Source organism: Podarcis gaigeae (assembly GCF_964106915.1).
Source record: "Podarcis gaigeae genome assembly, chromosome: 13".
NCBI classification, from domain to species: domain Eukaryota; kingdom Metazoa; phylum Chordata; class Lepidosauria; order Squamata; family Lacertidae; genus Podarcis; species Podarcis gaigeae.
Genome location: NC_139689.1, coordinates 21554069 through 21623040, shown reverse-complemented (window position 1 = coordinate 21623040; position 68972 = coordinate 21554069). Strand labels below are relative to the sequence as shown.

Sequence of the window (68972 nt, the reverse complement as noted above, 5' to 3'; positions counted from 1 at the left end):
GGCCCTCCAGATGTTTTTGGCCTACAACTCCCATGATCCCTAGCTAGCAGGACCAGTGGTCAGGGATGATGGGAACTGTAGTCTCAAAACATCTGGAGGGCCGAGGTTGAGGAAGCCTGGATTAAAACATGCTTTTGAATTGTGTTCGGAAGGTGGAAAAGAAACCTGAGGAAATTGCAGGAGAGCTGGTAATACGCACACTTGGGAGGCTCATCCATTACAGGTGTTGGCAGGAAGATAAATTGATGGTTTCTGCTCCTGCTACAAGAGAGGGACTTTAGTGGCTGAAGCACTTCCGAGGCCTCAGGTGCAACACACTTAATCTTGTGGTCCAGAATTCCTTCCTCCAGTCCCCAAGGGCTGAACCCCACCCCGCCACCCTCCCAGAAGTGAGGCAGGCCATTGTGTTGCCTAATCTCCACAGCAGGGCTTCTGAGGCCGGGTCACTCAGAGCAAGAACGAGCAGGGAGACCATGTGCAGAGGGCTCAGGGTCAAGTTATGCAATGAGCCAGCCTGGGAAACCCGTGAATTTTATGTGCTGCAAGGAGAGGGTGTTGAGTTCCCTGGGCCCAATAACGAGCCCAGCAGCTGCATCCCGCCTGGGTCCGATTACTGCTGCAACCTTTCAGGATTGGCAAAGTCAGCGGCCATGAGAGAGAAAGGAAAGGGGTGAGGGAGGAGAGGAGGGAGGGAGGGGTGAAGAAAGGAGGGCCCTGACATGGGGGTGGTCTTCAGGCTGACATTCCCAAGAACTGAGAGGGGGATATAGAGCGGTAAATAATGACAGTCTACAATGGCAGCAATAGGTGGCTGGTGCGATCTGGAAAGTAAGAAAATGAGGGAAATAGATTAAATGAAGAGGCAAGATTTCCTCAGTTCTGGCTTCCAGAATCTATGCCCCTTCTCCTTGAGAACCCTGAAATTCTAGCACCCAGGGCCTCCTGCACAAATCTAAACCCTCTTGGATGTTTCCACACAAGACACTAAAAGGACATTTATACTTCTGTCACTCAAGTTCCTGTATGAATGTTGCAAGCACAATGCTAGGAAGCAGAAGAGAGTGCATTCTAGCCACTTGAACAAAACGCCCAGGAAACATAACAAATCCGGCCACATATACTGTACATTATACCCCAAAAGCACATTCCCCCATCCTCAAAGAATTCTGGGCACTGCAGTTTGTTAAGGGTTGCTGGGAATTGTAACTTTGTGAGGGGCAAACTACGGAGGCCTAGAATTATTTGGGGGGTGGGGGGAACATGTGTGCCAAATGTACTTTAAAGTTACAACGGCCTTAGTTCTGTCACAGTGGGTTGTGCAATGACTTTTATATGTCTTCAGAATGGACCATTCCTCAGGTGCACAGCTACACACCTACAAGCATATGGGGCTCTGAGTGTGTGGGGCATGGCCTGGGGTTCCCCACCATGTCCTTGCTTCACCTTGCTGTGCCAGGAGCTGCAGCTGGTGAGGTCAGTTACCCCACCCCACCCTCGACTTATCACCTTCCCCAGGGCCTCACTAGAGAGGGATGGGGTTAACTCAGGCCAAGTTGCCAATCCCTTAGGCGACGGTGGAACCAACTGAGAAAGGCCTGCGAGAGATGGGACTGAGATCTCACTGTCCCTGGCGGCCTGGCATACCCCTCTAGGACATTTTTTTTTAAAGTATTATTATATACTTCATTAAGTGTACGTATCCCACCCTTCACTGTGAAATCCTAGGTGAGGTCCCAACACTGTTAAAAACATGCGCTCTGTTACATCTTGGGGTGACTTCCTCACTTCCATATCTTGCAGATCAGGATGGGCAGAAGGTAGATTGGGATCAGAATTTATTGTAGGGTATACCCTCCCGTCAAGGGATGCGGGTGGCGCTGTGGGTTAAACCACAGAGCCTAGGACTTGCCGATCAGAAGGTCGGTGGTTCGAATCCCCGCGACGGGGTGAGCTCCCGTTGCTCGATCCCTGCTCCTGCCCACCTAGCAGTTCGAATGCACATCAAAGTGCAAGCAGATAAATAGGTACCGCTCTGGCGGGAAGGTAAACGGCATTTCCGTGCGCTGCTCTGGTTTGCCAGAAGAGGCTTAGTTATGCTGGCCACATGACCCAGAAGCTGTATGCCGGCTCCCTCGGCCAATAAAGCGAGATGAGCACCGCAACCCCAGAGTCGGTCACGACTGGACCTAATGGTCATGGGTCCCTTTACCTAAAGGATACATATGTGTTTTGGATTACTTTGTGTGAACGTGGATTAAAAACACAGCACTGGAAACCACAGTAAATGGGTCTTATACCCTCCCGTCAGTCAAGAGGACAAGTGACTTTGGCCTCTGAGGCACAAAAATCTCGGAGATGCCTCTCCCACAACCGCCAGTAAAAATACAATTAGAATATATTAAGCAATTCACTATTTTATTGACATGGCAAATCAATTGTGACTGCCTTGCTTTCCCTAATGATAGGATTGGCCTCATCAGTTTGTCTCTTTGTGTGTTTTCTTCCAAATTAGGCTGCTGGGAATCTTTTCTCTGAAGTAACTCAGATGCAGATACGTCCTTAAGAACACATGAGGAATTTTCTGGATCAAGCCAATGGCCCCATCTAGTCCAGCATCTGGTTCTCACAGAGGCCAACCGTAGGCACACAGGATTCTGATGGTGCTTCTTGCCTGTCTGGATGGATGGATGGAGGAAAGAGAGGTTTGTGTGAATGTGAAGAAGCCCAGCTACCATACAAAGGTAAAACTCCCATTGTGTTGTTCTGTCCACTTTAGCCTCTGGCCTTACCCACCTCTGCCATCAGGCTCCTGGAAATTTTCCCAGAATACAACATTTTGGCCCTGGTTTCCCCAAAAAAACATTCCCCACTCTTGCTTTAGAACAAGCTGTGCAGAGAATTTGTAACTCCACCACTGAACCACCTCTCTGTTTGTCAGACATGGGACCTTTCATGCCCTCTGCCCTGCCCCATAGCCAGTCTTTCTGGGCCCAGCTAGGAATATGATCGATGCCATCAGCTATGAGCTGCCTCCTTTTCCTGGATTAAGAAGCTCCTTTGCACCCAAATATCCACCAGCTGTCTAGCACTTCACAAAGCCATCCCATCACCTAAACAGCTTTGAGGTCCTTGAGACGGGAGGAGAATCTCATGAGAGCCCATTCAGTGTGCGTAATGGATAGAGACTTGGACTGGGCCCAGGGAGCCCTGGAGTCACAGCCATGCTCTGCTTTGAAGTGCACTGTGTGATCTTGGGCCAGTCGTGACCTCTCAGCCTAAACAACCTCACAGTTTACTTGGAGGGGGATAAAAATGGGATAACCTTCCCTGAGTTCCTCAGAAGAGTGGGTTACAAATATCTATTTCGCTCACATAGAGAGAAATAGAAATTTATTTCTCTCTCTCTCTCTCTTTCTCTCTCTCTCTCTCTCTCTCTCTCATCGAAACCTGTATATACACCATTCAGAAACATGTGCTTTTTCCAACACTGAAATTTTTGCTCATAGGAAGTGGCTCGTGAACCTGTGGTTCAGAGACCCAGCAATGAAAATCTTCAATGATCACACGCTCACATAGATACAAGAATAACTGCAACACATCTTCTTTTCAAAGAGGCCATCGAGCCAACTGGCTCATTTCCATTCACATTATAAGAAAGTCCCCAGGTTCTCTTGCTACAGGACCCCAAAGCCCTTGAAATAATTCAACCCAGTACTTTTTTTCCAAGATGACATGAGCTCCAGGGCTCAGGCCAGGCTGCCAGGCCTACTTCCTACCTTGTAGGGTTCATCCCAGATGGGTTGTGTGAGTACTTATTGGGACCAAAGAATAGATTCTGCCCATGCTCAGAGATATTTTCATCTGTAAAACTGAGGCCACAGGTTCCAGGGCTCTGGGTTTGATGAGCTAGGTCTCTTGTAGTCTCTTGTATCTCTATCAACCTTATCAAAAGACAAGAGGATTTATAATGCTTTTCCTCAATAGTCGGCTCATAGGCCATACCAGGCCCTTCAAGTCTATCCATTAGTCTGTGCATCAAGAGCGCATGATGCAACAGCTTAAGGGCACAGACTAGGCAGTAGGTGGTGGCAGCTGAAAGCAACAGGTTAAACCATCACCTATTTACCTGGTAGAAATTAAATGGTTGCAGGTTTTCAGTGTTACAGTTCATGTGAACTTTTATGAGAGTGCTTTCCCTCTCTTTTCTTCTTGTGGGGAACCAGTGTACAAAACCCCTCTCTCCCTTCTTTCACACCAGCTGTTCATCCACCAAAACTCAAAACCAAACATTTTTGAACTGGGGCATGGCTGGAGTGAAGCCTTCTGGGTCAAGGGATTGAGCAAAGAGCAAGCAGGGTGGTGAAGCCAAGCGGACAGAGAAAAACTTTTTGGTGGGTACAAAGGCAGAGCTTGGCAGTACAAGGGCTTGTTCAAAAGCTGCTTATTTGCCTGTGGAATGGGCTGGGGGAGGGAGGTGGCTTATTTTGTGTGTCATGAAAAGGCAAGAAATGGTTAGTTATTTTTGATTTGTTGGTATTGTATTGCTACATGGCACTCCAGTCTCCAAGTGGCGAGAGATTCCAGGGGCTCCCAGTACCCGGTGCTAGCCAGGGTCCAGTTTCCTTGGAATGAGGGGCACATATATAAAACCTGAGCCTAAGGTGGAGGAGCTCACAGCATTAAAACCCCAAAAGGTGTTGCTTCTCCCATAGTCACAGCCTTGTATTCCTGCATACCGTATTTTCCCGTGTATTAGATGAGGTTTTTTAACTCAAATATCATGTAAAAAAACTGGGGTCATCCTATACACGGATAGTGGCATGGGGGGGGGAGTTGTGTGCTGTGTGCTGGTTGGCAGCCTGTGCTCTAGGGAACGTTTCCCACCCACAGTGGCGTGGAGGGAGGAGCGGCTGCCCACTTTGCCAACCCCCAGCAACAGCCCTCCTGGGGTGATGGCGCACATGCAACAATTCCCCCTTTAAAAAGCTCATCTCCCCTCATTTTATTTAATTTTAGTCCTCCAAAATAGGGGGCGTCTTATACATAGGGGCGTCTTATACACAGGAAAATACGGTAAATAAATTTTCCTTACTAGTTCAACAATGGAATCCTCCATTAGATTTTAACTCTTGCTGGATCCAGGACCTAAGGAATTAAGACAAGACTCTGGCATCATACAGACTGACCCCTCAAACTCACAACAGTATTTTTTATTGCCAGGGTAGGAGGGAAGCACTTGGGGGATGGTCCGTTTCAGATGGCAGAATAACTTGAGTACTGTGAGAAAGAAGGGGGAAGATTTTCTGACACCTGGTCTGAAAGCCTGCTTCAAGAAACAAAAACCCAGTTTGGTTGTTTATTTTTTTGAACAGCTCACAAGTCAATTCTGCCTTATATTCCCTTTATGAGAGCCCGTTAGGAAGAACTGGCTAATGTACTGAAGATGTACTGAGGAGAGTCACATCTCTTTTAAGCCACAAATTTTAGGCTGTGTAGACTCTCTAGTTTTCTCTGCATCCTGTGTGCACCCAGCGCTGGTTTGGGAAATGGTGTACCCACAGCATTGGCTCCAATAGGTATCTGTCCTGTTGTTTCTTGTGAAATGCTGTGTTTCTATCTGTTCACCCCACAAGCCAGCTTTGATCCAAATTGAGGGGGGAATGACCTAGCTGCATTTACACACAGCCTTACTGTGGCTAGCTTCCTCCTGGACATGAATCATTGTCTTTCTCAGCTTAGCCTACCGTGTGGGGTTATTGTGAGGAGAAAATGAGGCGAAAGCCTAGGCATGCCACTTGGAGCTATTTAAATATCCCACTAATGTATACATTGCCAGTGCACTCCTGTGAAGTCAGGGCCACTGAGTTCAGTGGAACTTGTAGGCCCCCATTGAACATAATTGGACTTGTTTCTGAGAAGGCAATGCATAGGACAGTGCCCTGAGTGTAATAACAACCCACCTGTGGAACCCGTGGACCTCCAACTGGACTCCAGCTCCCATCATCCTTGACCATTGGCCATACTGGCTAGGGCTTGATGGGAGTCCATCTGGAAGGCTGGAGGTTCTCCATCCCTGTGTAAGCTAAGGAGATGTATTCCCAGGAGAGGGCAGTGGCCCTTTCTGCTGTTGATATGCTTGTGGGCTTAGCCGGCTGGCTGGCCGGCTGGCCACTATGGGAAATGGGATGCCGCTGGACAAAATGGGCCTTTGGTGTGATCCACCAGACTCTTTGCCTTCCTGCTAGTGCAACATGCCTCTTTTTCTTTCACCTTGGGTGCTTGGTTCAAAGACCCAACTTTGGGGTTGGGGCATTGGCTCCATGTCACCTCCCCACCCATGCTGGCTTGGCCATTAAAAGCAACTCTATATTTCCCTGCCCTGCTTTTTCAGAAATGTGCACACCCACCAGGGTTGTGGTGCCACCATCACAGATGCATACGCTGGGAGGGACAAGGGTTCGCTGAGGTCCCTCACCCCAGCATCACTCTCCTCTCTACCCCACCCCCCTTCACTCTCCCAGCCGGCCTGAATGACAGGTCCTCTTTCCTGCCCCTACACCTTCCCCGGCCACAAGATCCGTCTTGAAGGAGGTGGTGTCCGTGTCTGTCCCCTGCTGGGGCACCGGCTTTTACCCTATAAGGGGAGCAGCTGCAAGCTCCTTGGGCTGAAAATAGATGCAGCTGCCGCCTCTGGATTAGAGAGCTCAAGAGAAGACTTTCAGAGGGAAAGGGAAACTAAGATGGGAAGGGGGGCGGGGGGTGAGGGAGATTATAGAACAGATAGGCTGATATCGGTGGGCTGATTGGATTGGGTCCAGATCGAGACATACAGTGTGAATGAACCAAAAGCAGGGACATCTCTCCTGTTCAGCCATTTTTACTACATGAAACACTAACAACCTAAACTTGTGTCTAGAATGGCCATCTCTGCTGCAGGAGGGCCCTTTGCCTGCTGACCTAAAACCGTGGGTGTCCAGCAGCTCCTAAGCCAAAAGAAAAGCAAGCCAGCAGAGCTTAGTCAGAATTGTGTGCATTCCACAATCACACTGTGCAAATTTGGTTGCAAGCGCAGAAGGTAACGCCATCATTTTGTTTTCTACTACTTCTTTTAATAAACAAGTTTCTAGCCCCTGTGGCTGCAAAGTTAGGCTTCAACATGTGCAGGCAATGACTGACAAAGTCTCAGAAGCTGGTAAGGGGCTGAGCAAAGAGGCTGATAAGACTTCCATTGTCCTGCCACCAGTTTGGCTTCAGTAAGCTGCCTAGTTATTTGCCCTCTGCCTTCAAACAGAAGAAGTGGAATAAATGGTGCAAAATAAGGAAATACATGTACATAGGCTTCATTATAGAAGGCACTGTATTTTGCTTACTTTGGCATATGGTTGTGTGTTGAGCACAGAGTACACACGTAGGATTACTTCAGGCCATTAGACAATATGTAATTTTCAGCCTCTGAACCACAGGGGGATGTATCATTTACAGCACAATCTTATACCTGTTTACTCCGATCAGAAGCAAGTCCCTCTGAATTATTCCCAGGTCAGTGTGCAAAGGACTACAGTCTTAGTACAGGAGTGGGCAGGCTTCAGGCTTATGGGGTCTACTTTGTGTTTTACAAGAAGCTCAAGGTCCACCAGCCAGGGCCAGGTATTCAGTAGGGAAGGGAGGGGGGGAAACACTTGAAATGAAAATATAGGTTGACTCTGAGTCCATTTTCATGTTTAGATTTCGTTTTCAGAACAGTACCAGAAATTAGTTCCTTGGTTAAACAACTGGGAGTCAGAAATGCTTGCTCATCTATTGCAAATCACCCAGATCCCAATGTACATAGCTTCTGCCTGCTACTGGTTTAGTACACAATCTGACAGCCGCCACAGATCTAAACTAAACACGGAATAAGTTTCTAGTCCTCTATGTTTTAGAGAATATATGCACTATTAAAAAAATGTATTTTATTTTATTTCCACAGGGAGGGGATCTCTAATCATTTGAAGTATGTTGCTATGGGTTTGAAGTATCTGGTGAGTTGAAGTGCCTAAGTCCGGCAGAACTTGGAGAAGACAAGGGGGAAAGAACAGAAGCAGACATGTGGATAAAGGGTAGTGACATGTCCAATGGCATACGTTGCTGAGTCACAGCACACCCACCCAGCTTCAGCCAGTGGTGGACAATACCTATGCCTGTAACTCTGGACAGCTGCTGCCAGTCAGAGTAGTCTGTCTTTAGCTAGATGGAAAAATTGTCTGGTCTGAAATAAGGCAATATCCTATGTTCCTAAAGTCATTCCCTCTCCCTTGAGAATTGTAGTACTTGATGAGGGAAGGGTTGGGAATGTGGTGGAAAATTGACGCTATTGCAATTTGCAGGATTCTTTGTGAAAGCCATGATCAGGAATAATGGAAGTTATAGGACAACAGCATCTTGGGTCCCGAAGCAGAAGAACACTGGCGTAGATAGAAAAGCCAAATATCAGCAGTTCAAGGAGTTCAACTTCATAACAACTTCATGTATAGGAGATCCGGCGGGGTGGGAGGCAATTGGCAGAGGCGACTTTAGGTTAGCGTGACCGGTTTGGCCACATTGGGCGTTGGTGCTGCAAGGGGGGCACCACAACAATGATGTAGAACAGAGCGCAAGAGGCAAGAAGCCAATTTAACGGGTCACAGGGTGCTGCTGAAATTCGAAAGCCCAAAGTCTACCACTGGCATTGTTGCAGGGATGGGGAAACCAAAAAGGTCATGTGTGTCAGGTAAAAACATCCCCCCTCCCCCCTGATGCAAACAACAATGTGCAAATGTACCTTGAAGCATTGTTCCTCCTCACAGAGCTACCGTTTCCAGCGCCCTTAACAAACTACACTTTCCTTGGGGGAAGCCATGACTGTTAAAGTGGTGTAAGAATGCTTTGGACATACAGTCTGGATGTGACCTGTGTATTTTGTATTCCTATGGAATCAGAGTCCAACCCTTTGGGAAACAGAAATGCTGCCCCCTTCTGCAACGGGTACGAATGTCCCTGCTTGCTCAAGGTGTCATCTGATGCCCTGCTTGCTTCATCTTCCCTGGCTGCCAGAGTTATGGAAGGTGATCGTGCAGGACAGCCTGGCTGCCATCATGGCATTCAGGCCTCGGAGTTCTCTTCTTTTAGCAGCCCATTTCCCTCCCTAGCTGCTTCAGACACTGATAGGGCAGAGAGGTGGGGAACCTTTCTCAGTCCGAGGGAGGCAGTCCTTTTGAAATATACTCTGAGTCAAGTGTGGATTTCATGCTCTTTATTCAGCTCATAGTAGCAAGGAATGAAAGTTCCCCCAAAATATCAGCTTTATATACATTATTCACACAATGGGCCCCAGGTGATTGGCTAATTCCGGGATTCTCCTGTAGGCCAATCAGGTTGCGGATTCACTTCCACCTGGAGCTGGATTGGGTGGCTCCTGCAGACCAATCATACTGCTGCATTGTTCTAGGACCAATCAGACTGCTGCATTCTGAATCCTATTGTTCTAGGACCAATCAGACTGCTGCATTTTGGATCCTATTCTAGGACCAATCAGACTCCTGCATTTTAGATCTTATTCAACTCAGTACATAACACCTTTGTACATCCTCAAAGTCCACTCTTGGGGGGGAGGGGTTGGCGGAATCTGCAGACCACACTCTGGAGGTGTGCAGGGAGGGGGGGAGGAAGAAGGGGAAGCCCCCTTGTGTGAGTGAAAGTCTGCATGCACAGTGTGGGATACAGTCCTAAGGGCGGATCTACCATTGCAAGGACTTTTGAATGTGCAGGTGAACTTCCCTTCCAATCCTTTCCCTGCACCCAACCAGCTAGCCAGCCTTTGTTAATCTCTTATGGGGATTCCTCCGACCCCCAGAATTGGGGAGGGGACACAGGTAGAGGAGAGGGAAGAGGAAGGGTCATCATGAGAGTGTGAACCCCTGTGCTGGCAGATCTATTTAGGTGGGTGCTATAAAAAATACTCATAAAAATAACTCAGGGCATTCCTAGGACAAAGGCACCAGCGCTGCCTCATGCTGTCCCCACATTCCCCGGGCATCAGGACCAGATAGGCACCAAGCAGGATGGAGGTGCAACTTCATGGAGTCAACTGGAGTGGTAGCGGCAGGAGAACCCACATAGAAAACTAAGCAATTGACCTAGATCTGAGAGCTAGCGCAGGGGTAGTGGACTGAGCACCAATCTTCTTTTTCTTTTTTTAGTTTTATTTATATTCAAAACTAATACAACAATAAACCGTATGGTTAATGACAAAAAAAGAGATAGAAGTAATTCAAACACTGTAGTTCACTTTGCAACAACAGTAGGAGCAGTGTGGTCACATTGGGATGCCGGTACTGAATTCCAGTTCAGTCAGTAGAGCGTGAGACTCTTAATGTTAGGGTTGTGGTTCAAGCCTCACGTTGGGTGAAAGTGTCTTGCATTGCAGGGGGTTGGACTAGATGACTCTCGTGGTCCCTTCCAACTCTACAATTCTATGAAGCTGGGAGTCTTGTGTTCAAATCCCTGCTGAGCTATGCCACTCCCTGGCTCACCTTTGGCATGTCACCTTCTTTTGATCTAATCTGTCCTGCACGGTGATTGTTACAGGGGTGATGGTGAGGAGAATAGAAGAACTCCATTTTTGGCACATGCCAAATAAATGTGGTGGTTTTTTAAACACACCCACCAAAAAACATCTTAGGAGAATGTGTTTCCCACAAGGTATCAGGAAATCCCAATGCCCAAGATGCTCCACGAAATCACCTGGGTTACTGCATCTCTCACCAAATGGGTACCGGAATGGATGGGCCATGGGGCTCAAACAGCATGAATATCTCACAGAGGAACCAAGTGTGGTGCAGAAATTGGGGTGGGGAGAGGAAACAAAATCAAAAAGTCAGGTTCCCTCAGTTCCAATGCAATTCAAGTGGCAGCGAAAAATCAGCAGTGGTAGCATTGACAGAGTCTGATCTAAAGCTCAAATTCTGCATAGGAAACCAAAGAAGTGCATTCCAACAAACCTCAGAAGCTAGTACTATAATGCAAGATTTCATTACAGCATTTGGACTTTGTCTTTGCGTTTGCCTACTTGAGCTTGCCGTATACACTTTCCCAACTTTAACTGAAGGAAAGCAGGCACAGAGGCGATGGAGGCAGGAGGGGTAGCGGAAGGGAGATCTGAATCATTAAAGCAGTACTGGGCTGTGGCTGAACTTCTACCAATCAAGACCAGTGGCGCCCCCTTCTGGCAGAAATAAGGCTCAACGCCTTCCAGCTTGCTAAAGTCATCTTCAATCCCTCCCACCGAAGCAATTAAAAAACAATACCCTCCAGTCGTCCTCCTCCTGCAAACTTCATACTAATACCTGAGGTATGAAACCTAGCCAGCACAAGCAAGTAATGGGAGACCTTGTGATTAATAGCGTGAGTTGATATCTAGTAGCAGAAGATATGGGTCTATTATTATGGCTTTGGCATTAATGCCAGATTAGACATCAGGGCTTTGACAAATAATTTTTTTCCTTATGGCCCTAAAGCAGTGGTATAGCGCTCAGCAGATTTGGGGTGTGGGGTGTGGGGGATAACAAGACGGGAACAAGGAGCGTTGCATTGCAGGCTGCCCAAACTGCTCTCAGACAAGGTTTTCTGCTCTATAGCGCAGTATCTATTTTGACTCATGCTCTGCTTGAACGTTTTTGTAAAGGACAGTCCTGCTGCCACCTGTCTCCAAGGCTCCCATATGCAAATGAAACTAAACTGTGTAGAGTGCTGTCCCTCCGTGATGTTATCACTCCTCCTAATAGCAAGCTCATGTGGTGGGTGCCACCAGGATTCGAGCCAAAATGGGGCCAGTGAGAAAGAAGAGGGAAGTATCAGCACGTTGGAGACGTTTGTGTTAAGTTGCAAAAACGGGGCACCAGCAACAGGAAAACAAAATCCCCGCAACAACGGCAGTGGGCTCGATACTCAGCTGTACCAGAATACACGTTTTAGGAGGAAGAATGCACTGCAACATTTTGTTGCAGATCCCACTTGTCCCCCATAATAACAGGTGGTGTGATATATCTGGAGGAGAGTCAATACACTGCAAAGATTCCTGGGGCGTGAAGTGCATCTCTTGAGGCATTGACACTGTGGCAACCTAAGAAAGCTCTGTCAATGAGGGCCAGGCCAGTCAGTTTCCAAGGCGATAGGAAGGTTGCCACACGCTGCTCTGCCCTCAGGTGCAGAATTATACCATTTTTTCATAAGAAATATCACCATCCAATTGCTTATAGAGCAAATAACATGGATACTAATACATACATTTGGTGCAATTGCTTATTTTCAAAATTTTGAAATGTACAGTGGTACCTCGGGTTACAGGCGCTTGGAAAAGGGGGGAAACCACCAAAGAGGAATTCAAACAAATAGCCAGCACGTGTAGACACAAAGTCAGAAAAGCTAAAGCACAGAATGAACTCAGGCTTGCTAGAGAGGTTAAAAGCAACAAAAAAGGCTTTATGGGTATGTTGGTAGCAAAAGGAAGAACAAAGAAACAGTGGGGTCACTCAGAGGAGAAGATGGTGAAATGCAAACAGGGGACACAGAAAGGGCTGAACTCCTCAATGCCTTCTTTGCCTCAGTCTTCTCCAATAAAGAAAACAATGCCCGACCTGAAGAATTTGGAGCAAATGATTCAGCAGAGGAAATAACACCAGAATAACTAAGGAGATAGTACAAGAATACTTGGCTAGTCTAGATGTATTCAAGTCTCCAGGGCCAGATGAACTGCATCCAAGAGTATTAAAAGAACTGGCAGATGTGATCTCAGAACCACTGGCAGTCATCTTTGAGAATTCCTGGAGAACAGGCGAAGTCCCGGCAGACTGGAGGAGGGCAAATGTTGTCCCTATTTTCAAAAAGGGGAAAAGAGGACCCAAATAATTACCACCCAGTCAGTCTGACATCAAGAACAGGGAAGATTCTGGAGCAGATCATTAAGCAAACAGTCTGTGAGCACCTAGAAAGGAATGCTGTGATCACCAATAGTCAGCATGGATTTCTGAAAAATAAGTCATGTCAGACTAACCTGATCTCGTTTTTTGACAGAATTACAACCCTGGTAGATGAAGGGAATGCAGTGGATGTAACCTACCTTGATTTCAGCAAGGCATTTGACAAGGTGCCCCATGATATTCTTGTAAAGAAGCTGGTAAAATGCGGTCTTGACTATGCTACCACTCAGTGGATTTGTAACTGGCTGACTGACCGAACCCAAAGGGTGCTCATCAATGGTTCCTCTTCATCCTGGAGAAGAGTGACTAGTGGGGTGCCACAGGGTTCTGTCTTGGGCCCGGTCTTATTCAACATCTTTATCAACGACTTGGATGACGGACTCAAGGGCATCCTGATCAAATTTGCAGATGACACCAAACTGGGAGGGGTGGCTAACACCCCAGAGGACAGGATCACACTTCAAAACGACCTTGACAGATTAGAGAACTGGGCCAAAACAAACAAGATGAATTTTAACAGGGAGAAATGTCAAGTATTGCACTTGGGCAAAGAAAATGAGAGGCACAAATACAAGATGGGTGACACCTGGCTTGAGAGCAGTACATGTGAAAAGGATCTAGGAGTCTTGGTTGACCACAAACTTGACATGAGCCAACAGTGTGACGGGGCAGCTAAAAAAACCAATGCAATTCTGTGCTGCATCAATAGGAGTATAGCATCTAGATCAAGGGAAGTAATAGTGCCACTGTATTCTGCTCTGGTCAGACCTCACCTGGAGTACTGTGTCCAGTTCTGGGCACCGCAGTTCAAGAAGGACACTGACAAACTGGAACGTGTCCAGAGGAGGGCAACCAAAATGGTCAAAGGCCTGGAAACGATGCCTTATGAGGAACGGTTAAGGGAGCTGGGCATGTTTAGCCTGGAGAAGAGGAGGTTAAGGGGTGATAAAAGGATGTCACATAGAGGAGGGAGAAAGGTTGTTTTCTGCTGCTCCAGAGAAGCGGACACAGAGCAATGGATCCAAACTACAAGAAAGAAAATTCCACCTAAACATTAGGAAGAACTTCCTGACAGTAAGAGCTGTTCGACAGTGGAATTTGCTGCCAAGGAGTGTGGTGGAGTCTCCTTCTTTGGAGGTCTTTAAGCAGAGGCTTGACAACCATATGTCAGGAGTGCTCTGATGGTGTTTCCTGCTTGGCAGGGGGTTGGACTCGATGGCCCTTGTGGTCTCTTCCAACTCTATGATTCTATGATTCTAGGTTACAGACTCCGCTAACCCAGAAATAGTACCTCAGGTTAAGAACTTTGCTTCAGGATGAGAACAGAAATCACGTGGCGGCGGCGCGGCAGCTGTGGGAGGCTCCATTAGTTAAAGTGGTACCTCAGGTTAAGAACAGTTTCAGGTTAAGAAAAGACCTCCGGAACGAATTAAGTTCTTAACCTGAGGTACCACTCTATTGTTTTAAAACATGTTCCTAGCTTTTGGGACCAACATGCAAAAACAAAACAAAAGAAGAGGAGGGGGGAATGATATCCAACATTATTCCCACTCAGACCCATTGAAGTCACTGTACATAAGTTGCTTAAATCGACTGGTTTGTTTTCAAAGTAGGGTTGGATATCACCCATCATTTGCACTATGAAATTCTAACAAAATACTTAAAAGCTTTGCATAAAATCAACAAGACAGGCAGCAGCCGTGGGCTGCTGGTTGTTCTTGGTGGCCCAGCCATGCCTGTATCCTTTTGTGATGCAGAGCACTAATACAAAGTGAAAACCTCCACCTCGATGATCCCCCTCCGCCAGTGTCTCCTGGGCTACGGGTTTAAAGAAGCTCCCTTCTATCTACAAAAGCTTGTGGGTAACACTCAGTCACAATGCACCACCAAAAACCAAAACCCAACACACTGCATCTGATATAGAGTGTGTGGGTGTGTGTGCATGTGTAAACAACATATCCTAGACCAGTGTTTCCCAACCTTGTGCCTCCAGATGTTTTTGGCCTACAACTCCCATCATCCCTGACCACTGGTCTTGCTAGCTAGGGATGATGGGAGTTGTAGGCCAAAAACATCTGGAGGCACAAGGTTGGGAAACACTGTCCTAGACCAACAGTGGGGAATCTCTGGCCCTCCAGATGCTGCTAAACTGCAACATCCATCAGCCCTAGAAAGCATAGCCAATGGCCATGGATGATGGGGACATTTGGCAGGCTAAAAGTTCCCTACAGCTGCCCTAGTCTTCCATTTGACTGTGGGAAAGGGTTTAGCCCCAAAGGGTTGTATACATTTCTCTGGGTTCAGAAAGGCCATTTCTGGCAAGAGTGGCTCCCAATTCACCTTTGGCCACTGTTTGTCATCGGCCACTTAACACATTAAATTTGTCTTGGGTTTTCTTGCCAGACAACCAACAATCAATCAATCAATCAATCAATCAATCAATCACAGGCCCTTGTAATTAGCACAGCTGTGATCTAGACCAGTGTTTCCCAACCTTGGGCCTCCGGCTGTTTTCGAACTACAATTCCCATCATCCCTGACCACTGGGTCTTGCTAGCTAGGGATGATGGGAGTTGTAGTCCAAAAACAGCTAGAGGCCAAAAGTTGGGAAACACTGATCTAGACTATGCTGCCACCATACAGGCCTGCTGAATGTGGTAGTGGGTGCAGAATCAAGCAGATGGAGTGGTCCACCTCTTACCTCCACCCCCATAGTCACCCTCTGCCCTGAGCTACAGCTTTCAAGAATCAGCCTCCTAGCTATTCAACCTCGTAGGTAACTTTTAACTACACGAAAAAAAAAAACCCTCAGCTTCTTGCTTTTTTATTCTCCGACTCACTTTAATCTTTCACATCATTTCATTTGCGTAGGGAGCTAGTGGAGGCCCAGCAGCCAGAAGACGCTTTTTTAATAAACTGGCCTTTGGTGCCACAACCTCACTGAGCACCCTCTGTTTAAGTCAGCACCATCTCAGTCCCACCACCTCCGCTTCCAGCTGCAATATGACCTACCTTATGGTCTCTTTGAAGCCTGGTCTACATAGACAGCTAATGACACCACACCACTTCTGACTACGGGTGGTTGTTGCCATTGTTGAATGCTTCCACAACCCCCCACCCCAAGGCACATAACAAACCCAAGCATCTTGAGAGAGTTTCAGCTCCTCTGATTTCTTGTTGTGCTAACTTTCTACCTGCTGTTTCTTTGCTTCTGTTTTTTAAACAACAATCCCAGAGAGGATTAGAAAATTGTGTCCTTAATTTGCAGCCTGAAGTGGTTCTACCACAGGCATAGGCAAACTAGGCTCTCCAGATGTTTTGAGACTACAGTTCCCATCATCCCTGACCACTGGTCCTGTTAGCTAGGGATGATGGGAGTTGTAGTCCCAAAACATCTGGAGGGCCGAGTTTGCCTATGCCTGTTCTACCGCTTCATGCTGCCACACGTGCGCAATGTCTGCAAAGCGCTCTGAGCGCACCCAAGAACTATATGAACGTTGCTAAGCATCACTAGATGGGTCACATGTGCTGGATAGGGACAGGGAAGTGGCATCATTTCCTCTTGGTTCCTATTAAGAAAGTTCTACAGGGATCATCCAGAAGGAAAGAGATTCTCCTCCTGCCCCACTTTTTCCTTTTTAAGGTCCAGTGTGTAGTGTATGGGGAGGATTATTGTGTGTTTGTTTCAAATCATTTTTTTCTTCTAAAAGGTAAAATGACATTTCCTTTATTTTCATACAAACTCTCCCCCCCAAAAAAAATTTACTCAAAAAAAAAGACAAAAAAGACACAGATGAACAAACAGTACCTCAGCGCAAATTTTAAGAAAAGAGAGAATTGAAGAGACAGAGAGGGCCTGAGCAGTCCACCTAGTCCACAGTAGAAAAATAAATCTTAAGGAGGGGTGGGGAGGGGTGCAGCAGGAACAAGAGGAGGGGACAGTACCTGTGAAAGGTGTATATTCATAACATTTTAAAATTTTACCTGGGGAGGTGTAGGCTTTATAATGCGTGGCCAGTCCCCAAGCCGGGGTGGGTGGGGCGAGGGGGAAGAAGAAGGAGAGAGACGAAAGAATATAAATATATTTCCAACCAGGGAAGAGGGAGCTGGCCTCCCCCTCCCCATCGCCCCAAAAGAGGAGATGGGGAGGGGGAGGACGTTACATTCAGAGACTCCATACATTCAGCAAAGAAGGGCAGGGGTGCAAAAGACTGTGTCTGGAGTCAGAAGGGCAGACCACCCCGCTCCCACCCACCGCTCCATGTAGTGTTTACAGTGAGCTATTACTCCTGCCCAACTGCAGAGATTTGGGCACAGGGGCGGGAGGAGGAGGAAGAGGAAGGGAAGAGGAGGAAGAGCAGGCCCGTTTCCTTAGTACCCAAGGCGGGGCTAGAAGTAGTGCGTACCAATCTGTCGCAAGCTGGGATCACGAAACCAGGAGGAGGGTCTCGTACCTATGTTTTTGGGGCAAGCGGAAGTGGGGTTTGCTCCATACCCAGGGAATGGAACGGTGGGGTGGGGGAGAATGGGACGGTGGGGGCAAGGCCAGTCCTCACCCTCCCCCAAGGTTACGCAGGGAAGCATAGAAGTCTTTTGGGTATTCAAACCCATCTCGCACCCGTGGGCCAAGGCCAGGTCTGCCCCTGGCAATGGACAGCAGAAGGGCTCGCGTCTTTCTCTGGCTCATATTCACGGGGCTCAGACAAACGAGTACTGGTTGTTCACAGCCCGGGCTCGTCCTTCTGATTCCTCCGGGAGGGGAAGGGATCCTCCTCCTCCTCCTCCTCTTGTGGCCGCTGCCTCGTCCACCTCTGGCTCCACCATCCGGCCCTCCTCCTCCGCCTGCCCCTCAGACTCTGGCAATCCACGGTCAGGGGGAGCGAGAGGCGGCCGAGCTGGGGGGAGCGGAGGCGGCGGCAGGCTACGAGAGGTGTTCGGTTCTGCGGAGAGAAGAGAAAAGAGACAGACAGACAGACAAAGAGAAACAAGAGGGCCCGGGGTTAAGACAAAATCTGGGATGGCAGACACAGAGATGTATCTGAGCCCTCCGCCCGCCCCCCCCCCCCGTCCAGTCCAGAGCAAGGGGCTCCCACCCCAACGAGGTTTTTCTAAAAGCCGAGCAACTCCTGTGTTGTCTACATCCAGCAGCTAGAGCACTTTGTGCACAATCTTCTGGGCGATGCTTGGGAAAGGGTGACAGCACACACCAGAACTTAGATGGCACTGCTGCATTGGATGTGGCTTAGAGCAGCCCTTGCTAACCTGGTGCAGATCTCACTACCGCTGTCTACTCGACATGCTGGCTGGGAGCTGGGAATCCAACCCCATCTGGAGGAAGCCACATTGCGGGGAAACTGCGACTTAGGGAAATTGCCTTCTGTTACATGCACAGTAGTAGTGGCCTGATGAAATCACACAGGGACAACTGCTGGGCAGCTGTGTGGGGATGAGGCAGGCTGGCATGACTTGGTGCTGTGCATACTCTTTGCATTAAAAAACAGTAATATCCAAACTCTGCCCTGCACCAAGAAAGCCAATTCGCAGGGCTGCCAAAAGTTGTCCAAAATTACACAGTGGCATTCATTTGTTTATTTTCTGTAACTTACTCTACTTCTACAAAATACTCAGTGCAAAATGTTTATTGTGGTTATGTCTATTCCTTAGTATTTGTAATAACGGTAGCGAAGGTTTTGACCGATTCAAGAAATCTCAGGCAATACTTGTGAATGTTAATTGATTAGAATAGGCATCTATCTGCCCACCTCAGCCAATGGGTTGCATTCGGCCCCTGAGGCACCTGCTTGCAAGTCCTGGGCTGTGGTGCCAAACACTTGGAGACTACCAAGGTTGGCAAAAGCTGTTCTACATCCTGGCCAATGACTCCTACCAGCTCCTCTGTGCTATTTTCACCAAGCACGGCCCACACATTCATTCTCATCTTCACACCCAGAATGCCATAAAACTTTTTTTTTTAAATTGAGAATCATGCCTTCCAAGATCCCTGTTTCTGCAACCAATGCCAAAGCCTGCTTGTGAGCAGAAATTCATTCTAGCATTTCTCAGAGACAGTATTTGCAGAATCTTTGCAATGAGACCTGTGTGTATGTGTGTGTGTTGAATTCTGAATATCCCATGTGTCTAAGCCTTTTTCTCCTTCTTTCCCTTAGCCCAGGGATGGGGAATCAAGCTGGCTCCCTATCCCTGCCTTAGACCTACTTCAGGCTTTACCTGGTCGTGACACAAAACTAGAGGCCTGACAGCTGGCTTCGCTAGAGCATTCTGTTGAGCTGCCAGTGTTATATAATATTGCTTAGCTGAAACTGATTTGGCTTCATTAGGAATTTCAAAAAGAGAGAGAGAGAGAGAGAGAAGTGTGTGATGGCTTCCTCTTTCTCCTCCACAAAACTAACAATGGATTTGGCTGAATTGCCAGCATAGCGATCTTTTTTAAAAAATAAAATAAAATTCTTATGCTATGTAGGCAGACACCTTCTCAATTCTGTAGGCTCTTTTTAACTGCGCCAGACAGAATTAAGGCTGCATTTCCTTAGCCCTAAATTTTCCTAATGGCACATGCCTTTACTCTAAAGTGAGTTTGGGGGACATCGAATTCAGAATCCTAGCAGCCACATCTGGTTGCTGAGAAAGTTGGGGGGGGGGGGATGAGCAGCAGAACAGAAAGCAATACTATGTCCTACCGGGGCCTTGTTATTAACTGTTTGCTGTCGTTATGTTAAATAACAAATTGGGCTATTTGGCAAAGCACTGCTGTACCAGTGGCGTAGCGCGGGGGTGCAGGGGGGGCCGGCCGCACCGGGCACAACATCTGGGGTTAGGGTTAGGGGGCGCAAATCCACGGGATAGGGGGCGCAAATCCATGGGTTAGGGGGCGCAAATTACTTGCCTTGCTCCGGGTGCTGACAACCCACGCTACGCCACTGGCTGTATCCAACACAATCAAGATTGCACAGGGGATACCATAAGCTTAGTTGCAAACTAGGGCTTGTAAGGGATCACAGAGAAGCTCTGTATGTTACAGGACAAGCTGCCAGAAAGACGAGGTTGGCAGCACATCCTGTAACATTTGAAGCTCCACATGGTCACCACGGCTAAAGCCCATCTCCAGGGAAGGAATGTAAGAAGCTGATTTTTACAAGGCAGGCAATTGGTCCATCTCCCTCAGCGTTGCTACAAAAACTAGCAGCAGGGCTTCAGGCAGAAATCTCCCCCCCCCCCCCCGGCTCTACCTGGAGATGCCAGGAGGAGCCTCTTCCCTCTGAAATCTCCCCCCTACCTGGTGTCACAGACACAGTGGATGGTTATGGGCATCGCACATCTGCATGACCCGTGGATAGCGATGGGCTATGGCGTGGGGGCTGTGACACACACACACGCTCGCAACTCTCTGCCTTCCTCCCGTGGTAGCTATGGCACACTTACACGCAGTCACCCGCAGAGGCGGCAGCAAGGATGGAGATGAGGTTGGGGGGCGAGTCGGGGTCCCCACTGAACCCAGACACCGGCGCTCGGCTCCCAGCCCGGTCCCGGCCTGTGACAGAGATGCCCACATCAGAAATAGGGATTGGGGGTGGGGTAAGAGAGGGAGAGCGGTGGACATGAAGGGGGTGGGGTGTCATCGCCCCTGCGCGGTGTGGAGCAGAAGACTCGGGGCGGGGAATCTGGGGGAGGGGGAAACGTGCCTGGAGCCACAATGGGAGGAGATGGGTGGGAGATGGAGCATGGCATGGATTGGCAACGGTGTCAATGGCCTTCCTAGCCCGGGGCTCTGGCTACGCTCACCGTGCAGCCTCTGCGAAGCAACCACGTAGCTGACGAGCGTCACGTCGCTGGAGCCGCCCGACTCGAGGGGGATAGGGTGGACCCGGAAGTGCTCCAGCATGTCAAAGATGGTCTGGAACCAGAGGTGCTGAACCCGGCATTGCCCGTCTTCGTTAAGGGAGAGGCGCAGGTGCTGGTGGCGAGATAAGGAGGCCTGGAGAGAGGTCCCGTCAAGGGCCTGATCCTCTCCCACCCTGTCTCTCAACTGGCACCATCTTTCTTTTTCTTACCGTAGATTCCGGCGTATAAGATGGCTTTTTAACCCCGGAAAAGAGGTTAAAAAGCCGGGGGTCGTCTTATAGGCCAGGTATGGGTGGCACGGAGCAGAGCCCGTTCCTCCCCCCCCCCCCCGCGGCTCTGAAACAGCAGCAGTGGGCAGCGGGCGGCAGGCGGCAAGCTCTGCTCCGGGCGGCTTTCTCCCGGCACGGAGCTGCCCAGCGTATTAGGAGACTGGGCTTATAAGACGAACCCCCAAATTGCAGCTGCCAATTTGGGGGGTCGTCTAATACACCCAGTCGCCTAATACGCCGGAATCTACGGTAATTGCATTCACACCCCACCTTTCCCTCCCAAGGAACTCAAGGCGTTATATGTGGCTCTCCTCTGCCGAATTACAGCCTAAAAACAAGGCTGAGGAGGTCTGGCCGAAGGTCACTCAATGAGCTGCATGGCTAAGTGGGGGCTAGTACCCTCGTCTGCAGGGTCCTAGTCCCAAACACTGACCCACTGCACCACGCTGGCTTGCCCAGATACCCACGCATGTGCGCTCACCTTCGCCTTCCCCTGAAAGTTAAAGGTCAGGACGTATTCCCCGCGCCGCGTCTCGCTCTGCCGCACTAAGAAAACGCCGTGGCTGCTGGCTCCCCCCGCCAACACCAGCTGGGCCGCTTTGAGGCGGGACAGGGTGCCGTGGAACCAGGGGTACTCGGAAAGAGGGTGCTCTGTGTCGCCAAGGCTTCCCCCGCCTGGGTCGGGCTCCCCTTGGAAAAGGAAGGAACCTGGAGCAGGGAGAGAGGCGAGAGCCATCTGCCAAAGCCTGAATTCTGAAGTCTCTCTCACAGATTTCACTCTTGAGCCCGTCAGACCCCCACACCCCCATTCTCTCAGAATGGAGAGAGAGAGAACTCCACTCCACTCCAAGGCATTACCTGTGGTGTCCGGGGTTTCAGGGAAGGTCGTGTGGAGGAGCCCCATGGGGAACGGCCCTTCGTCAATTGGCACTCGAGGTGGCAGCTCGGGAGGCAGCAGCTCCATTGAGTCAAAGTGGGAGGCAGCAATGGAGACGGAGCTGGGGGACATGGAGGCGGAGGGGCGATCCATCAGTCCGCCATAGGCACCTGGGGAGGGGAGGGGATGGACAAACAGGCCAGGTCACAAGCAGCACACTAAGGCAGCTTCAAAAAACATTGTGCAATTCCCGAGGTTATCATGGACTGAATGTCTTAAATAGCCTTTTCATATGTAAGCGGCAAATGGAAAATTGGAAGCCCTTTTCATTTTTATTTATTATTTCTTTTCCATCTTTCTCTCTCTTTTCTTTTTCTTCTTTCTCTCTATTTTCTTCTTCCTGCTTATTTTCTGTGTCTCAACACCGAAAAAATATTGTGCGATTCCTTGTCAAGGCTACATTTTGTCCACTATATATACAGCAATAGAAAGCATAGTTCCTGCCTCTCCAAATTTTGATTTTTAAAAATCTGAAGTATTAAAACTGGCCTTTCCTTCCAACAGTAGAGTAACAGCTTTATGGCTGATGCTGTGTATGTTGTTTTAACGTATAATTAAGCAACCAATAGGTGACTAAATTGAGAGAGAATATGGTTGGGCACTCTCCCAAACCTCTATCTCTAGGAACAGAATCAACCAGTTACAGATCACAGACCATATTTTTTTAAAAAAGAACAAAATAAAATACATTTAAGCTCCACAGAAAAGTGAAATACATTTAAAATGCCATGTAACTGTATACAAGATTTCCTAAAGCAACTAAAAACGAAAGACTAACAAAAATTAATAAAACAGTGATGACATGTCATGTATACTGCAGAGTGTCATTATTTAAGAGACAAAGCCAGTAGAAATGTTTGTTCTATAAAGTTTTTTATTATTCTATAATAAAGTTATTTATTTCATTTATTACATCTTCACCCCATCCTTTCTCTCAAGGAGCTTGCAATAGCATACAGAGTTTGTGTGCATTCCTGTTTCGAACTCGGCCCCTCTGAAGAAAATACCTCAGGTTGGAAAGCATAGAAAGGTGGCACTACAGCTTTCTCCTCTAAGACTAGACCACACATGGGGAATTTTGTTTTGTTAACCGCCCTGAGATCTTGTGATGAAGGGCAGCACATAAATCCAATAAATCTAATAAAAAACAAAAAACCTGCAGTGCTCTTGATGGTTAGGCTCCAACACCCAATACGGCGAATAGTCAGGGATGATGGGAGTTGTGGTGAAATGACCCCCACAGGGCCACAGGCTCCCCATCCCGGGATCAAACATTAATGCAAAGACAGAATTTTATCATCTTGCTGCAATCGATGGCTTTGCATTTTACCAGAAGGGTAAGGCAGAATGCTGCTTGACTACAGTCATACCTCATGTTACGTTTGCTTCAGGTTGCGTCCCGCGGTGACCCAGAAGTACTGGAAAGGGTTACTTCCGGGTTTCGCCGCTCGCGCATGCGCAGACATGCAAAATGACATCACGCGCATGTGCAGAAGCGGCGAATCTCGACCCGCACACGTGCAGGTTGCATTCTGCTCGTGTTGCGAACAGGCCTCTGGAACGGATCCCGTTTGCCAGTACCAGTGGTACCAGAGGTACCACTGTGCTACTACATCTGCTTAGGTTTAGGAAGAACCATTTCCCTGGCAGTGCTGGATGGAGGGGCCTTGCCAGCCCTACCTGGGACCTTTTGCATACAAAGCATGTGCTCGGCTAACTGAGCTACAGCCCTTCCCCAACGTGGCAGCAGATCGTTTTGCCAAGGGAGTGAAGCTGGGGCTCTGCTGGGGGAGGGAGAGAATGCCACAGACCTTGGCTGAGCTGATCGCTGCTCTCACTCGGCACCATGGGAAGCTCACGGCTGGGCATGCTCTCCGAGTGGTTCATACACGGCTGTTCCAGGCTGTCAGTGCTCTCTCTGTGGAGACAAGTGCCATTAGCCAAAACCAAACATCTGTGTCCGAGGCCAATATACTCCCCAGTATCAGATACAGGGGGGCATTATCACACTCATGCTGGGCTCCTACTGGAAACAGAAACACTGGACATGCTAGAGCTTTGGTCTGGCTGCTTGCTTCAGAGAGGGGGGAACCTGTGCAACGCCCTCCAGAGGTTGCTAGTCTACAGCTAAGCGGTAAACCCTACACAAATCTGGAGTGGAGTCCCTAAGGCAGCTGGGTGGTGCCTTGTACGCCTCCTCCCAGCAGCTCCTGCAGCCAAGCTGGGGCCAAACATATTGATCTGTTTTCCTTTGGGCCACATCAGATCAGGCTAAGATTGGGGGTCTTGTCTCAGGGCAGTCCAGGACTGCCTTACACACTGCCTAGGCTCGCCCCCCCCCCCCAGAGGTCTCTTTGGTGCCACTAACACCAAAGCGGAGGCACACTCCATTGTCTCTTGAGACAGATGGATGCCAACAGCTCCCACCAGCCCTGACCATTGGGCCTTGCTGGCTGTGGCCAATATGGGAGTTGCAGTTCAACAACATCTGGTGGACCAAAAGTTCCCCAATCCCTGGTTTATGCTTTTAGTGTGGGCAAAGATTGCAAGGCATGCCTAGCTGACCTTTCCCATTCTCGTCTGCCTAAAGGCTCTCGTGTAAAGTATGAAGCTGTCCTATCTGTCAATCTATCTCAGACCACAGGTCCACATAGCCCAGGATTGCCTTCTTTGAGAAGCAGCAGTTCTTCCAGATTTTCAGGGAAAGGAAGCAAGCAAGGCTTTTCTTAGCCTTGCTACCTGGGATCCCTTTAACTGCTAAGGATGCTACCTTTCGCAGGCCCAGCAAGTGCTCTGCCGCTGAGCTCTGGCCCTCTCCCACAGCCTGGCGCAACTCACCCGAGGCCCATGCATTCCTGAATGTCAGCCAACCAGGAGCGCATCTGCAGAGAGTCAACCGTCTCAAGGATGTACTCCAAGGAGCTTGACAGCTGTGAAGTAGAGTGGGAAGGGAACAGCCATAGACACATTATGCTTTTGGGGGGGGCTCATTATTCCTAGAACATGCCCCCCCTCCCCTCCGGTGCCTCCAAAAAGCCAAGGGGAAAAAGGAAACATGTCACCATGAGAAATTCAGTAAACTGCTTCCTAACTCTTTTGTGCAAGAATGACAAGAGCTGCTGAAGCCAAATGATGCTCAAGTTAAAAACCTTCTGCAAGAGCTGAGAAGATAGAAAGCATTCTTATACTGAATCAGACACTTGGTATATGTAACTCAGCATTGTCTACACGGACAGTAATAAGAGAATGAAGCCTCCCCTCTGCATGTTTTGGCCCTCAATAGAAACAAGTCAGTTCAGGCAGCAACGGCTGGCAAGGTGTTTAAGGACACCTTTGTCCCATGTTCTTTATCAGCTGCCTTAGCTGCCCCTCTACACCATACTGACTGAACCCCCCCCCCCATTTGTTGTGCTTTTACCATGCAAAAAAAAAAAAAAAGAAATCACAAAGCACCCACATACCCTTCTTGCTCTCAAAGCACACAGATGTCATGGTCGGCCTCCAGGCATATGAAAGCAAACCAAGCATATGACAAAGCATATGAGATCAAACCAAGAGAAAAAAAAGGTCGGGGAATTGTCATGAGTCTGCTCAGGAACAGCAGCTCCTGCCAAAGCTAATGAGGTCCTGCTAGAGAGGGACCAGGCAGCTGCAGATCCCACCAGAAGTGAGAAGCAAGGAGGAAAGTAGGCAACGGCAGAATGCACACTCCAGCCAGTCTGCCTTGCAGAAGTGGGGGAACTATTCAAGCCCAGGGGCTGCACTACCATATGGGCAGCTTTGGGGGCCGCATGTCAGAGATTAGAGACACCAGACAGACAAAAACTGGGTGGGCAATGGATACAGCTCCTTGCTTTAGTTAGGAGGCTACCTTCCAGCCTGCAGGGGAGAGTCCCAGGGACCAGACAGAGGGCTGCACCTGGACCTTGGGCCTGAGGTTCCCCACCTGTATTAGCTGCTGGTGGGAGGGACTTCCTCTGGGAAGGTAGCCCAGGCAGAGAATGAGGACACATCCTCTCACTGAAAAGTGTTAATATTATTATAAGCAAATATGCAAATCAGCTCAAAGGCACATAAGCATTATGGCTCCAATTATCACAGAATACATTTAAGGTTTAGGGTTGTTTTTTGGTACCTACTTGAATAACTTTTTTTAAAAAAAACCAGGCTCACAAAATGAAGCCACTAACTTTCTGCCCCTATGCAACCTTTTTCTTCTCCTCACCTTGAGCACAAAGGTGTTCTCTTTGTCTGGCATTTCCAAGGGGGTTGTTGTCCGCACGTCCACTACGCAAGAGCAGGCGATGCTGACCCGCGGCTTGGATGCCTAGGGGTTAAGTTAGGGAGAGCCACAGTTACGCCGATGCCCCTCAGCGCTGGGAATCTTGGCGTGGGGTAATCCTTTGGCTCTCCCCGCCCGGGATTTCTTCCCCCCGCCCTGATGCAGCGACCCATGGCTCACCTTTGGTGGGATGTAGAACTCCAAGAGGTAACCCTCCCCCTCCCCCTTCCCCGCTTTGCGCAGGAGAAGGCGGCATTTCTGCCAGCGCGTCCGGCTGCCCCCGCCTGCCCCGTCGTCGGCCACAATGTAGTTCAGCAGGCCCTCGCGCCGCACGCTGGCCAGTTCTACGCGGAGGGTGGCTGGGGAGGCTTTGTTGAGCCGCAGGCGTTCGAAGCGGTGAGTCCAGCGCTCGGAGTCGCCACCCCCTGAAGAGTTGGAATTGCTGTTGGCGCCGGTGGTCGCCCCGTCCGCGCTGCCAGGGGGCGACTCGGTCGAGGTCTTCCACTGCAGGATGCCCCGGACGCTGCCCCGTACACTGCGGCTCACGTTGCGCAGGGAGAAGCGCTTCTTCAGCTTTGGTTTGGTGGCCGTCACGGCTGTTGCGGTGGAAACGTCTTCGGAGCTACGGGACTGGCTGCTGGAGAGGCCAGAGGGCGGCCCCAGGGGAGGCTCCACAGGGGAGGCCACGGAGGAGTCGCTGCACGTCTCAGAGAGGTCACGCGCGGAGGAGCAGCCGGTGAAGGGGGCGATGTCGCACCGGGGCGGCGAGTCGCTGGCATAGGCCCGGCTCACCTCCGCCTCAAAGTGTTCCAGGAAGTGCTCGGCAAAGCGGCGAGAGAAGGCAGCTTCAGCTCCTGGCGTGGCAAACTGGGGGTTCTCACCCAGGAAGGCCCGAAAGCGGCGGGCAAAGTCCACCGCGGCAGCGCGAGCGTGTGCCTCGCAGAATTCCCGCCAACCCGGAGAGGGAAGAGAGGCGGGTTCCCCCACCATCCCTCCCCCGGTTGGCGACAGGGGCACTGCGCTCCCGTTCATGACTGCCCGGGTGGGGCCGGGTAACAACAAACCCAGCGCCAGGACTGGGCCGCTGTTGGAACTAGTGGCATTGTGACCTGCAGAAGGAGAAACGGAGAGACCGTTATGGAAATAGGAGGAACAAACAACCTCGCGGGGTTACTACTGTTGTTCTGGATGCAGGGAAGAAAAAAAGGGGACTTTGGGGGAGAATACAGCCACTCACAAGGAGGAATGAGTAAGAGCTCAATAACACTGTTAAGGACCTGAGTAACTTACCCAAGCGGTAAGATGCAACTTTATAGGTAACATCTCAAGTCACATAACAGAAGACTCTCACAAAGAAGGCAACCCTAACTCTAAATGCACAAGACTGCTTTGGAATTAAAGAAGGGAGAATCATGGCATTACAGAGGCAGCCAAGATGCAGTCGAGCAAATATAATTAGAAAACAATGGAAACTATTGGAGGTGCCAAATCTGGAGCTGAGTGCTTGGTTCTTGTCTTTAGGTAAATTACAAACCAATGCTTTCCTGAAGATTCAATGTTAAGCTCTGAATTAAGCATCTAACCCCTCTGAAGACAGAGAGCAGTTCACCTTTTTTCAGGGACAGAATTAGATCTCAGGGCGAATCTCTAATTCATAGACAGAATTAGATCTCTATCCCTAAAGTGGCATTCAACAATTATTCAATACAGGAATGAATAATAAGGTTGTGACAGTTTGGTGAATCTCATGACTAGCAAGAATCAACAACATGATTTTGGCCAAATTCTGCTACAGCTCAGTTCTGACAGTGAAGAATGCATGGGTGGGCATAAAGTAGACTGCAGCCCACTTACGGGCTGCTGGCAAACTTCTGGAGGATAAGTTACATCTACTGATTACTGGAATGCTTAGAAAGAATGCTGGACGGAACTTGGTCTAAATTTGCAGAGCACTACTTATGCCTGAAAAGTTCAAGAGTGCCTACTCAGGATCACTGCAAAAACATTGTGAATATTCACTCTAACGTTGGAATTTTACATGCATTTGTGGACCATGGGGATTCCTTTTTTTTAAAAAGAATTGATGGATCATGCAAGACTGAAATTGGATTACCTCTGGAATAAGTGACTGAAGGATACCTTCTACTGAAAATCAGACCAACTGTGCTTACACGGTAAATACCTCCTGCTGAACTACTACAGAATGCTTGTGGGGGAAACTGCTTGATTGAAAACACCTCAGCATGAAAAACCTTCAACCTTTCTACATGGAAGGTGCTTTCAACCTGAGAGTGCACTTTCAGAGACCTAAGGGTGTAACAAGAGGTCTCACCTGCATTCCAATAGGATAATATCACATACACGTATCTGCAAGTTTCAGTAAGCTCATGGTCAAAGTCATACACCTGCATCTATCTACTGTAAGATTTCATGAGTTGAGCCCTGTCCATAGTAGGACTAACTCTCAAAAGTTAAACCCGTCCCTGCTGAGAAGCAAATTGCTTTGCTACAAATAGCAACATCCCACCTTACAGAGGACAGTGAAGCGTAATCTTCCCAGCCCTCAACTGGGAAGAAACCATCCCAAAGCTCCACTTCTTACCATGTTGGAAAAGTTCAAGTGACTTTAGTACCATTTCCAGTACCTGTTATTTTTTCCAATTGCTCTTCCCTGCAGCTGCATCTGATATTTAAACTGAGGGTAAATGCTATTCAGTTTGCCTATTCCAATATGCTGATTCCTCTGAATGTGAAATTCCATGAATGCAAGGCACTGAAAATGGAGAAAGGATAGCATCACGTGAAAAACTGGGTGCAAGCTTCAGGGAAGTCCTCTGTGGAAAACCTCTTAAACCTCAGAATTGGAAATGGCCGTTTCTCAGGAGCAGGATGTCACATGGGGACTCGGGAAAAGGATGGAAAGAAACAGTCCAGCACAGCAAATACTTCTCTGAGGGACAGAACTTTTAGTCTTGGCAGCCTGGGGAACTTTTAGAGCTGCAGGGAATTGGACGGGAGACCTTCGGAATGACAACTGCCTACTCTACCACTAACGGACCATTCCCTAACTAAGGGATTGGTGGCGAGAAGAAGAGTGGACGCTACTACTTACTGAAGGCACGGAGCTGGCCACCCAGAGCTGAGTGCAAAGAGCACATTTCCCTCCCATACACACGTGCACCGAATTAGGGAAGGGAAGGTGGGGGGCACCTCCTCATGCCTCTCTAAGCCGACCAGCCTCCTACGTCTCAGAGCTCTTTCGTGCTTTTTCAGCATCCCGCAAAGCTGGCTGCTCTGCGCGAGGCAGCTTCACTCTTCCCCGAAGGGAAGAGGCACAACCTGGCAAGACTGTCGAGGGTTGTGGGGAGTCATGCAGGGCGATCCGATGCCCGCTTCGCCCTCGGAGGCAGGCCCCGGCCAGTCCGGCGGGCCCCGGCTCCCCAACGAGCGGGCCAGGGCGCGCAGCCTAATGAAGGCACGGAGCCCCGTCAGGGGCTGGACCTGGCAGCCCCCTCCCTGGGAAGCGGGTGCGCGGGAGCGAGCGGTCCTTCCTCAGAGGGCGGAGGCGGGGCTGCAGATGGGGGGGGGAGGCTCTTCGTGGATGGGGGGCGCGGGGGGGGGGCTCCGCGCGCCTGTCACTTACCATCTCGGCCTCGGATCTCTTCCAGGAGGAAGGGTTTGTCTGTCCCCGTCTTTCTCCCAGTCCACCGCACGTCACTTCCGCCTCCGGGTTCCCTTTCGGTCAGGTGACTTTATTTTCTTCCTTTAATATCCGTCTTCGTCATCCGCTGAGAGGAAGAAGGGGGCGAGGGTTGTTGTTGTTCTAAGCTTCAAGTTACCATAGAGAGGAACGTATGCTTGGCGCTGGAGGGGCCGCGTAAGATGCGCGGAGCGTCAGTTGACGTAGCTGGCCATCTCCTCGTTGGTGCAGGTGTTCAAGTTGTTACCACGGCAACCAGTGACGTAGAGCTACCAGGGGCTCCCGCACCGTTGTAGGGGGAAAAGGGGGGGGCGCTTATTCGGCGTAATATGTCTCTGTCCCGTTGCTGGGGCAACGGCGCAGCAACATCATCCTCCGGAACTCAATGCGCATTTACGTGGAAGTAAGTCCCCCCGCACTCGGTGGGGGCTCCTTCCCATGTAGGTGTGCACAGAATTGCAGCGTTAGTGCACGGCCTCTGAGCAAGTGCAGAGTTCTTTCGCTTTTAAAAAATCCATAAGCAGCCGCACATTTGTAGCTTCGCCATAATCACCGGCCTTTTTATTCAGGGATTGTGATTTCCCACTTCTCTCTCAAATCCACTGAAGCGATTAATTTGTGCTGGACAAAGGTACGGTAGCTGCATTCAAATGGATATTTCAGTGTAAGTTTATCTGCCCAGGCGTTGAAAAAGTCAAGGAAACCAGCCTGAAATCCCTTTGCTACAAGTGTCCTTCATCAGGTCTTTGGAACCTTGCTGGCAGTCTATGAGTTTGCTGGAAGCATGAATGAGGTTGAGTGCTAGCGCTTATATATCCATGCATATCCATGCAGGTTCCAATCGCCAACAAAATCCTTATGATCCACTTCTAAATATCTGAATCCAGCTACCATAACCTCTAAAGCAAGACAAGAGGGCATCCCAAATAGTCCTGGAGCTAAACTGGGAGCTTCTCTGAGGAAGATACCCAGGTGTGGATGAATGCTAGGATAGGGTGCAAAAGCTCCTGAACTTAAGATATAGATACAGTTTGACTGAGAGGCGTCTGCTGTACTTCCCCTTCCACTTGTGGGTAGGAAGAATGCCTCTAAAGGCAATTAGGGTAGTGTCAATTCTTAGCGACTTTTGGTATTCCCAGGGATTTCAGAGAAAATCTATTTTGTAATACTATCCCTATTGAACTATCAAAGGAGGGGAGATGCTAGACTTGCCTACAAACTTGTCCAAATCACATGTTGAGATTAGGGGCATGGCCTCAACCAAAGTTGCTGCACATCAGCTAGGATTGTATACGATGCTCACAAGCAGGCACAACCAGAAAATGCCAGTGTCAGTCAGCCACAAAGAACCTGGGATGTGGAAATGCACCGTATGAGATCACTGATGGAGAAGTTTAGGAGAGCAGGGGGGAACTACTGGAGCTGACATCCTATTAACCATACTGGACTGGAGCAGTTCTGCAAAGGGAAAACCCAGGAGTATTAACTCACACAACTACCGAGCCTGTTATATAGAACAAACAGCACATCTGTCTCATGGTTATAAAGACAAGCAGCAACAGCATAAAAAACAGCACAAAATGCACACACACAAATCTAGAATATAGCAGAAAATGGATACTGGTTTCTAAACAATGTGAGGTCAAGCGACATCAGTTCAAGGGATTTGTGAAGACTAGAAATTGAAGCATGCCATGAATCATGAAAGCCTGTGTGAAACAATGTGATCTGATATTGCCCACACCAACACTTTAGTCTTGCTATTGATTATATAACTAATTTATAGGAGAAAAATGATAATTTGTTGCTGCAAATGTGCAACTGATATGCAAGGAATTCAATCCTATCCTACTTTGTGCTGTATCTTCCCACCTTCATAGTGGGCCAACTTTGGCAGGTGGGTGTGGCTACTCACCTGTCAATCACCTGACATCTGTATGATATCAGGTGATTGACTCCCACCCATTTGTCAAAGTTGGCCTGCTTTGAGGGGGCAGGGGAATAAAATATCTGGCCCACCGGGCCAAAAAGCTTCCCTACTCTTGCTTTAATAGCTTACAATATTTTAAGAACCAGGTCTGGACCTTACGGTGGTGTTTGGTGAGCCCAGAGGCAAAGTAGGCAGAGCAACAAACAATACTGTTACCTTTGTTTGTTAGGCTACTTTGTGCACACTCTCGCACCACCCCCTCTTCCATACAGTCAAGAAAGAAGTATGGCCAGAGTTCAAGGACACATTCCATGCCAGCCAAGCACACGCATGGATGGTGGTGTGAAGCAAGGCCAGTGAGGGGTGTGACTTGGTAAAGGATGTGGACTGCAGAGAGTCATGATGATCAAATCACTCCTGGGTCTGTGGCTTCCCACTCTGGCTTATAGTACAGCTGGCAGCCTCCTGTGGTACAGACTAAACTGATATTTTAAGCTCTTCTGAGGAGACCCTGCTGGTCTCTCTCTCAGCAGTGAATTGTCACTTGGTGACAACACAGAAGCAGGCCTTCTCAGTGGCAGCACCCACCTTCTGGAATACCCTCCCCTCTTGTGAACTAGGAGACAGAGACAGTAATGGCTTTTAAACATCTCTTAAAAACTGGTATGTTTACCCAAGCTTTCCTGGACTCTGACTCTGGTTAATTTTTAATTTTTTGTACACAGTTTGATTTTATCTGCTATGTACAGTTGTGCTTGTATCTCATTTTTGAAAAAATGTGGTGGTGGTTTTAGTTAAACCACTTAATGAGATGTTATTATATTGAGCGGTATAAAAATGTTATTTATAAATAAATGCTTATGCTGGAGTTGAGCACAGCTAGGTGATAGGAACTCAGAACAGGAGCAATCCTGCTTGTAGTGAAGAAACAGTGGGATAATTTTGTTACAGGTCCTCCGCATAAATGTGTGTTACTGCCTATAGCTACGCACATAGCGGGGGCATGGTGACATAATGTGCACATGGCAGAGGGCATGATGACATAGCACGCACACGCTCTTTAGTGTGCATGCGCGGCCAAACAGCACTTTGTGGGTGCCCAGCCCCCTTACTTTAAATGTTGTAGGAGCCAGGGCACCCAGGGACTTGGTGCCTATGATGTAAGTAGCACCTTACACACCCTTCTAGGACCTTCCTTCCACAACCTCTTCATGAGTTGGACTTCACTCATGCATTTATTCTGAACCAGGCTATAGCCTGGGGTGACTAGTTTATAGCCCACTGACTGTTACTGGATAACCACTAGAGATGTATCTGTCGGTTTCGACTTTTTTCCCCTTCATTTTTCTAGTCACTAAGTTCAGTTTGCTATAATTCTTCATGCTTGCATTTTTTGGGGGGGAGGGGGTAGAAAGTCCTCATGAAATGTTGGTAGTATTTGTGTGCATTTCTTCTACTATACACTTTTGTACACAATTTTGGCAAATATGCAGGTTTTTGTAATCATCGTTTTCTAATATGGTGCATTTTTGTTTTTATTTTACATATATGTGCATCAACATGCACACTTTCCCGTAATACATTTCATTTTAAAATTTGGAGAAGGGTGAATTTCAAAGATAGCCACATTTCGATTTGTTTTGGAAATTGTGCACGTTCATATTAAAATGCAAACCAAACCAAATTTCTCTCCCATCCCTAACTACAACTACTATTGTTCCCAAATCTTGCCCATTCATGCAGGGGCTGAGAACTGGCGTGTTGAAGGATACTTTGGGCACTGCTGCCAGTAGCCTTATACACGCTTTTTTGTGGTATGAAAAGGCAAAAGTACATAAAGGTTTCACAAACCATATAATTAGGAAAAAATTGTATAGAATGTAGGATAAATATAAAAACTTATTGGAGACTAAAGCATCACTTTGGCTTTCACCTTTGGAAGCCATAGCGGTGAAAAAGGAAAATATGATGGAAAGATGGGCAACTTATAGAAATTTGCTAAGTGAGGAGGGTAGAGAATTTAAATTAAGTGTTTAAGGATTTATCAGGGATATTAACAATATGGTTACAATATCATTTGAAAAAGGTATTTAAAAAAGAATATGAAGCGGGGGTTTGGGGAACAACTATCACAATTAAAGAGAGACCTGTTAAACTGTAATGTTAAAGTGATGTCTAAAATGTATAAGATGTTATTGGAATGGGAGACAAAGGACAAACAAGTCAAATGAATGATACATTGGGCAATATTGGTCATAACATAGAAATGGAAGCATGGGAACGCTTATGGAATACGGATATAAAATTTACAGCATGTTATGGTTTAAGAGAAAATTATATGGAAATGGTATATATATGGTACCTAACACCTAGTAGATTGGCAAAAATGTATAAATCAAAATTGAATAAGTGTTGGAAATGTAAAGAAAGGTACCTTTTTCCACATGTGGTAGTCTTGCAATAAGGTTAAAGCTTTTGTCATCTACTGTCTCCTCAGCACCACCCCAAAAATACCCCATTTCTCTTGCAAATGAGCATAGAGCAATTTTGGGATTTCCCACTTCTAGTGTTTTGCTTGCATTTGCACAAGCCCTTGGGTTATGTGCCCCACCCCAAGCCTGCTCATAAATCTCTCTTCTGTGTGGATAGTGCCATTTCAGCGACGCTAGGGTTGACACTCAGAGAATAAGCTATTAGTACTGTATATACAAATAGGACCTGCAACAAAACGTTGTGTGGAGTGCACCTATTAAAGGTTCCAAACTTGTACTTCTCCAGAAGACTCCATTCCTCCCAGTCAGCCATCATTCTATGCCACTGAGCATGTTAAATCCTTGTTAGGGTATTTGGGAGGATTTTCTCTCTTACTTCCCCCACAAATGACAAAAAAGATTTGTTGTATTTGTGGGAAACTTAAGAGTTCTACTAAGACTGCTGATAATTTGATCTTCAGTTTGGGTTGGTGCTATTTTGTCTACATAAAGGTAAAGGGACCCCTGACCATTAGGTCCAATCGTGGCCGACTCTGGGGTTGCGGCGCTCATCTCGCTTTACTGGCCGAGGGAGCCGGCGTAGAGATTCCAGGTCATGTGGCCAGCATGACTAAGCCGCTCCTGGCGAACCAGAGCAGTGCACGGAAACGCTGTTTACCTTCCCACTGGAGGTACCTTCCCACCTATTTAACTACTTGCACTTTGACGTGCTTTCGAACTGTTAGGTTGGCAGGAATTTTGTCTACATAGGGATTCCTCATGAGGAGAATGAGTTTGCTGTTAGAAAACAGGATGATGTTCCTAAGATGATAATAAGAGCAAAATGGAGGCAGGGACTAGCTACCTTTGCTTGCAGTTTTATATCAATTGTTTGTTGCTTGCTCACCCCATCCCTAAAAGCTGAGTATAGTTGAAAGAGAGATAACTCTTTTGTGTTTGTATACACCACCGTTTAGGCTTCAAGTATTTATTAATGGAATTGGAAACTTATACCCTGCTCTTCTAATCACATATACATTATTTGGGAGCAGTTTACAACATATTTTAGAAACCTTCTGTGTGCGTTTTGTGATAGGAATTTTATGGTCTTAGATATATGGTAATGTTCATAAAGGTCCGTATAGTTAAGCCATGGTTTTCCCAGTAGTGATGTATGGAAGTGAGAGCTGGACCATAAAGAAGGCTGATCGCCGAAGAATTGATGCTTTTGAATTATGGTGCTGGAGGAGACTCTTGAGAGTCCCATGGACCGCAAGAAGAACAAACCTATCCATTCTTAAGGAAATCAGCCCTGAGTGCTCACTGGAAGGACAGATCGTGAAGCTGAGGATGCAATACTTTGGCCACTTCATGAAAAGAGAAGACTCCCTGGAAAAGACCCTGATGTTGGGAAAGATGGAGGGCACAAGGAGAAGGGGACGACAGATGACGAGATGGTTGGATAGTGCCTTTGAAGCTACCAGCATGAGTTTACCAAACTGCGGGAGGCAGTGGAAGACAGAAGTGCCTGGCGTGCTCTGGTCCATGGGGTCACGAAGAGTCAGACATGACTAAACGACTAAACAACAACAACAATGTTCATAAGTGTACTAACCAAGCACGTACATAGATCAGCACAGGAAGACCGACCTGGAACCATTTTGATTCCTAAACTGAGCAAATGATTTCTCTGCAAGGTCAAAGTGGGAAACCTCCCCATTGTCTCTTTCCTCGCAAATCCTGTCTTAAGGGCACATTTAAGATATGAATACGGTGTGAGCCTGTGACCTGGCCCAGGAACTAAGTATTTATCATTACAAAAGACTGGCCAGGTTACCCAGGCAATCCAATCAAGTAACCTGCCAGACAGCAGATAAACGACAGGAGAAAAACAACATTCAAATTTCTGTTTTAAGACCGCCTTTTCTGTGATGTAGGTATGATGTATCTGAGGGGTGGTCTTAGGTTACACTGCTTCTGTTATGTATGTATGATGTTTCTGGGGGTGGTCTTGATCTACAGCGTGGCAATTTCAAAATTCTTTATAAGGCCTTGCGCGCCATTTTTTCTGGGTTCCTTCTCTCCTGCGGGTAAGGGGAGCACCCTGTTGCAACGGATCAATAAAGATCAAGCTTACTAGCTGCTTTGCTTCTCAATATTCTCTGGTTGGCCTCTGTTATTCTCTCCTACCAATAGGGAATCTATGTAAGGACTCTATATGGGCCCTTGGATACCCCATAAGGGAAAAGGGCAATTTTTGTTTACAACACTTTCTCCCAGACATATTTCCCATGAGGGAATGTGTCCCCTACCAGGAAAAAAAAGGCTGTCCACTTCTGATTTTGAACCATATCCTATAGCCCCATGGAGTGCATATTTAATCATATGTCACTATATCTGTAAGCCGCATTGAGTCCCTGTCAGGAAAAAAGGCAGGGTAAAAATATTTATTATTCTTGTTGTTGTTGTATTCTCCTGTTTCTGTGTTTATTGAAAAATCGCTTAAAATCATAACGAGAAAAGGAGAAAAGAATAAATTTTCTGAAGAAGCATCTCAGCCGCGTTTGACAGCTTGGGGGTGACGCTGCCTAGGAGGTCACGGAGGCCAAGGCCATACTGGAACCCACGTGACATTGAGGGATCGGGGGTCATTTGGGGTCACCCGTCTTCTAACGAATCCGGGACTTTCTGTCTCAGCAGGAGGCCCCGCCCATTGCCCATGCGCTTCGTCGGGCGCGCGGCGGAAGAGCCTTTTGCTCTTGTACGTAAGCAGCGAACATGCGCAACGGCTTCTCTTCCTTCGGCACATGCGCATAACGAACTTTTGGAAGCAAGGCAGGCACAAGTCTTTGTTTCCTCTTACGCATGTGCAGTGAGCCCTAAACCATTACCGGACGCCTCCCCGCCTCCCTCGAAGGATCCGCCGGGAACCCAAGCACCCACTCTCTCTGTTTCCCGATTGACTGTGACGCGGGTGGGGGGGGAGCGCGTGAGCGCGCCGCTGGTCACTCGAGAGCACCTGTACGGCAGGCACGGAACGTGCGCGGCAGGAGGGAGCGCGCCCGGCGCATGCGCACAGCGAAACCCCGCCCTCCACCAGGGACTCATTGTGCAGCAACCGGATTGACTCCTTCTCGTCCGCGCGGGCCAGCGGGATCCGTACTTCCCTGCCCCCCCACTCAAACCTCACAAGCAAGTGCGCTCCCGATACGAAACAGAAAACTGCGGCCGGCGGAGTGGGGTTTGATACCGCTCGTGTCGGGGCCCTCAACGCCAACATCACCACTTCCCCACCCCCGGCCTCCTCCTCTCTCTCTCTCTGCGCGCGCTCACTTTTCTTCCAGGCTCCTTCCTTCCTCCCCAGCCTCGCTCTTCCCCCTCCGCCTAGGCTGGGAGATTTGCCTCGCGGCCTTTACGCTCCGAAGCGCTGCCTCTCGATTGGCTCGAGCGCTCGGGACTTTTAACTTCTTTCCTTCACCGCCTCGTCCTCCTCCTCGCCCCCCGCCCCTTCCCGTTGGATGCGCGAGACCGCGAAAGGGCTAGGCAGCCAATAAGAGCGCGCGCCTCCTGAGGGACTCGTTTCGGCCACGGCGAGGAAGGACCTCTCTCCGCCCCATTTTGTTAGCTGCGGCGCGCTCAGGGCAAGCCGGCCACACACACACACAAGGCGACGCGGAGCGCGCGCGCGGAGCGGGAGGCGGTTTTTATTCTGCCCCTCTCCCTCGCTGCCGTTTGTGTGTGTCTCTCTTTCTCCCCCCCTCCCCCTTTCCGCGACCGCAGGCCTCCCTGCCTGCCCGTTTCCCCTTCCGGGCCAGCAACAGGAGCGCGCGGCGGAGGCGGCTTAGTTCTGAGGCGGCCGTAGGCCCTTCCTCCCTCGCCTCAGCCGGTGGACCGGTTTGTGTCCCTTTTCTTCACCCGCCCCAATCTTTTCCCCCTTTCCTTTTCCCCTTTCAGGCTGCGCCAAAGAGGCGCCCTGAGAAGCGCGTGCGCGCTTGCCGTGGAGGGAGGGGGGCCTTTGACTCTCGACTTCCTCTCCGCCGCCTCCTCCTCTCTCGCCCAACGGCCTCGCGCGAGCGCGTGCTCTGACAGGGGGGTTGAGCCTGCGGCGTCCGGCCCTTTTTCGCCGCCGCCAAGCGCCACCGCCATGTTGAAGCAGCCGCTCCCGCCGCCCTCTCCTCAACCTGGCTCTCCCGCCTCGGCTCCCCCGCCGCCCACCACGCCGACGCCGCCTCCCCCGGCCACCGCGGTAGCCGCTGCAGCCGCCGCCTCGCGCAAGGCCAACCCGACCCCCGCCAGCCCCAACGGCAGCCTCAGCCCCGGGGCTACGGGAGGAGCCAGAGCAGCGACGGTGGCGCCCCCCGGTAGCGGAGGGGGAGGCCCCCCGGGAGGAAGCGGCACAAGGTACGTTGACCGAGAAACGAAAACCAACTTTACATCCGGGGAAGTGTGGGGTGGGGGGGGGAGAGACGGGGCGGAGGGGAGAGAAATAAGGAACTGCGCGCGCTCCCAGCTGCGCGCTCCCGCTCCCAAGGGCTGAAAGGAGGACTTAGCCCGGCGTGGGTAGCGTGTGTGGCTCCGATAAGCGACGCCTAAGTCCCGAGCCACCGATTCGATGTTGCATTGCCCAATATACGCCCTTTGCTAAAATGATGCGGGGGCGCATCATTCCAGTTGACCTGTGTGGTTTTAAAGAAGGGATCGTAATAGTTTCTTGGGGATGACGCTCTAGGTATTTTTCCTGGTGGGGATGGACGAGGGAAGATGAGATGTGAGGGCCTTCATACTCTTGAGTTGGAGCACGTTCGTAGGGCTTGGGAATTGATTTGGTGGGATTTAATTTATGAGTAGGTATGGGTGGGATTTGGTTGAAGCACCGCATGCAAACCATGTGCACTCTAGAGTAAAGCCCTTGATCTCAATGCAACAGGCTCCTTATTAAGTGTGCTATGGTGGTTTGCACTTACTTTGCACCCTTTTTAGTTAGGTCATTTCTTTTTTATTAGCCGTAAACCACTTCTATGGATGAGTAATGGACGTTGGCAAAAAAAATGGTTCCAGTATAGTAGAATAGTGAACTAAAAAGGCGTTGAGATAGTCATCAGGCTGGTTTTTTCCGTCTTTATGTTCAATCATGTTATTCAAGACAATGTCCATATTTGCAGTAATAACAAACAGGAGTACCTGTGGTATGAGGAAGATGAGGACTAGAAAACCACAAACCATTGGTCATAACATCATTTTTGAAAAACTGAACAAGTTATATGGATGTTTTCCTGCTTTTCATGTTTTGGTTCTTATCTCAAGAGCAGGGCATCATACAGCACAGATTCTCTTTACCATATAGTTATCACTGTTGCTATTATTTCAACTACCATGAAATATTTGGGCTAAAAAAGTTTGGATGTTTGAGGTAGATCTGCAGGGAACCCTTTCCTCACAAGGATTGTGTCAGGCTTCTTGACTATATAGGCAGGGGAAGGATTTATGGGGCAGTATATACTTCCATCCCATTGGTGTGTAATGTTTTACTTGTCAGCTGAGAGTAATATTTCTTATAATATATACACCACCGTTTTTTCTGAAGAGATTTTGTTAGCTAATGCGAAAGTCCTTATTTCCTTCTCTTTATCAAAATATTGGTTTCTTACTAGTGTATCATAAAACAATTTTATAATGATCCGATGCATCAAAGGTGGCCTGTTGATCTGAACACTGTTTATATTTGGTGGGGTTCACATCACTTTCCTGTGAGTTACCCTTGTGCCTGATTCATTTTCAGGGGCCAGAGCACAGGCAAAGGACCTCCGCAGTCTCCCGTAAGTACTAGGAGCTAAGCCTTCCAGGGCCATAAGACAATTGTTGTACTTTGGGATTCCTGATTTATGTGATTTGGGTAACTACTAGATGACATCTGAGCCCTAAGTAGCTGTGCCGTATTAGTTGTTGGGATGTCTGAATGAATGTTTCTCCAGGCCGAAATTTCTGTGACTAAAAAGGCATCCCAAAAACAAGATTTGAGAGTCTTCCTATATGGCCAAAAAAGGGGGTGGACCTCTTCCATTAGTTATAGCTTCTTCTGCATGATACCTTTTTATAGGAGTCTTAAAGTTTCACAGATAAGAACAATTTCATGTAGTGAGAACTTGAGGTCAGTTGGCATATTTCGGGCTGGGTTTCCTGTAGTATTTTAGAGCACTATTATTTTGCATCTAGGTGCAAAGGAGGCCAAATCATAACTGGTTACTAGTGGAAGATCTCTGCTGTTTTCTGAGTTTTCAAGTTCACTAGGGACACTACAGTTATGTCAGTGGGAGGCACAAAAACTGAAATGTGACACCTAATAAACTATGTGGTTTGTGTCTGGGGCCCACAGCAGTATTTGAGCACTCCCTACCTGGCAGGAAATTTCTGATACAATTGGTCTTTTCTACTTCATGCTCTCTCACCAAAGTGGATGTGGGGCACCATTATCTTACTATTCCCCTTTAGGCTTAAAGTCCTAAAACTAGCTCGAGCTTATGAAGGAAGCAGGTTATTCAATAGTTATTTAACCCTAAGGTTAGTATTGTTAAATTAACCATTTGTCATTCCTGAAGCTGCATACCTAATACTTGGAAGTGACAGAGGGCAATATAGCATTATAAACTTTCTAATAAACCTTGTCTGTCTTTCCTCTCTATCTATCACCAGGTTTTTGAGGGTGTCTATAACAATTCCCGAATGCTGCACTTCCTCACAGCAGTTGTGGTGAGTCTCCAAGAGAGAAGCTAGGAGGGTGTGGGATTTGAAGTGTCAATATGCAGGTGGATGGTTCTGCAGTAAGGGGTGATTCTTGTGGCATTTCCCCCCAGTCCCATCACTTGGTTTGGTGAGCCTTGCAGGATAAGCACCTTACTTACTGTTTGTTGCACCTTACTGTTCACATTGTGTGCTACCTATTCATTCCTTTCCCAGTGGGTTTTACTTAGGTTTGTTTCCAGGTGGTTTTGTGAATATGAGCCATGGTCACTGTAAGAACAGGACGCTAGAGAAGAGCATGAGTCTCTTAATTTCAGGGTCGTGGATTTGAGCCCCACATTGGGCAGAAGATTCCTGAATTGCAAGGGTTGGACTAGATGACCCTTGTGGGTCTCTTCCAACACTGCAATTCTATGATCTTTTACCTGAAGCCACATGCAGGTTGTGGTGATTGCTGTTAGCCCTGATATGATTGATATTGGTGATACAGTCCAAATTATTGGTTCTAGTACCATTCCCCCCTGCAAAAAAAAAAGAAAAGAAAAAGGAATGCTAATAGATATATTTTCTTCCTCTTCCTTTTGGTGGCATAGTTCTTGGGAAAAGTTGTTGATTGGATTGAGTTAGAGGGGCTTCAGTTTATAACTTGAAATGTCATTCACTCTTTCTTAGTGTTATTTCTGCCTTCTTTTTCTCTTGACAGGGGTCCACATGTGATGTGAAGGTGAAAAATGGAAACACATTTGAGGGGATTTTTAAAACGTTGAGCTCCAAGGTGAGTGCTTGGTTTGGCTTTCCTAGAGTGTTTGAAAGTAGGTTTGAGTATTAAAAGGATTTTTCTGTGCTGTCTTTGTAGGGCCTCACCACCAATGGTTTCAATGCATCTGTGGTATGCACATTTCAGCAAGTTAGCATTAAAGACGAGGTCCCTGCTTTAATTTTTCTTACGTGTAACATGGTTGTTACTTCACTAGCGATAGCATGACACTTTTTTCACTTTTGGCCACATTGTTCTGCATTTGCGATACTGTGTATCATTCTGGTTGCCTCACCTCTGAAAGGGTCTTGTAGAGTTGGGACAGGTTCAGAAGATGGTAAGGGGATGGAGCAGCTATGAGGCGGCGAGGTTACAGAGTTAGGGAGTTTAGTTTAGAGAAAAGGCGAGTAAGCAGTGATGTGAGAGAAGTTTACAAAATTATGCATGGAACAGAGAACGTGGATAGGGAAAAGTTTTTCTCCTACTCTCCTAACACAAGATCTCACGGGCACCCATCTAACTTGAGAGGCCTTAAAGCATGATTAGACAGATTCATGGAGATAAGGCTATGTACTGCCTCCATTGTCGAGGCATGTCTCTCAATACCAGTTGCTGGGAATGGCAGGTGGACTGAGTGTTGTGCTGATGTCTAGGTTGTGGCCTTCTGAGAGGCATCTGGTTGGCCACTGGATGCTCGGTTAGATGGGCAAGTGACCTAGATCCAGCAGACTTTTCTTACGTTCTTTTATTTTGGGGGGGAAAATGCAACCACTCCAAGCAAGTCAATGGATCATGAAGCTTATTTGCTTTAAGACTTTCTTTAGCAGGGTTTTGGTTTTTTTTTAAAAAAAAACCACACTAAATAAGAGCTGATCTAGAAAGAGAAGGTTTTTTTTTTCTTTTTGCTGCTACCTTTTTTGAGTGTGCCATGTGTGGACACATTGGTGCCAGATGCTAGCTGCATTAAAATCATTGGTTTTTCTGTTGATTTTTGTGGACAGCTCTTCTGTTCCTGGGGACATTTCAAAATATAAACATGGTGTGAAACGAGATGTGCCTTTTCTCTACAGTACATTTGTTTTGGCAGCAAGTGAAGGTGTATCTCTTTCATAATCTTTTAGAGTTACAATGGATGAAGTCATTTTTAAGTCTTCTATAAGAATTGGTTTTAATTGATTATATTTTGTATTTTATGTACATCACTTGTGATTGTGCTGAAAAGTAGTATAAAAATTCATCGGTAAAAGAAATGGCATTACGTATGCAGACCATGAGAAGCAGACAATGAGAAGCACGCTCTACCCATTTTCTGCTTGTGCTGTTCCTTTCTCATTTTCCAGCTACCTCATTTCTTTTTCCCATTTGGCTTCCTGAGCAGCCCTCACTGGGCTGTTTGCAGTCCCCCCCGTAGGAATTTTTCTGAAGTCTTTTAAAATTATTGAATCTTTAAGGTTCCCCTAAGTATGCGGACACCTCCCGCTTGAGTGTTACTGTTGTGGCTACATAAGTATGGACACACTCATCTAAAGATCAGAAATAGAATATAGGATAAAATCCTATGTGTGTCACCCCTCACAAAAAGGCCTAGCACCCTGCTTGTTTGAGAATGCAAGGATGGAGCCTGATATTAGATAGTTCTCAGTGGGCCACTTGATGTCATGAAATACGGATATTCTTCCAGTTTCAGCTAGCTCTTTGTGGGTAGGGATGTGTGATAATATATGTTAACAGGGATTGTGTTTGCAGTTCGAGCTTGCTGTGGATGCTGTGCACAGGATGGTACCTGACCAGGCAGTAGGGCCCAGGAGAGAGGATATTGTGGACACCATGGTTTTCAAACCTGCTGATGTCATGTTGGTTCACTTCCACAATGTTGACTTCAACTATGCCACCAAAGGTAATACAGCCTCAAGACAGCAGGGTTGAGGTCTGGTGTGTGACCTGGACTTGGCAGGGGGTGGGAGAGCTTGGATCTTTTCCATTATGACCTTTCCCTCTGCTCTGTTTGTGTCCTAGATAAGTTCACAGACTCTGCCATCGCCATGAATTCCAAGGTGAATGGGGAGCATAAAGAGAAGGTGCTACAGCGCTGGGAAGGAGGAGACAGCAACAGTGATGATTATGACTTGGATTCTGACATGGCAAGTGTTCTGATCTGGGTGAAGCAGCAAAAGACGAATGCTTGGGGCTGGTGCTGTGGGTCTGATGCCTTGCTAAGCTGTTCTTTTGACAAAGGTACCTCACTGTTTAAATTATTGCTTTGTCTTTCATTTTAGTCTAATGGCTGGGACCCAAATGAGATGTTCAAGTTCAATGAAGAAAATTATGGTATAAAAACCACCTATGATAGCAGCCTCTCCTCTTATACGTGAGTTAACACTTTTCAGTCATTTCTGTACTGAGTGGTACAGGGGAGGAAGGATTTGAAGCAATATATCATGGTTGTCAGTGTATCCTCCAGATGCTGGATTACAGCTTCCAGCATTCCTAACTATTAGTCATACTGCCTGAGGCTGATAGGAGCCAGAGTCAAGCAACATCTACAGGGTGCACAAAGGCTGCCCCTGCAGGACATGATGTAGACGGTATGGCTATTTAGGATAAATCATTCTGGAGGCCCTAAAGAGTGGAGCTCCAGTGCAGTGGGGGGTCTTGGGTTAGTCAGTTGTCTATTTAACCCCCGAGAGCGAGCAATTATTGTCAGCCCCTGCAAGTCATTGACCAACTGGTGAAAAGTAACAGGCAAAAGAGCAGTGGACTGAGTGCTGACCTTTTTGAAACCTGAAACAGTTTTGGCTACCAGACCTGTGTTTGTCTTTCTCATTCACACCCACACCCCTACACCTTACTCATCAATAGTTATTGGTGGCTTTCTAGAGATACCAAGAAACCTGAGCATCAGTCAAAAGCAATGATGGATTAATGAGGTTGGGTTTTTTGTTTTATTTTGCTAGGCAGGGTTAAACTCTCAGGAGATTATCTCAAGCTTAAATGTGGCAAATGTTGTTAACCCACCCTGGAGTGATGGAGCGGGCTGGAATTTACTGTATTTATTGCTTAGAAGCTGTAGAACGTTTGGTCTTGTGAGGGTAGAGTACCATGATGCAAATGAAGCCAGGGCTTGTATGTAAGGTTTAATTACTTTGGGATATCTGCACCTGCATTTGCACGGGCATGTAGCTTGAATACCAAGCATACCAGATGTCCAGGGTTCTCCTGCCCTAAAATCTACTGTACAGATGTACCAGGCTCTCCTAATGCTCACATCTCCCCCCCCCCCCAAAAAAAAACCCCAGTTTGTGGGTGGCTTTTATTTTTCCATCTATCCACAGTCTGCTAGTGTGTTCTAAAAATGTAATGTGTTGCTTGGAACTTTGCCACCCTGACCTCTAAAATTCTTAAATGTTCAAAGTTTGTAAAGTTAATCTTTCTTGCTTATGCTGCTACGTTTTCATTTTTAGCTCTCAATTCCTTCATAGGCCAGACAAAGGACTTGAACTGCTGGAATATACTTCTCCAAAGTGGAGCTTGGGAAAAGTGTTGGGTGGTTCTGTTCCTTTGAGGGCAACAGGCTTGTGTCTATGTGTGATTGGTAGAGCGTGTTTGTTTTGTCTCCTTGCTTATTCTTCTTCACTGTACCATCTGTGCATGGTAGTGTCCCTCTTGAAAAGGATAACTCAGAGGAATTCCGGCAGCGAGAAGCAAGGGCTGCCCAGCTGGCTCGGGAGATTGAATCGAGCCCGCAGTATCGACTGCGCATTGCTATGGAAAATGATGATGGACGCACAGAAGAGGAGAAGCACAGCTCTGTGCAAAGACAAGTGTCGGGAAGGGACAGCCCCAGTCTGGCATCCAGGTGAGAAGTGTGAGAATTATAGGCTGGATTTGACCCAGCAGTAAAATCCCTTAATTGACATAAGGCAAGTTGGGTTTCCACTGCATCTCTTGGGAGGAAAGAACAATGTTGACATCCACTTTTAAAGGTTGGTACCTGAGAACTTACTCATCTCATACACGTGGGGGCTGCCAGCCTTCTTGTCCATTTTCCCTTCTTGCTTTCACTCCAAGCAAGGTACCAGGAATTATGCTACCACAATATTTTCTTTCCTTGTAGAGAGGGCAAGTACATACCCCTTCCCCAGCGTGTCAGAGAAGGCTCAAGAGGAGGTGTACGCTGCAGCAGTTCTCGGGGTGGGAGGCCAGGTATGGGGTCTTTACCACCCCGTGGAAGTGCACACCACTCAGAAGGCAACACTGGCTCCATTCCAGAGCAGCGAGGCATCAATGGAGGTGAGGCTTACTTTCCCAAGCGTAGAATGTGGAAATTTGAATAGATTGGTGCAGTTACTTCTAGAGGATTTAAATGTCTGTTGAATTAGTTGATTAAGCTCCCACAGGTGGCTGTGGAATTTCCTCCCCTCCTATGTTGGTTTTCGGGGCGGGGGGAGGGAATTATATTCAGTGTTCTTTTAATTTTGGGGCATGACTTTCCCTTTGAGACACCCATGATGGTGTTAGGTTGCGATAAATGCTGGAATTTCTCCCACTTTCCAGCAGTAGAAAACTGAAGATAGCAAAGGACCACTTGGTGTGTCTGCGTGGCCTCTTCATCTGCTTCTGTGGTTCCCTTCTTCTAGGTCCATCCAGAATGTCTCCAAAGTCTCAGCGACCCATCCGAGGAGCTAAGAGCATGTCTTCCCCTTCCAGTCGACCCATGGAAGTCTCACCTGCAACTTCTTCAGGTAGAGCGGGCAGTGGAATTAAAGTGGAATTTCCCCATGACCCTCAGTAAACACCTGTGCTGGGTGTGATGTTGCTTGCATCTAATAACTTTGCTTTTCTTACACAGTGGGTCGCCTCTATGCTCCACGTTCTCCTAAGTCTGCCTCAACTGTGCCAGTCTCTTCCCAGGATCCCCCAGTGGGATCAACAGTTCCTGCTGCTCCTGCATCGCCCTCTGAATTGAGGCCTACTTTGGAGTCTAGTGCTTCCCCAACCCCGCCTTCACCCAAGGTTCCAGTATCTGCCCCTGTAGCTGCTGTTGAGGGTAAGGAATCACACTGGAGGTGAAGCTAGTCTGGTCCATTCCTAGCACAGAATGGACCTAGACATCTTTTCTCCTAATGAATTAGATAGTTTATCAAATCTCTCGAGAATTTGATCAACTGAAAGAGCTTAAGACAAAAGATGAAGCCAGGCTCCTCATCTTAAGAATATGAGCAGGAGTAGATGCTGAAGATTCTTACGTAGAAGACACTTCTCACTTTAAGGCTCACTTCTGGATTCTCTGTTCCATTCCTAGTTAAAGAGGTGCCTAACTCTGCCACCAAAGAACCCAGCAGGACCTTGGAGGTTATGGGCCCCTCAGACCTGGTCAAACAGGCAAGCAAAGGTTTGTGTCTTCTGAACTTTTTGCTTTTTGAGTTCTCTGCTCACTTCTCTTTTGAAACATTGGGTTCTGTTGAGTGGATTCTGCAGGTGATTTATATTTTCTACAAATATTAGTAAGAAAATATCTGGCATTCATGCAACAGTTCCTGAACAGTGGCTAATTCCACAAATACTTTTCAAGGTTTTGGGATTGGAGTTCTAAATCCTTTGTTACGTAATTGCTTTGACACTTAGGTCTCCAAAATGAGCAGAAGAGAAATCAGCTAGAGGAGCTACGGAAATTTGGGGCCCAGTTTAAGGTGAGAATGTTCTCCTTTTCTCCCATCAAATGTACTTTGTGGGACAGAGCATTCATGTGTTTCTGGCACCGTTGCTTACTCCATGTCTACTTTCTCCAAGCTGCAGCCCAGCCCCTCCCCAGAGGCCACACTGGATTTCCGGACCAAGGAGCCTCTTGAAGGAAAGGTGAAGGACAAGCCCCCGGAGGCCTTGGTTGGAGCAGGGGGCACATGTGAGGTACCTGATGAATCCCCCAAGCCCAACTTAGAGCTGTCTGAAAGCAGCAACAAGGAGGAAAAAGGGCCCTGTGAAGGCATGGAACGCCAGACCCAGACTGCTAGTCCTCTAGGCAAAGGTGACGCAGATGACAAGGAGGATGGTCCTGTCTCAGAGTGAGTTAGTGCTGGTAACCACAGCAAATGCGTTTTTGCTCTACATTTCTTGTGGACTTCTTTGTAATTTCTGTTGTACTTTTCTCCAGGCAGGTGAAGAAGTCTACCCTGAACCCAAATGCAAAGGAGTTCAATCCTTCAAAGACTCTCCTGTCTGTGGTGTGTAATCTGGGGAACTAGCTCTGTGGTTAGTGTGCTTGCATGGGAGGGGGGAAGGTGTGTATCTGTGTGCTGCAGTAGAAATGGTCATACTGTGTCAGCTTAGGTCAATATCCTATAGGCTCCAGCAGCTACCAGGAGATGATTGTCAGTAGATGGGTAAGGCTTTTTTACTCCCAGTTGTTTAATAATAGCAGCAGCAGCAAAATAGTCCCTCCATTATAGCTCTGAAATGAAAGACAACTTAGAGCTCCATTGACTTCTGGACCACAAAACCAATTTCCAAGTTCAGAATTCCAAGTGTATGGCTTCCGCACTAGGCTCTAGTTAGAGGATATTAGATGAGTTCTTTACCCTCTCAAAAGTGACTTGTTTCTGAAGTCTTCACACCCTTGCTCTACATTCTGTTAGTTTCTCTGTGTTCATAGGTGCTTATTTAATCTCTGATTACTTCCTCCTATCTGTACAGAACAAGTCAACGAGCACACCCACATCGCCAGGACCACGCACCCACTCTACACCCTCCATCCCAGTGATTACAGGGCAAAGTGGCATGTACAGCCCACAATACATCTCTTACATCCCACAGATCCATATGGGCCCAGCTGTGCAGGTGAGAAGGGGGTGGAATGATGTGTGGATGGTCCTGCCTTTGGATAGAAGGGTGAGCTGCATAATCATTGGTTCCTTTTGAAATTATTGTGGAGGCTAGTGTTAGAATTAATTGGCATGTCCCGTGTCTTTTGCAGGCACCCCAGATGTACCCTTACCCTGTTTCTAACTCTGTGCCTGGACAGCAGAGCAAATATAGAGGAGCTAAAGGTAAGAGGGTTAAAGATTAAGGAGCCATGGTGAATGTTGGCTGGAATGTATACCTGCTGTGCAGCTTTGGTGGGGTGTGCAGATTTGAACTGGCTTCCCTACATGAATTTTCTTTCTGCACAGGCTCTCTGCCCCCGCAGCGTTCAGACCAGCATCAGCCCACCTCAGCCCCTCCCATTATGCAGGCAGCGGCAGCCGCAGGGCCCCCTCTGATGGCTGCCACTCCGTATTCCTCATATATCTCCTACAACCCCCAGCAGTTCACAGGACAGCCAACTATGATGCAGCCCATGGCACACTACCCCTCGCAGGTGGGTATAATGTGTACTTCAGTAGAGAAGCTAACTGTGCTGACCTTTGTGCCCCACACTATCTAATTCATGTTCTTCTCTCCAGCCTGTATTTGCCCCCATGCTGCAGAGCAACCCACGTATGATGACTTCTGGCAACCATCCCCAGGCCATTGTTTCATCGTCTACTCCCCAGTATCCCCAGGCAGAGCAACCTACGCCCCAGGCTCTTTATGGTGAGTTTGTACAGAGCCTGAAGACATGTCTGTTCTGAGCTTCTCTTCCTCCCTCCCCCCTTGCATTGTTGACCACTGCTTGCTGCTTCTCTCCCCAGCCACAGTGCATCAGTCGTATCCCCACCATGCCACACAGCTGCATCCGCATCAGCCTCAACCAGCTACCACACCCACGGGCAACCAACAGCAAGCGCAACATGCCGCCCCCAGCCCTGTGCAGGTACTAGTGTGGGAGGCACTTGGTGCTTGTTTGCTCTTGCGACTTGCACAGTTTGATTTTGTGTTAGAGATTAGTGCTGGGGTGACCCTTCAAGTTCCAGTCTGGAAATTCTAGGCTAGCTCAGAAAGGGGTAGTCCTACATTAGGAGTGACGCTGTCACCATTTCTTGTCTCAGCTGAAGTCTTAGAGCTGCTGTGTGTGTGGAGTCCCAGGAATAGACTATCGCATCTTTACTTGCTAATTTATACCTTTGAGGGGCCTAAGTCTTCTAGCACAGTGTGGTTTCTGTAAAAGCACCCGCATGTTTTAGGGACAGTATTCAGCAGCTTGAGGATGAACAGCTACTAACAGATAAACAGCATGGCGGGGACCCATAACTGTCTTGAGACTTTGCCAAACAGCCTTGTCTATCTTTCTTTCTAACACCCCTCCATTTAATCAGAATTAGTAAGCTTTAGGGGAGGGGGAATTAATAAAATTGATTTTTACCAGAGAGTCTGCTTTTAGTGTTTGGAATATTGACTTATCTGGTCTTGCCTTAAGCGGCGAATCAGTTAAGAAAAGAATTAGCAAATGTAGAATCTTTCATTACATGCTCAAGGTTTTATTGTGGGAAGAGAAAATAGAATAGCAAGGGCAAATATGCTTCAGGAAAGCAGAAAGCAACCCAGCACCCACTGTTCCACACATATTCTTAGGCACTCCCTTAGGCACTCCCTATCTCCATAGAATGCATAACATGGCAGTAGCAAAGAGGGGAGAAGAAAATATCTTGAAGGTAGGTGTGATGCATTACCCCTGGTACTTGAACTGTGGCTTTTGTATTCTTTTGCCATAGCACCAGGCTGGACAGCCACCTCATTTGGCCAGTGCCCAGCAGCAGCAGAACCTGTACCACACAGCCACACTGACAGCTACGCCACCCTCTATAACGCCAGGGCCCAGTGCTCAGTCTCCACAGAGCAGTTTCCCCCAGCAAGCGGTCTACGCCATCCATGCCCACCAGCAGCTGCAGCACAGCTACGCCAACATGGCCCACGTCACCCAGGTGAGTGTGCTTGCCCCGGGAAAGGTGAGTCAGGAACTCCCAAACTTCCATCAGCCTGAGGCTAGACCACTCCAAGAAATAAGCTTGCTCTCTGAACACCACTGTGCAACTTACACAAGGGACATAAAAGCGCCACCTTATCTTTGAAACCTACTAACCACTACACATCTCTACATGCTTCTAGCTTCCATCCAGAATGCAGCACACGATCTAGTGTGGCTATGTCATATGAAACTACCACACTTGTTCTTACTCATCTGATGCAGAATCACAACTTAAGGATTTATATCAGACATAAAACGGCCACCTGTGCCTCTATTTTAGAAAAAGCGCTGATGAACACTCTATAATACCTAAGAGTGCATGGAGTGTTAGTGGTGCCTCTGGTGGGGAGCATGTTGCGCACCTTCTGGAGTAGTTTGTCCAACTTTGGTCGCCATCCTCCACTCAGTTCCCACCTGTGGCTCCTAGAAGCTGTCAGCATGCAACAGTGGCTATATTGTGGGAACGGCTTCTTTTGTTGAGGGTAGCCGACGAGCCTCAAACTCTTGCTGAGTTAGGGCTTCCCCTTCATGAAAAGACAGGCTCTGGCATATTTAGTGGATGAGACCAATAGTGGGTCCGATGGTCAAGAAGGAAGTTTCTGCATGTGCTGTAAAGAGGAGTGAGGCACAGATATTGCCCACCAACCTGGGAAGGTAGCCACCTAGGAGAAGGAAAATTCTGGTCCTAAAGCACTGCTGCCTTGTGGGATATTATTGTAAGAAGAAAAGCCTCAGGAGTAAACTCTAGGCCTACACAAATCTGCAGTGGAGTCCCAAAGACAGTTGGATGGCTCCCAGAAACACACTCCATTGTCTCTTGAGACAGGGATGCCAATAGTACTTCAGCTATATCAGTTAAAATGAGTTGCCAAATAGATATGATCTTGCACTTTACGGATTTGGGCTTCTCTGCTAATTTTGTTGGTAAAGTGTGAAGTTATCCACTGCTTATTAAGGTACTGGGGTGTGGATTGAAATCACTTCTGCTTTCTCCACAGGCTCATGTCCAGACTGGAATTGCAGCTGCCCCACCACCTCATCCTGGAGCTCCACAGGTCATGCTGCTGCACCCCTCGCAGACCCACGGTGGGCCTCCACAGGGAGGTGTGCCCCAGAGTGGTGTGCCCACCCTCTCAGCCTCCACACCCTCCCACTACACTTATATAGGGCACCACCAAGGTAAGTCAAACTAGGAAGCTGAGGAAAGGAGGGAGGGAACTGAATGGAACAGGCTGTCATCTATACTGACTTCCTGGGTATGAAAGAGCTTAGGGACATATGATTTCTAGGGTTTTATAGGTTGTGTCATTTGCGATAGGGGTGGGGTTGAGGGTTGGTAGTTCTGGACTTTGTATCTTTGTGATCCTCACTACCTCTTTCTTTTCTTTCCAGTTCAATCTCATCCCTCCCAGCAGCTTCCATTCCACCCCCCTGGGAACTGATGTCCACGCTTCTCCCTGTGACCTGAGACCCTAGCCAGCCTTGGCTCTGTTGCCGGCCCCAAGCCTGGGCCAGCCCTCATGCCCATGGCAGAGGCCCCTGGAGGGGCGCAGTCTGGCCCGGTCCAGCCCCCCCTCGCCAAGCACCTTCCTTTCCGTTGGTTTAGTGAAGCCCACATGGGGCGCTGTCAGCCAGCGGGACGGAGAACGGCCCCTTCCCCTTGCCTGGAGAAGGGCAGGGTTTCTTTTCTGTTATTTATGACTCCATTCGGGCTCTTAGAGCAAATGCCACTTTCCCACATTAACTTGACAAGGACATGACCAGATGGACAAACCTTGACTTTTTATTAAGTAAAAATATTTAAAAAGTAAAAAAAAACCAATAAAATTTTAAACTAACTAATGTTGGGCTTTGGGGTTGACTGTGTGGGGAGGGCCAATTTCTAACAAGTAACCCTTGTTCACGGTTCTACAGAATTGGGGTGGTTGCAGCGGCTTTGATCTCCCCAGAGTTTTAGCTTCTCTAGCAAGGAGGAGCGATTGAGACTCCTTCATCCAGTTCAGAGGCTCCAGTGCTCTGCTCATTCGCTGCTGCTGCTGCTGCTGCTGCTGCTGCTGCTGCTGCTGCTGAAATGACTAATCAGCAGTGACAAGTAATTGGGGTGGCAGTGTAATGCAGAGCCTAAAGCAGTGGTTCTTAGTGGAAGGACCACTAATGTAAAAAACTATACATCATGGTCTAGCAGTGTTTTTTATCTGAATAATAAAATTTTAATTACTGCTTTTATTGAAATTAGCACATCAAGTCTGAAAGAATGGGAGGCTGGACAGTAGTGTTGTGGGCCCTTAGCAGAAAATGTTATACGAGATTGGGTTGCTACTCCCTCCCCCCCCCAGGCTTGGTGGGTGACATTTTTTGAGAAGAGTTGCAGAAATGAAGTATGTGTGGCTATTTTTTAAACAAGCTACGGAGACCATAAACAGCTAAATGCCAGGCTTTATACTTCAGCCATTCAGTGCCTGGGACTGTTAAATTTCATGAGCTGGGCCGTGGTCTTTCTTGAGCTGCTCCAGGACTTTGCCTTGGAGTGGACTCTTACTATTATCTGGGAGTCTGCTTAAATGTCAAGAGTCTGATTTGAGCTGTGTCATGATCGATGAGAAATGAGAGCCTGGGCTGCTTGTTTAATGGGCGTCAAAAGTCTGGTGGGAGCAAGGCATGCAGATGGGTTGTCTCCCCAGGTTCAGGCAGGCTGAGATACAGCTTATATACCAGCAGTATGTTCTGCCCTAGTTCCTCTTTCCTCACCCAGGTGAGAGCAGCTGTACTTTGCCCATGGATTGTTGATACATGAAAGCTCTAGATGGTAGCCTTAACAGGGTTCTACAGCTGGAATGTGAGAGCCTGTAGATTTAGAGCAGTTAGGGGTGCCCATACAGATAATGGACACTAATTTTCATCTGCTCTGGCCAGCACAAGGAATGGTGGGAATTGCAATCCAGCAGCATTGGGATAATCACAGGCTCACAACCTCCAGCCTGTGGTCTAGGCCAGAATGCTCTACACAGGGCGAAAATACCAACCTCAGCATTAAGATATACACTGATTTGGACAAATGAAATAAAAATCTAGCGATTTCTTCTCTGACCGTTTTATCTCTACCAACCATGTTTGTGAAACAAAAGGGGGCATGGCTGGGGCTGAGGCTGATGGTAGTTGGGGGTCTCAACAACTTCTACAAGTTACCACCTTGCTTACCTCTGTATAAATCTAGTGGTGTCCAATTAATGGTTTATGCTGTTGGCAAAACACTACATATAAACGTGAAAGCAAAGAGTCAGTGCATCTTGAAATCTTTGAAGGCTGCTGTAGAAGAAATGGGGTGGAGAAGAGTTTGATAGTGCAGCAGTTCACTATCCCACCGTGCTGCTTTCAGTGAGCTCTATCTAGAAAGACAAATCACAGTATGCATGTACTGATCTTAAGGTTGTTACTCCAAATAGTTACTCTCCTGCTATCCATTTTTTTAAGAGCAGCACTTTACTGATGGTGGCTTTCCATCTTCATGAGATACTTGACCAAAAAAAGAAGCACTGCTGGATTTCTATTTCCCTTTGGGGGCTGAAGATTTCTCTAGTAAGGATATGCATGTTTGTGAAGGAGAGAATGGCATGTGTTCCACCTGATCTTGCTATCACTGCAGGAAATCAAAGGGTATGCGATGGTAACAATTTTCGTATCACAAGGATGATTTAGTCCTCTTCAATATTCAAAATTCGCCGTTTACCTTCCCGCTATAAAGCGGTACCTATTTATCTACTTGCACTTGAGTGCTTTCGAACTGCTAGGTGGGCAGGAGCTGGGACCGAACGACAGGAGCGCACCCCGCCGCGGGGATTCGAACCGCCGACCATGCCATCTTCAAGTCCTAGGCGCTGAGGTTTTACCCACAGCGGCACCCGCGTCCCTTTTTGCCAGAGCAGCTTCGTCACGCTGGCCACGTGACCCAGAAGTGTCTGCGGACAGCGCTGACTCCCGGCCTCTAGAGTGAGATGAGCGCACAACCCTAGAGTCTGTCAAGACTGGCCCGTACGGGCAGGGGTACCTTTACCTTTTAATATTCAAAAAGGGCTGGTAGGGGGAGAGGAAGTACATTTCATATGTGGTGGAATATATCTACTTTTCACTAATATTACTAAATTTGAAAATGTATTTGAGCTAGGTAGTGTTGTATAATCTGTATAGAAGCCCTTAAGCCACCCCTGCCTGGTAATGCTGTCCACACTTGCTGGAGTGCAAGATGAACAGAGCCACTTCTGCTTTAGGATCCATGTGTTATTTAAAGGAGTTCACACAAATAAGGCCTCCTATGCCGGACTATTCAGGGTTTGAGGGCACAAGAAACAGGAAGCCTGCCTGTGGATTCAAGCTGTGCAGTCACCTGTGGGTTGCTCAATAGGCATTTCTGGGCTTGATACTGTATCCAGGCTCCAAATTCTTAACTGAGATCAACTAACAAGTACTAGTGCCCCTGCAAACAGATACCTGTACCCATTAACTACATATAGGATTTTTTTGTTTAGTCGTGTCCGAATCTTAGTGACCCCATGGACCAGAGCACGCCAGGCACTTCTGTCTTCCACTGCCTCCCGCAGTTTGGTCAAACTCATGTTGGTAGCTTCAAGAACACTGTACAACCATCTCGTCCTCTGTCCCCTTCTCCTTGTGCCCTCCATCTTTCCCAACATCAGGGTCTTTTCCAGGGAGTCTTCTCTTCTCATGAGGTGGCCAAAGTACTGGAGCCTCAGCTTCAGGATCTGTCCTTCCAGTGAGCACTCAGGGCTGATTTCCTTCAGAATGGATCTTCTTGCAGTCCATGGGACTCTCAAGAGTCTCCTCCAGCGCCATAAGATTAGTTTTACCTAATATTAAATTTGTTTTAGTAAGTACAACAGTGTGTCTCTCAAAGGATATCATGAAAAAATTACACCACTTAACAGAATAGCACTCAAGATTAGCTTTCAAGTCTTTTATTTAACCAACTTGCCCTCCCCACCCACCCTTGAAATGAGCAGAACACATTGGGCTTTTCTCGCCTCAGCCAAGGTGATAAGGCTAACCGCTTACTTTAGTTAGGGTATAATTTCAGCAGCAAGGGGCTTTATTCCAAGAAACCGCTCATAGCTTGTGAAGCTTTCAACATACATCCTTCCTCTTTCTGCAATGTGCTTAACTCCTGGTTTCATGTGTTCTGCATGTTCAGTGGCCTGAAATGCCTCACAAGCATCCTTCTGAGGGATATACTTAAGTTTCCCACTTCGCCTTATCTTCTGCAGTTACTGACAGTGTTTTTGTGACAACTCCAGTGCCAATGGTTCTGTGTCCATCCCGCAGCGTAAATCTCTGCCCCTCTTCCAAAACCATGGGCTGCCGCAATGTCAAAATAATGGAGGTGTCTTCACCTGGCATCACCATTTCCTAAGGAAGAGGAAATAAGGCCTGTAAGATATCCAGTAGTTGTACCTGTTTTCAGTTATAAGCATCAGAAGCGAAGCAGATAAAGAGCTATTCTCTAATGTGGATTCTATAAGTCACTTCAGCAATGCTTATAGGAAGCAATGGGCTGCTGGAAAGGAGGGAGGAGGGCAGGAAGAGTCAGACAAACCTTTGATGCAGGCAATTCTACACGGCAGGCCATATCCCAGGTCAGAGAAAACATAACAGGTGTGTAGTTAGAAACAAAGGGCTTGTGACGACCACCTTCTTCTTTGCTCAGGATGTAAACCTGGGAAGGAGAAGTGACTTGTTTGCCTTGTCTGGACAATCAATGTGAGCTCCAAATTAAACCTCCATTATTTTCCAGAATATGAAAGTGTCCCATCATAATTACACAAATTTATAGACTGCTTCATAGCTTGAAGCCACTGAAGCAGTGATCATGATAAAAACAGAATCAAACAAGATCTTTAAAAGCAATAACATAAACTCACTAAAAACAAAAACATCCATGCAAACAAAAGAAACCCACTTCCATTAGACAACACTGATCTTCCATAAATGACTGGATTACATCCTCAGGGAAAGCTTTCCTGAACAAAAAATGACTCATTAAGCGCTTAAACACCCTGCTAGGTGCCTGCCTGATTTTGGTGGTGTCAGGACTGCCGCTAGGTCCCAGCTCACAGAGGACCAACGCCCAGTGGATATTATATACAAAGGTCTTTATTGAAGTTTAGTTTCCATTTCCAAGCTCTGGGCGCGCAGGCCCACGTCTTAACGCTAGACCGGCTAAGTCCCCTCTGACTCACTGCTCCACCCACACCAGTTTAAGATTCTAGCCTGGCTCCACCTCTTGCGCTGCTCTTTCCTGCGTTGGGTCCTTCTGCCCTCTGGGGTTCCCTCCTTCCTGGACTCCTCTGACGCGGAGCCTCCTGAGTCTTGCCCCTCCCTCCGGCGGGCTTTAGGACCTGGCTCCCTTCCCGGGCTCCCCGCTGTGCCGCGCTCCTGTACATTTGAACTTGGCGCGCGCGCCCAGCCGGTGACTTTCCTTCTGACCGTTTCCCCGCTTCCTGATGTGGGTGTTGCCAAACCTGACTCCTCTCCTCCCTCTGGTGGTGAGGACACTGGTCCCGACTCCTGGGACTCCCCCTCCCCACTGCGCTCTGGTGGAGACGCTGGCCCTGATCTCCAGCTGCTGTTCAGAGACTCCCCGCTGGCCCCTCCCTCTTGAGGTTTCTCCCTTGGAATTTCCCTTGCTCTGGCCACCGGCGCTCCCTTCTGTGAGTCCTCCGATTCGCTAGAGAGGCTTGTGGAATAACTCTGGCCACTGTCACTGCCTGCGCCCCCCTCGTACTCCTCCTCCTCACTCTCCATTTGCTCCCCCTCCTGTGTCTCTCCTTCTGAACCCCTGACATCCATCCCCCCCTCGAAGCCCCCCCTTCCCCCCTCCCCCTCTTCCGGTGCGGGTTCCGGGTGCTCCATTGTTGTAGGGGTGAGTCCAGGATACAGCTCGTCCCCTGAGGCTTGCAACCATCGAGATAAGTCCGGGAAGTCCCCCATGGGCTCGTCGACGACGACCTCCTCCGCTTCCATCTCCTGCGCGGTGTGCTCGAAATCTGCGCTCGACCCCAAATCACCCAAGAGCCCTCCTCCCCCTGTTGTTTGATGGGGGTCCACCTCCCAGGGCCCCTTCGGCATGTCTCTGCGCCAGCCCACCTCGGGTTGGTCCTCCCACCAATAAGATCCCCCCGTGCCAAAACCTGAAAGTGATCCCTCCGGAGAGCTGCCTCCCGGAGCCGAGTCCTCAGCTGACGAGAAACCCCGGAAAGTGCTGGCCGAGAGTGTGGGTGTGAACAAACAATCCTCGAAAAAGCCCGCCGGCATAGGCTTGTGCGGGAAAAGTGTGTGGAATTCTTCCTTGAGCAACTGCTCTTCCACTGCGTAATCCGGCACCCACCTGTTGGCGCTGGCCGGGGTGTCCTCCGTGGCGAGAAGATATTCAATCCCGTCCTCCCCCCACCTTGAGTCTAAAATCTCAGTGGCTTCATTAAGTGGCTCCCCTTTCGGCGACCCCCCTTTTTTGGGCGCTTCTCTGAGCGGGTCTGGCGCCTTCCCCGGTGCTTGAAACCTGTGGGGCTCTCTGTAGGGCGTGAGCACTGATCTATGAAAGACCGGGTGCATTCTGGAACCCTCCGGGAGTGTCAACCGGAAGGCCACTGGGTTGATCTGCGCCTCTACTTGGTAAGGCCCTAGCTGCTTGTGCCCTAGTTTCTTCTTGGCTAACGATCTGGCTGGAACTGCTTGTGCTGCCAACCAGACCCAGTCTCCCACCTGGATGTCCTCCCCAACCCTCCTGTGTCGATCTGCCTGCACTTTGTAAGCCTGTTTTGCCAACTCTAACTGCCTCCTGAGCTGCTCGTGGATCTCCTGCAACTCCGCTGCCACTTCCTCTGCTCCCTGTGGCTCCCCCTCCCGCACTGTGTCCAGACCCGGGAAGGTTCTGGGATGCCTCCCGTAGTTGGCAAAAAATGGGGTCACCCCCGTGGACCCGTGCTTCGTGTTGTTGTAGGCAAACTCGGCCAACGGTAGATAGTCCACCTAGGTCGATGGCTGCTGGTTCGCGTAGCATCTCAGGTACTGCTGCATGATGGCGTTGACCCTTTCCGCCTGCCCGTTAGTTTGCGGGTGTCTCGCCGACGCCAGGCTGACCTTGACGTTCAGGAATCCCATCAGCTTTTGCCAGAAGTTGGAGATGAACTGGCGCCCCCGGTCGGACAAAATAGACCGTGGTAGGCCGTGCACCTTGAACACGTGGTCTATGAACATCTTAGCGGTCTGCTCGGCCGTGGCCACCTTCGCGCACGGAATGAAGTGGGCCATCTTGGTGAACAGGTCCACTACCACGAGCACTGCCGTCTTGCCCCTTGAGCTGGGTAGATCTGTGACAAAGTCCAGGGCTACCCTCTCCCACGGTACGAACGGTGTCTGTAGCGGTTCCAACAGGCCCGCCGGCGGCTGGTGCACAGGCTTAGCCCTTTGGCAGGTGTCGCACCTATTGACATAGTCCGCGACATCCCCCCGCATCTTAGGCCACCAAAAGTCTCTGGCTACTAAGTCCACCGTCTTCTCCTTGCCGAAGTGCCCCGCGCTGGGCGCGTCGTGCAGCTGTTGCAGGACCTTCGCGCGGAGGCTGTCTCCTGGTACGTAGAGGACTCCCTTGCGTAGGAGCAGGCCGTCTCGCACTTGGAATTCGTCGCCCCTCGCCTTGCCACTGCACACCTCCTCCATCTTGGCTCGGGCGAACGAGTCTGTTCGCAGCGCGCGGCGCACCGCGTCCAGGTCCACCGTGGCTGACGCGCATGCCCACGCCTGCGGTGTGAAAATGTGCTTGGCCGCCGCCGGTGCCTCTGCCTCCAGATACTGCGGTTTTCTGGACAGTGCGTCCGCCAAGACGTTGCTGTTTCCTGGGATGTACTCAATTCTGAAGTCGAAATCTGCAAAGAACTCCGCCCAGCGGATGTGTCGCTGGTTCAGGAACCTCGCCGTGCGCCAGTACTCCAAGTTCTTATGGTCTGTGCGGACCTGCACCGTGTGCTTGGCTCCGACGAGGAAGTGCCGCCACGCCTTGAAGGCTGCATGTATGGCCAGCAACTCCCTGTCCCAAATGGTGTAGTTCTGCTCCGCTTTGCTGAGTTTTCTGGAGTAGAAAGCGCACGGCCTCCAGTCCCCCTGGTGGTCTTGCTGCAACAGAACGGCTCCCACGGCCCTGTCTGAGGCGTCCGTCTCCACTCTCATGGGCCTGCTGGGATTTACGTGCAGTAGGTTCTCTTCGGAAGCGAAGAGCTGCTTGAGCTTCTGAAAGGACTGCTCTGCCTGCTCCGTCCAGATGAACCTCTTCTTCTTGGAACTGAGGGTGTCGGTGATGGCCGCTGTCTGCATGGCGAAACCCTTGATGAACTTGCGATAAAAGTTGGCAAAACCGACAAACCTCTGTACTTCCTTCCTATTGCGTGGGCTCTTCCAATCCAGTACTGCACGTACCTTGGCACCGTCCATAGCCAGTCCCTTGTCGGACAGTTTGTAGCCCAAGAAATCCACCTCCGTCTTGTCGAACTGGCACTTCTCCAGCTTGGCGTACAGCCTGTGCTCCCGCAGCCTCTGCAGAACTTCCCTAACATCTCTCTCGTGAGCCTCCGGCGATTCCGAGAAGATTAGGATGTCATCCAGGAAGCAGACGCACTTCTTGTAGAGGAGACCCGCCAAGACATGATGCATGAAGGCTTGAAAGCAGTGGGAACCATTTTTTAATCCAAAAGGCATAACTCTGTATTCATAAGTGCCCAGCGGCGTAAACATGGTTGTTTTCCACTCGTCGCCTTCCCGTACGCGAATGAGATTGTACGCTCCGCGCAGATCCAACTTGGTAAAGATGCGACCCTTCCTCACCGTCGCCAGCAGGTCATCGATCTTGGGCATAGGGAATGCTGAGGGCTTGGTCTTGAGGTTCAAGAAGCGGAAATCAACGACCAGCCTCTTTTGGGGCGTGTCCCGCTTCTTCACAAAGAACACGGGACTGCCTCCTGCCGCCTTGGACTCCCGGATGAATCCCCGCTTCAGGTTGTGATCTATGAACTCCCTGAGCTCTTGCAATTCATCCTCAGACATGGAGTACAGTTTCCCCGTCGGGAGCGTCGCCCCGGGCAGGAGGTCGATCTTGCAGTCGTAGGGTCTGTGGGGTGGCAGCTTATCCGCCTCTTTCTCGCAGAAGACCTCCAAAAACTCCTTGTATTTGTTAGGCACCGCTTGCAACATGCCCAAGTTCAGCTGTGGTCCATCCTCGTGCCCCTCATCTTCCAAGTCCGCCAGGATGCAGTGTTCTGCGCAGTAAGAGGAGCCGAAGGTCAGTTGCCGCTGGTACCAAGCTAATGCCGGGCTGTGCCTATCCAGCCAACTCATTCCCAACACTATGGGCGTGTCTGACAGGCGGGTGACGTTGAAGCTGATGACCTCACGGTGGTTTCCAATGCGCATCACCATTGGCGGCGTCTGCTGTAGCACTTGCCCTCCCAGTAGCTCCCTGCCGTCCACTGTGACGACTTTCAGAGGTACCGCCGCTGGCAGAAGGGCTATGCCATGTTGCTGGAGGAACTGCATGTCTATAAAATCTGCATTGCTCCCCGAGTCTACGGTGATGGGAATTTCCACCAGTAGCCCATTGGGGAGCTGAAGGGATGCGGTGAGCTGCACTACTGGTTTGGGTGGGAGGGGGTCGGTGGGCTGTAAGATCCCTGGGGATTGCTTCACTGACTTGTCTGGCTGGTCCCCAGAGACGCCATCTCCAGCCAGACAGTGGAGTTTTCCTGCTGCGACTCCCTCTGCTGAATTGCGTCTGTTACTGTCGCTGCGGCTGCAGTATGCTTGTGAAACCGCTGGGGACACTCTTTTGCCATATGCTGAGCACTGTCGCAGATGTAGCACTTCCTGGTTCCTCTAGGAGGCTTCATCTTGACTGCTCCCGGAGTTAGGGCTCCGACTGTGGAGTGAGCCTTAGCACCACCTATCTCCATCGGCTCCTCTCCCCCTCCCAGCGGAGGCATGGATCGAGCGCGCGCCGCCTCCTTGGGGAAGGGAGGCAGTCCTCTCGCTGGCGTGCGTCCCAAATGCCCTTCCTCCCTGCCCCAAGGGCGTCCTTCCAACCGAACCCCAATGGAGAGTGCCCGTTCCACCACTTCCTTGGTGGTTTGGGGTCTTCCCCCCCTTGCGATCTCGTCTTTCACAGCTCCGCTCAACCCCTCCCAGAACAGGTCTCTGACGGCAGGCGATTCTTTCTCCCAGGCTAGTACATTCACCAATCCGAAAAAACGTGCATGATATTGCCTCACAGTGGCTTTACCTTGTCTTAGTCCGTGAATCTCCCTCCTAGCGATATCCACATCAATCTCAGATAAAAAACACGCATCCATCACTTTAATGAAGGCAGCCGCATTTTGGAGGGCTGGATCCTTGTCTCTCCATAGATTGCGCAGCCACGATTTTGCCTCCCCCCGCAAATGCGAAATAATAAATCCCACTTTCTCTCCCTCATTTTTAAAGTCTTTGTCAAGCAGCTGCAATGTATAAATCACATCTGCTCTGAAGTTAGGATACTCCTGCAGGTCCCCATTGAAGTGAGATACCAGGCTCCCTCCTCTGTTTCCCAGCCCAATCCCTTCTGGTCTGGTGGCTGGTAGCCTCTGTGTACTTAGCACTTCTAACCTGGTTCGCAGATCCTGGCAGGCAGCAGCTGCTTCCTGTTCTTTCTTTCTGGAAGCCGCAATTTCTGCAGTCAACTGCGTCACTGCGTTTTGCAAACTCGCTATCCTCTCTTCGGTAGTCATTTCCCTGTTTTTCGTGAGCTCGCGAAGCACCAATCTTCACCCCTCGCTGCTTTCCCGCACTCCACGAGGTTGCAAAATTGGTGAAAATGGAGAGGGGACTTACTGTCAGGACTGCCGCTAGGTCCCAGCTCACAGAGGACCAACGCCCAGTGGATATTATATACAAAGGTCTTTATTGAAGTTTAGTTTCCATTTCCAAGCTCTGGGCGCGCAGGCCCACGTCTTAACGCTAGACCGGCTAAGTCCCCTCTGACTCACTGCTCCACCCACACCAGTTTAAGATTCTAGCCTGGCTCCACCTCTTGCGCTGCTCTTTCCTGCGTTGGGTCCTTCTGCCCTCTGGGGTTCCCTCCTTCCTGGACTCCTCTGACGCGGAGCCTCCTGAGTCTTGCCCCTCCCTCCGGCGGGCTTTAGGACCTGGCTCCCTTCCCGGGCTCCCCGCTGTGCCGCGCTCCTGTACATTTGAACTTGGCGCGCGCGCCCAGCCGGTGACTTTCCTTCTGACCGTTTCCCCGCTTCCTGATGTGGGTGTTGCCAAACCTGACTCCTCTCCTCCCTCTGGTGGTGAGGACACTGGTCCCGACTCCTGGGACTCCCCCTCCCCACTGCGCTCTGGTGGAGACGCTGGCCCTGATCTCCAGCTGCTGTTCAGAGACTCCCCGCTGGCCCCTCCCTCTTGAGGTTTCTCCCTTGGAATTTCCCTTGCTCTGGCCACCGGCGCTCCCTTCTGTGAGTCCTCCGATTCGCTAGAGAGGCTTGTGGAATAACTCTGGCCACTGTCACTGCCTGCGCCCCCCTCGTACTCCTCCTCCTCACTCTCCATTTGCTCCCCCTCCTGTGTCTCTCCTTCTGAACCCCTGACAGGTGGTTAATTGATTCCCAAGTCATGTAGCTGCAAAACTAAAAGCCCAGTTCCTAGTGCAGGTTAAGTGCACCTTTGAGGCATGCAGTGCTCTCAGCAGGGCCCAGTATGAGGAGCACGGTTACCAGGCAGGGATATAGTGGGTGAGGAGGTTCCTTAGGTTAGGTCTTACAAATTATTTGCAAATCTGTCCTGCCTGCTTACCTGAGCCTCGACCTTTTGGTGCGGCTTGATGGAGCCGGGCTTGCACATAACCATCCCCCGCCGAATATCCTCTCTCTTCAGCCCCCGCACCAAAGCGCCCAAATTATCACCAGCCTCTGCCCGTTCCAATTGTTTGTGGAACATCTCAATACCTGAAGTCAAAAGGAGTGCCATTACCATTTGCAAACTTTCTGGGGAGTTCCTCCACCCAACCATAACTGTCCTTTGCCCTGACTGCCATTTTCACATAAGGTGTTTTATCCCTGTTCTACCAAACTTGGAAGGCAGGGGGAGACCAGGAAGTTGACGAGTCTTGCAGAAAATCTAAAGGACTTACCGGTTACCACTGAGCGCAAGTCCCGGTTGTGCCCTACAAATTCGCAATCATCTCCTTTCTTGATAATGCCACGCTCAAGGGTACCAGTTACCACAGTGCCTCGGCCTGGAATAAAGCAGTCAAATGAAGCTAGCATAGGCAATGGGGGTACAGGACAGCCAGACAGCCCTACAGGATCCTCCCTAGCTGCAACTCCCTTAAAGCAAATGGGGGCAACCTATGAAGCTTAGTACCTGGTATGGAGTGAACGTGCTCTATGGGAAGCAGGAAGGGCTTATCAAGCTCCCGCTGTGGCACAGGAATGTGTGTATCCACTGCATCCAGCAGTTTCATGATGGAGTTCAAGCCCAGCTCTGGATTTCGGTGCTGCAAGGAACAGGAATGGGAGGTGGTGATATAAATGATTAAGCAATGGAAGAATTCCTGCTAAGGAATGACACTCAAGACGAAATGTGTGTGTGCACCACTGACCTCCAAGGCGCACAGAGCGGAGCCTGAGATAACAGGCGTTTCTTCCCCATTGTAGCCAAATTCTGTGAGCAGCTCGCGGATCTCAAGCTCTACCAGCTCCAACATCTCTGCATCATCGACTGCATCAGCTTTGTTGATGTACACTACAACATGCTTCACTCCTATCTAAGGTGGTAAGGAAGAAAACAAGGGTGACCCACATGTACATTGCTCCCTTCTCAAGACTTCCAGCCCTGCTTGACAGAAGCACCCATCATATTCTCAGAAGTATGTACTAGGTCACCCAAACCATCTCTAGCCTATTCCATTCCAAGACCACAGACTCACCTGTTTGGCAAGCAAAAGATGCTCCCTTGTCTGTGGCATCTGTCCATCTGTTGCAGCTACGACGAGGATGCAGCCATCTAGTGGTGCTGTTCCTGTGATCATGTTCTACAGAGAAGACATGGGAAACATGTCAGGCTGTGGTATCTTCTAGAAGGTGAACTACTTTGAAAAACCAGGCTCCTATGTTTGATATGGCTTGGAAGTTTTCTAGATCTTGGCAATCCTCCAATAATTCTTTTTTTAAAATGGCATGTGCCATCAACAGGCATTCTGGGTGAGGATCATGAGTGTGTTCAGGGCTTTCATGGATTCCCAGTTCCTCACACATACCTTAACATAATCGGCATGCCCAGGGCAGTCTGTGTGGGCATAATGGCGGTTAGCTGTTGAATATTCAACATGGGAGGCATTGATGGTGATCCCACGTGCCTTCTCTTCGGGTGCATTATCAATTTCTTCATATTTCTTGAACTTGGCACTTCCAGTATCTGCCAAAACTGGAAATAACCGCAGAAGGGGTGAACAAGGTTCTTGAGTTTCTCCAAAAAAGAAAAGATTGGTCTAGTCTTACTCAGTAGCATTTTTTGAAGAAGAAGTGGGAAAAAGAAGCAATGTTTTCAACTGATCAAATCTGAAAGGCCAGCAAGGACTATCTATGTCTTAGCTGGTATGGGAGCAGGTCAGCAGGCAGAGCTAAAGGGCTCTTGAACTCCCTTCTCTAGTCTGAACAGCAACTGAGGCTTTGGCCCCTTCCTTTGCACACCAAAGGTGTCCATTTTCTCACACCCTGACATGTGCAAGGGAGTGAGCATCCGGAATGAGCAACTAAGGCACAGGTCTCGCTGTTCACATTGCCTCTGCCTGCAGCTCAGTTCAAGAGAAAGCAGCTGAGGTGTATCTCAATGATGTGCAGTTTTGGGATGGAGTCTATTTTGGAGGCTGGGTGGTCAGTCCTTGATGGCTTGATTTGGCTCCCTGGCTGCCAGCTGACTTTCCTTCAACTAGCTGTTTTGATCAGGTCTAGGCCTGTTCTCACCCTACCTATCTCGTCTTCCATAATAATAGCCATTCCCTCACCCCTAACACTCACTTTTGGTGATGGCTGCTGTTAATGTAGTTTTGCCATGGTCCACATGCCCAATTGTTCCAACATTGACGTGTGGTTTGTCTCGTACAAATACTTTCTTCGCTTCAACTGCAAAACTTCGAACAAGGAACGTATGCCCATGGAAGGCTGGGCAGGTCAAGGACGGCTGTAGAAGAAGAGTGTCAGAATTTTAGCCCTCTCTGCCTATAATATCACAGCAATCATCACCCTCATCATCATCATCCATCTGACTGGGTTGCCCCAGCCATTCTGGGTGGCTTGCAACAAATCAAAACAATTTGCCCACCACTGCCCAGAATTCTTACCGTAGCTATAAAACCTTGCAGATAACGAGGCAGGCAGCCACGGAGGCCTGCAAAACACAAGCAAAATGGGTGATCACTTGCAACAGACAGCACTTTATAACAAATACATTATCTTTGCACATCCTGATGTCCCTGTCTCCCCCAATTTTCCTTCTTCTGCCTATGCCCATAACCTTCAAGAGACAACAGCTGCAAAAAAGTAATTTTATGTGAACTTAAGCATTTTTAAAATAAACATTATGAATAATAGCATCTGATATGCTGACTTATACGGCAGGGAGCAGGATCTCTATAGTCCGTGAAAAAACCTTGCTCATACAACACACTGAATACAAGAATGTGTGTATATGTGAAATTCAGGTTTATTTATTTATCACCCTATTGTGCATCACTTTACACTTGCTTACACTCACCATATGTATTAATTTGCTGCATTTATATACCACCTTCCCTTCCAAGGAGCTCAAAGTGGTGTACCTAGTTCCCCTCCCCCAATTTTATCCTCACAACGATCCTGTAAGGTAGGTCAGGCTGAGAGACAGTGACAGGCCCAAACTCACCCAGTGGGGATTCAAACCCTGTTCACTCATCAGGCCACAGAACAAAACTCTAACCATTGCACCACACTACTACTTTTATTGCCCTTTTCCGCTCAGATTGGAGAGGCTCTCCATCTCTTTTGTTTCAACCACCTCGAACGGTTTGCTACCCGCACACTTTGCTACCTCCCTGCTCATCCCTGACGCTAAACCATTGATTGGCACGTGCTGAGCAGCAGAGCTCCCTGCGGACGAAGGGGCGGAACCACCTCGCCGGGGACGGGAGAAACCGCCTCTTTCTTTGCCGCAGGGGGGGAGGAGCAGCATCCGCGGAAAGAAGCCTGGAGGGATGCACCGAGGGGCCGGCCTCACACACTCAGGGGAAAGGAAGGGCCGGGCCCTCACCTGCCACACGCCGCCTCCCCCCGCTTCGACGTGATGGGCTGCTCCGCCGCTGCCTCAGATCCCAAGACGGGCATTAAGGCAGAGGCCGTAATGAACCGAGTAGCAGCCCGCCAAGCACAAAAGGTCACGGGTCTCTCCTGCACGAGTTCTTTAAGGAGAGGCTTCTTGCCTCTTCGCTCTCCCTCCCCGCCTCCTTTTCTGCCAGCCGACACGCCGCCGCCCCCCGCCCTTCTCCCCCGCAGCCCTTTAACCAACCGATAACACGGCCGCCGAGCCCTCCTCGCGCCACCACCAGCGCGCGGCTCGCCATCTTAGCTCCTCCCGGAAGGAATATCACACCCGCCCGCCCCCCTCCCATCTACCTAGAGATAGGAAAGGTTAGAGAAGAAGCATGGAGAGGGAGAACTTCCGGTAACTGTGGAGAAACGTCGGTCACGGGCGATGAATGCTCTATAGAGTTAGTTCAGAGTTAACAATTGCATTCTCTCAGTATGGGAATTTGACTTCCGGGATACTTTTGATTACAGTGGTACCTCTGGTTACATACGCTTCAGGTTACGGACGCTTCAGGTTACAGACTCCGCTAACCCAGAAATAGTACCTCGGGTTAAGAATTTTGCTTCAGGATGAGAACAGAAATTGTGCTCCGGCGGCGCAGCAGCAGCAGGAGGTCCCATTAGCTAAAGTGGTGCTTTAGGTTAAGAACAGGTTCAGGTTAAGAACGGACCTCCGGAACGAATTAAGTACTTAACCCGAGGTACCCGAGGTGGCGAGTTTTTTGCCCTCCTTCTTCTGCAAAGCTGAAGAGGCAGCTGCCTAGAGGAAACAAGAGAGAAAACCAGGACTTTGTGGAATTCTGCTTCTCTTGAGCCCCCATCCCCCGAAAGACACTAATAACAAAGATTCCTGTTCTTTTTAACGAAGGTCTTATGTCTTGTAAAATGTAAAAATAATATGTGAAAACTTAATGATATCCGCAGCCTGGAAGTCAGGCAAAAAGACATTGGGAGATATGGGAGCTTTCCATGTCCATAAACAAATAGTCTTGTGGCACCTTAAAAACGAACCAATTTATTGTGGCATAAACTTCTTGCCTTTCTTTTGCCTGGAAAAAAACATAACAAAACCATAGTGTTGATCTTGCAAGCCTGATCCATTATCCCATAGACTAAATCCCTCTTCCATCAGAAACCTGAGGCGTAACCACCAAATGCAGATATGAGTGGCCGAGTGGGAATTGTGCCCAGCAAGGGCAGGAGGAAATGAAAGGCAAGAAATGCAAAAGATTCAGATAGCACTAGAATGTCTGCAAATAAGCAAAGTGGCATTTACGACCACACTGCGTGTTTTATCACCTGTCGGCTTGATAACTCTCAGTATCCATGTGCGTGGCTCTTTTCACTGAACAGAATGCAAGAGGATAAATTCTACTCAGAGCAAAGCCACTGAAAGAAAAGAACTTGACTTTGCCATGCAGTATTCATTAATGTCAATGGAACTACTCTTGAGTACTACCTTCTTCATCTTTCTTTGGTGATCACTCGTAGCCAAGTAAGATTCTCTTCCATAGACACGGTTTTAACAATGAGTCCGTAAGTGACTGTGGAGGCCAATTCTGGACCCAAACGTCCTTCCACAGTGGGGACATTGGTTTCCGAGCGGGAGTTGATCATGGTGTGGATTTGCCAAGTGTGCCTTCCTCTTAGCACGTTTCTCCCTTGCATCCTGAGTTCAAGTGTCTTCAAAGCCCATGACACCTTTGGTAAAGGTCTCTAATT

The 68972-nt window shown here is 48.8% G+C and overlaps 3 protein-coding genes and 1 long non-coding RNA gene across 10 annotated transcripts; 1 reads left to right on the top strand and 3 right to left on the bottom strand.

Moving 5' to 3' along the window:
* Positions 1–16795: 16795 nt before the first annotated feature.
* Positions 16796–32833, bottom strand: SH2B1 (SH2B adaptor protein 1). Of its 4 annotated transcripts, XM_083708052.1 has the most exons (11): positions 29987–32833; positions 28989–29116; positions 26524–27452; positions 26287–26388; positions 24900–24991; positions 23873–23979; positions 21983–22171; positions 21606–21832; positions 20796–20967; positions 20436–20544; positions 16796–17935 (listed from the first exon to the last, which is right to left on the bottom strand). In XM_083708052.1, exons 3-11 carry the CDS (start codon positions 27373–27375, stop codon positions 17917–17919), a joined length of 1869 nt encoding a protein of 622 aa, XP_083564178.1. In that variant the 5' UTR covers positions 27376–27452; positions 28989–29116; positions 29987–32833; the 3' UTR covers positions 16796–17916. The 4 variants fall into 4 exon arrangements, with proteins under 4 accessions (XP_083564178.1, XP_083564176.1, XP_083564177.1 ...); XM_083708050.1 differs by lacking the exon at positions 20436–20544; XM_083708051.1 differs by lacking the exon at positions 28989–29116.
* On the bottom strand, positions 19449–20429 carry LOC310829519. The gene is made up of 2 exons (XR_014557303.1): positions 19935–20429; positions 19449–19760 (listed from the first exon to the last, which is right to left on the bottom strand). It is a non-coding gene; the product is annotated as an uncharacterized lncRNA (long non-coding RNA).
* A 4190-nt stretch (positions 32834–37023) lies between the features above and the next one.
* ATXN2L (ataxin 2 like) lies at positions 37024–52662 on the top strand. Of its 4 annotated transcripts, none has more exons than XM_083708031.1 (23): positions 37024–38845; positions 40224–40260; positions 41135–41191; positions 41886–41957; positions 43686–43836; positions 43956–44080; positions 44216–44307; positions 45595–45795; positions 46054–46229; positions 46577–46681; positions 46789–46986; positions 47242–47331; positions 47565–47629; positions 47730–48001; positions 48091–48160; positions 48630–48773; positions 48910–48982; positions 49106–49293; positions 49379–49508; positions 49607–49728; positions 50567–50776; positions 51819–51999; positions 52213–52662. In XM_083708031.1, exons 1-23 carry the CDS (start codon positions 38589–38591, stop codon positions 52260–52262), a joined length of 3066 nt encoding a protein of 1021 aa, XP_083564157.1. In that variant the 5' UTR covers positions 37024–38588; the 3' UTR covers positions 52263–52662. The 4 variants fall into 4 exon arrangements, with proteins under 4 accessions (XP_083564157.1, XP_083564158.1, XP_083564156.1 ...); XM_083708032.1 differs by having other exon boundaries at positions 37315–38845; positions 47736–48001; XM_083708030.1 differs by having other exon boundaries at positions 37533–38845; positions 47736–48001; positions 48630–48824.
* A 3112-nt stretch (positions 52663–55774) lies between these two features.
* On the bottom strand, positions 55775–67555 carry TUFM (Tu translation elongation factor, mitochondrial). The gene is made up of 11 exons (XM_083708078.1): positions 67450–67555; positions 66251–66297; positions 65928–66090; positions 65168–65334; positions 64838–64942; positions 64511–64675; positions 64273–64405; positions 64040–64144; positions 63703–63854; positions 56426–56545; positions 55775–56238 (listed from the first exon to the last, which is right to left on the bottom strand). The coding sequence occupies exons 1-11, from the start codon at positions 67550–67552 to the stop codon at positions 56065–56067; spliced, it is 1434 nt and encodes a 477-aa protein (XP_083564204.1). The 5' UTR covers positions 67553–67555; the 3' UTR covers positions 55775–56064.
* Positions 67556–68972: the final 1417 nt, after the last annotated feature.

Excerpts from the sequence above, each read along its gene's own strand:
- SH2B1 (XM_083708050.1), bottom strand. The coding sequence starts at position 27,375 with ATGAACGGGAGCGCAGTGCCCCTGTCGCCAACCGGGGGAGGGATGGTG. Across the intron at positions 26,389-26,523 it reads AGTTCTACATCCCACCAAAG|GCATCCAAGCCGCGGGTCAG; the intron begins GTGAGCCATGGG and ends CTTAACCCCTAG. Across the intron at positions 20,968-21,605 it reads ACTTTCAGGGGAAGGCGAAG|CACCTGCGCCTCTCCCTTAA; the intron begins GTGAGCGCACAT and ends TCTCGCCACCAG.
- ATXN2L (XM_083708029.1), top strand. The coding sequence starts at position 38,589 with ATGTTGAAGCAGCCGCTCCCGCCGCCCTCTCCTCAACCTGGCTCTCCC. Across the intron at positions 41,192-41,885 it reads ACTTCCTCACAGCAGTTGTG|GGGTCCACATGTGATGTGAA; the intron begins GTGAGTCTCCAA and ends TTCTCTTGACAG. Across the intron at positions 44,308-45,594 it reads AGCAGCCTCTCCTCTTATAC|TGTCCCTCTTGAAAAGGATA; the intron begins GTGAGTTAACAC and ends TGTGCATGGTAG.
- TUFM (XM_083708078.1), bottom strand. The coding sequence starts at position 67,552 with ATGGGAGGGGGGCGGGCGGGTGTGATATTCCTTCCGGGAGGAGCTAAG. Across the intron at positions 64,676-64,837 it reads ATCTTTTGCTTGCCAAACAG|ATAGGAGTGAAGCATGTTGT; the intron begins GTGAGTCTGTGG and ends TTACCACCTTAG. Across the intron at positions 64,145-64,272 it reads GCACGTTCACTCCATACCAG|GCCGAGGCACTGTGGTAACT; the intron begins GTACTAAGCTTC and ends GCTTTATTCCAG.